Genomic DNA, 71,560 nt, shown 5'->3' with positions numbered 1-71,560 from the left:
TAGGTGGGGAAGAATGAGCCAATTGTAAACTGGGGATTATTAGGTGACCGTGATGGTTTGAGGGCCAGATTGGGAATTTAGCCAGGACACCGGGGTTAACACCTCTACTCTTACAATAAGTGCCATGGGATCTTTAATGACCTCATAGAGTCAGGACACCTGTTTAACCTCCCATCCGAAATCACTGCCCTGGGGCATTGGGATATTTTTTTAGACCAGAGGAAAGAGTGCCTCCTACTGACCCTCCAATACCACTTCCAGCAGCATCTGGTCTCCCATCCAGGAACTGACCAGGACCAACCCTGCTAAGCTTCAGAAGCAAGCCAGCAGTGGTATGCAGGGTGGTATGCTGATAATCAACTTTATGATCCTGTTTTTCCTCTGAAGGCTATTTACTACAGTATAATACATTATTAATGCAATTTGATTTCAACTAATTTCATCATTTGATAGTTTTAAATAGCTAACAAACTAGTGTCAGATTAGTGGTGCTTAAATGTTAATTTGAGGCTGTACTATTTGAATCCCACATCAAAGGGTGGTAATGTCCACTGTCCACCCTACCTTGTGGGAGTGCAGACCTTATTTCAGATTCAAAGCTGAAAGCAATTATCTAACGCAAAGAAACACTTGAGTGAACTCTCTGACAGTAAAAAAATACCTCTGTATAGTATCTTTCTACCATAACACAGTGAGAACAATATAGAAACTTGAATATGAATATAAATGAGTAGTCCTTTGTGTGTAACAAGATCCTCCTGTCTCTAGCTGCAATTGATTGTTGGCTTTTGTTTCTTGTCAACCTTTCAATCTCTTCCTCTACCGTTCCGGTAAACATTGTTGAAAAGCTCCTTATTTAGGGAAGATAAGATTTTGAATGGAAATACATTTTAGGTCCCATCGACAATAGAAAATCAAGTGTGTGTGTGTGTGTGTGTGTGTGTGTGTGTGTGCGTGCGTGCGTGCGTGCGTGCGTGCGTGCGTGCGTGCGTCGTGCTAAAGATATGGTGTGAGCTGCAGCTGTTTGTAGTCTATCATTCTAAGACCTGAGCATGTCAGACCATAGAGCTAGTGTAGAAGTCATTATTTTGATTATGGAACTACACATGGTTAAGTAAACAGTTATTCAAGCGTGACCGTAGTGAAAATAATGTTTTCTATGGGTTAAATGTGAGCAGTGGAGGCTGCTGAGGGGAGGATGGCTCATAATGATGGCAGGAATGGAGTAAATGGAATGGTATCAAACACATGGTTTGTTCCTCATCACTGTATCTTCATTTTCCCTGTGTTAGGTACGAGGAGGACAAGAAGGAATGGAGCGGGATGCTGAGGGAGATGCTTTACGCCGCTGGCTCCTCCTGCGTAGCCATGCGCCTCAATGCTGCCAAGATGCCCAAACTCTAGACCCTTGTTGCCCTGTCATATTTCCCCATGATGCCCTCTGTCTGCCTGGATTACCACCATCTTCTCTGGGTTGTCTTTCCATTTCAGTAATAGAGGGGGTGTCACCGTCACATGACAACTCAAATGTGGACTCTTATTGGTTGATTGTGTTGAGTTTCAAATAGTCTATTTATGATCTCAGGTGAATTTCGGTACAATATAAACAACATCTACTTTGCGTCAGTGAAGACCGCATCAGTATATTAGTTTCCCTCACTATAGAGTAACCCACAATGTGTATTTAGCTAGCTTTTTTGTAAAATAAACATTTGTTAAAATACTCCTGTTATGGTTGATTTGAATTTGGAGTAACAGTAGTCGCCATTTTTCATGGCTAGTTTAGTTTAAGGATTAACCTCTTTTTTTCCATTTTTGACCTAAAATGACATACCCAAATTTAACTTCCTGTAGCTCAGGCCCTGAAGCAAGGATTTGCATATTCTTGGTACCATTTGAAAGGAAACACTTTGCAGTTTATGGAAATGTGAAAGGAATGTAGTAGAATATAACACAATAGTTCTTGTAAAAGATAATACAATGAAAAAAACAACTGTTCTAATGTTTTTTTCGTACCATCTTTTTTGAAATGCAAAAGAAAGGCCATAATGTATTATTCCAGCCCAGGTGCAATTTAGATTTTGGCCACTAGATGGCAGCGGTGTAGGTTCAAAGTTTTAGACTGATCCAAAGAACCAATGCATTTCTGGTCAAAATGTTGTATCAAGACTGCCCAAATCTGCCTAATTTGATTATTAATAACTTTTCATGTTCAAAATTGTGTGCTCTCCTCAAACAATAGCATGGTATTCTTTCACTGTAATAGCTACTGTAAATTGGACAGTGCAGTTAGATTAACAAGAATTTAGGCTTTCTGCCAATATCAGATATGTCTATGTCCCGGGAAATGTTCTTGTTACTTACAACCTCATGCTAATCACATTAGCCTATGTTAGCTCATCCGTCCCGTGGAAGGGACACCGATCCCGATTAAATATTTGTCTGCGAATAGCACACATTTTATACTAGATTCAAGTCTAAGATATGGTAAATAAGGAAAATAAATATAGGTGTGAGCCGGTTCGTAAAGTAAAAACAAACAGGTTAAACATCAACTCATTGGCAGGTTTAAACAACTGTCCTGCATTATGCATACACAATGTACACCACAGTATGTGTCATACCAATACTGTAGGTCCCTAAAGATTTCCACAGTAGATTTGACATACAGGAGGTTGATCTCCGTTACCCACAGTGGTGGAAAAAGTACCCTATTGTCATACCTTAGTAAAAGTATAAATCACTTCAAATTCCTTATATTAGGCAAACCAGATGGTACAATCCTCTTTCTTTACAGATAGCCAGTTGCACTCTCCAAAACGCAGAAATAATTTACAAGCAATGCATTTCTATTTCGTGAGTCCGCCAGATCAGAGGCAGTAGGGATGACCAGGGATGTTCTCGTGACAAGTGTGTGAATTCGACCATTTTCCTGTCCTGCTAAGCATTCAAAATGTAATGATTAATTTTGGGTGTGTAAAAAGTGTATTATTTTCTTTAGGAATGCAGTGAAGTAAAAGTTATCAAAAATATAAATAGTAAAGTACAGATACCCCCAAAAACTACTTAAGTAGTACTTTAAAGTATTTTTACTTAAGTACTTTACACCCCTGGTGACCCCGAACTAGAAATCTCTATGTTACCTAGTCTGTCCTAGAGATGAAATAAAGGTGAATATTACACCAAAACTCAAGAAACAAATTCCACATTCACCACAAAGAATATTAGGAGCATATGTTGTACTATTGTAAATGTGGGCATTTTCACTAGATCGTAACTTCCTCTAGATACCCTTTACATTCATGAGTTGAACTTGCACTGTAACATTACAAAATACTTACAACCACCACAGCTTTTGACTGTTTTCACCGGCATCCATTTCTAGTTCACTAATGTCCGTCATCAACATATATCAAGCATATCAACCTGCAGGCTGATGCCAAATGCAGGACATGTGACATAAATCAGTACAGTAACACTAAGCCACTAAACCTGTAACGATTTTCATTGGTGGAAGAAGGAGTAGACCAAAGCGCAGGGTGGTACGTGTTCATGATGCCTTTAATAAACTGAACACTAAATACAAACGAACAGAAGAATAAAGGAAAACCGAAACAGTGTGGAGTTTACAGTTTCCCGTATGGTGAAAACACTGAAACGGAAAATAATCACCCACAACTCAAAATGGGAAAACAGGCTACCTAAGTATGGCTCTCAATCAGAGACAACGATAGACACCCTCATCTGATTGAGAACCATACCAGGCCAAACACATAGAAAAAGAAAACCTAGACCTACAACATAGAATACCAACCCACATCACACCCTGACCAAACTAAAAATAGAAACATACAAAGCAATCTACGGTCAGGGCTTGAACTGAGGGGGAATAACGCAGCTCGATGTACTCCACGCTATTTCTCCCTTTATTTAACTGCTGCACAGGAATGATGTACTGTACCCATAGTGAAGAGGAAGTATTATTGTCCTTCTCGTATATTTTCAATAGTTTCATGTCAAATACAGCTGAAATAGGATCTGAATTCTTTGTGAATAAGGGTTCTATGCAGAAGCCAATGAGGTAAGGCCCAACAAAGGCACAGTGCGTGACATGCTTGTGTTTTCCCGTAGTGGGGCCCAGACAGAGCTGTAGGAGGTTTAATGGAGCTGAAAGGAGGGACTAGAGGTGGCTGATGTATAAGAGAGAGGAGGAGGAGGAAAGTCTCAGACAGGATATCGATGACTGAGGGAACAGCACTGACTGACTGACTGACTGACTGACAGTAAGTTTCCATATTACTAACTGTGTCTCTAGCCTTGTTTATACCTGGTGCTAACATGCGTCTTTTTTTCTGATCTTTTCCATATTCTGAATGTGCCCAAATTGTTAACGTTGCATCTACACACGGTATTAAAATGTGTCTCCTATCCTTCCACTGTGTCTGCATTGTGACCAGATTCGCTGGTGCCTCCCAGTATGCAGATTATTTGACACATTTAAAAAAAAAAATGTATTTATTTATTTTAAGACATGGTGTTACCTGTCAATGATTTTAGACCAGGACAAAGGACGCATGTTAGAACAAGGTATAAACGGGGCTTCTGACTCAATGTGTATAGTACAAAGAAACTCTAAGGATGATTTTTTAGATTCTAGTCTGGCGTTGATCATACTTACTAGGTGGCTGCACATGTTACATTATTTTCTGAAAGAAAGAATACATGAAGTGCAGAGTAAAAATGTAAGTAACAAAATGAGAAGGAATAATCAGACCTGAGATGTAAACTTTGCACTGGCATGGTGTGGATTTTTTTGTTTGTGTAGGCTGCCAGACAAACCTGACACTGTCTCACACCTTTTGTGATAATGGGACCAGAGGGAACTAGAAATAATCATTTTGAATTAGTATTAGTAGAATAAGTTTTAAAGTTGAAATTGTTAGAGGCTAGTGTTGAAAAGGTGAGGGTAAGTGACTGTTTTAGAAATAGTAGTAGTAGTAGTAGTAGTAGCAGTAGTAGTAGCAGAAGTAGTAGTAGTAGTAGTAGTAGCAGCAGTAGCAGTACTAGTAGTAGTAGCAGTAGTAGTAGCAGAAGCAGTATTAGTAGTAGTAATAGTAGTAGTAATAGTGTTGACTGTGGTAGAAGTAGGCCTAAAAGCAGTGAAAGTTACTGTTGGTGGGTTCTACAGTCCTGGATAGTTTCATCAAAATTGTAAGTGTGCCTTGAATTCTAAATAAATCACAGACAGTGTCACCAGCAAAGCACCCCCACACCATCACACCTCCTCCTCCATGCTTCACGGCGGGAGCAATATATGCAGAGATCATCCATTCACCTATTCTGCATCTCACAAAGACACAGGGTTGGAAAAATACATCTCAAATTTGGACTCATCAGACCAAAGGACAGATTTCCACCGGTCTAATGTCCATTGCTCGTGTTTCTTTGCCCAAGCAAGTCTATTCTTCTTATTGGTGTCCTTTTTGTAGTGGTCTCTTTGCAGATATTTGACCATGAAATCCTGATTCACCTCTGAACAGTTGATGTTGAGATGTGTCTGTTACTTGAACTCTTTGAACCATTTATTTGGGCTGCAGTTTCTGAGGCTGGTAACTCTAATGACCTTATCATCTGCAGCAGAGGTAACTCTGGGTCTTCCATTCCTGTGGAGGTCCTCATGAGAGTCAGTTTCATCATAGCGCTTGGTGGCTTTTGCGACTGCACTTGAAGAAAATGTTCAGATTGAATGACCTTCATTTCTTAAAGTAATGATAGACTGTCATTTCTCTTTGCCTTTTTGAGGTGTTCTTGACATTAACTTGTACTCAGTCTTTTGCCAAATAGGGCTATCTTCTGTTAACCACCTCTACCTTGTCACACACAACTGTTTGGCTCAAACGCATTAAGAAGGAAAGAAATACCACAAATTAACTTTTAATAAGGCACACCTGAAATGCAATCTAGGTGACTACCTCATGAAGCTAGTTGAGAGAATGCCAAGAGTGCGCAAAGCTGTCATCATGGCAAAGTGTGGCTAATTTGAAGAATCTGAAATATACAATTTATTTTGATTTGTTTAACACTTTTTGGTTACTACATGATTCAGTGTGTTTTTTAATAGTGTTGATGTCTTCACTATTATTCTACAATGTGGAAAATAGTAACATAAAGAAAAACCTTTGAATGAGTAGGTGTGTCCAAACTTTTGACTTGTATTGTATATAATTATATAACTGTTTGTCTCTACTTGGGTTCCTCTTCTAGGCCTATAACAACACTCACAGCACGGTCATGTCTAGCGCCATCTACAACGGGAACAAATCCGACGATAACTGCACCAATGTGGACACCCTGATGAAACGCTACTACCTGCCCGTCATGTACAGCATCATTTTCGTTGTGGGGCTGCTGGGTAACGTCACCTCCATCGCCATCTACCTGATCAAGCTACGACCCTGGAAGTCCAGCAGTATCATCATGTTCAACCTGGCGTTGACGGATCTTCTGTATGTTCTGAGTCTGCCTTTCATGGTCTACTACTACACCAACGGTGAATCCTGGACCCTGGGCGACTTCATGTGTCGCTTTCTGCGTTTCGGGTTCCACTTTAACCTATATGGTAGTATACTGTTTCTCACCTGTTTGGCTGTGTTTCGATATGTCGTGGCGGCGCATCCTCTGAGGGCGGCGCAGGTGCAGCAGAGGAGGTGGGGTATCTTGGCGTGCGCTGTGGTCTGGGCCATAGCTGTGGCAGAGATTGTGCCCATGCTCACCATGATCACCATGGAGACTAAAAACAACAAGACCCATTGTTTGGACTTTGCTAGCGGCGACCCGGCTGTCCTGTGGTGGTACGGCTGGCTGCTGACCGTGCTGGGCTACCTGCTGCCCCTGGTGGTGGTGGTGGTGTGTTACGCCGGTGTGGTCCGTGAACTAGCCAAGGGGCCGCACACCCACAACCCTTGCCGGGTACGGGCACGCCGCCTCAACGTACTGATCCTGGTGGTGTTCGTGGTATGCTTCCTGCCATACCACATCCTGAGGATCCTTAGAGTAGACACCAGGATGAAGCCTGAGTCGTCATGTATGCTGGTGCGCTGGGTCCACACCGCTTATATCGTGTCCAGGCCCATAGCGGGGCTCAACACCTTCTTTAACCTGGCTCTGTACACCTTGGCCGGGGACAAGTTCCAGCAGGCCTTCCTCAGTGTGTTCCCCTGGGGTTCCTGGTGGACCAAGTTCAGGACTCACCTCAAACTCAGCCTGGCTGTCGTCAGTAAGCCCAGTAACACAGCTTCAGCTGAAAGGCCAGCAGCCACAGATATGGCATGAAATATAGTACAGTGTTCTGTTTAATTCTGTGTGGACATTACTATCATGGCAATATATTTTCCTTCAATAGTTTATATACTGCACTGTGATCCTGTAAATAGAAAACCTTTTATCAGATTTTATTATGCCATTATGAGGTTTACAACATTGATGTGGTTTCTATAAAAATATTATATACTTGTAAAGAGTGACTTTATATGTACTGTATAGTCTAATTGCTATTGCCATATCACTTCATTATAAATAAACGTTCAACACATTTGATGCATGACTTGAGAGAAACAAGAACATGATACACTTGACCCAGGACCAGAAACATGTCAATATGATTCAGACACCAAATGTTTTCACTTCTATACCCAGTGTTGGCACTCTTTCAGGTATGTGTTTCTCACGTACTTAACGCAAGCAAAAATGAAATTAGAGTCTAGGAACAAGGAACAGGTTGGCTAGGGACGAAAAGGAGTGGCTGGGCAGAAAGATTTCCTGCTGTTAAGTGACGTCTGTTTTACATCTTACATTATGGAGAATCACAGAACCACTTCCTAAAAAGGACACTGATAATCAACTCTATGATCCTGCTTTTCCTCTGAAGGCTATTTACTATAATATTTTATTCATCTAATTTGATTTCAACTAATTTCATCATTTGATAGTATCAAATAGCTAACAAACTAGTGTCAGATTAGAGGTGCTTAAATGTTAATTTGAGGCTGTACTATTTGAATCCCACATCAAAGGGTGGTAATGTCCACTGTCCACCCTACCTTGTGGGAGCCCAGACCTCATTTCAGATTCAAAGCTGAAAGCAATTATCTAACGCAAAGAAACACTTGAGTGAACTCTCTGACAGTAAAAAAAGACCTCTGTATAGTATCTTGCTACCATAACACAGTGAGAACAATATAGAGGAGTGATAGGCTAGGATAGAAACTTGAATATGAATATAAATGAGTAGGCCTTTGCGTGTAACAAGTTCCTCCTGTCTCTAGCTGCAATTGATTGCCGGCTGTTGTTTCTTGTCAACTTTTCAATCTCTTTCTCTACCGTTCCGGTAAACATTGTTGAGAAGTTCCTTTGATGAATACCCCATGTCATTAGAAGCAGTGTTTAATGCATTTGAACCTTTCGAGAATGCACAGGCGTATTCCAACAGGAGCATGTGGTCTCCTATCATAGTATCTACTGTCATACAGAGAGGTGTTCAGATGTACAGATTAGTGCTGTGTTGCACACTGACTGGGAACCAGGAAGTAACTGTCTCTGTCTGGTAAACCCTCTCCTGTCTGGTAAACCTGTCTCTTCCTTCCTCCACACCTCCCTCTCTATCTGTATAATTTCATGTTTCTCGATTAACCACTTGTCTTTCTATTAGCACACGCCCTTCCCATATAAGTCAACTGGAATGTAAGTTGACAAAGCCACTGTTTTAGAGGTGTCTCTACAGGCCACAGCTACTTTTCTATTTAAAATATATATATATATAATTCCCAAACATCAATTCTACATAATATGTTGAATATGACATAAGTGTACTGAGTATAAGGACTCCATGTGGTTCAGGGCTGTCTTCATTTCAATGTATATTTAAGGTAAATTAGTCAACCCGAACAACCGGAATGGCCCGGTTTCAATCAACAGTGAGAGATCTTCTTCAGAAATGAGGAGTGATTGGATTGTTTGTTCTTTAGAAATGATGTCACCAAACGATTCTACTGAGTGCCATATGTCATATCCCTTTATGCGTCACTGTAACGAGTGCGCTGAGAGTCGGGAAGCAAGTACAGGGAGTGAGTGAGTGTTTTAATAAATAAACAAACCACAAACAACGCACTGACACGAAACAGAGTCAAAAACACCTGAGGAGAGAACCAAGGGGAGTGACAGATAGAGGGAAGATAATCAAGGAGGTGATGGAGTCCAGGTGAGTGTCATGAGGCGCTGGTGTGCTTGACGATGGGGACAGTTGTGCGGGATAATCAGCAGCCTGATGACCTAGAGGCCGGAGAAGGAGTATACGTGACAGTCACTAACCATTTCACAGTGCTCTCTCATGTTAATGATTCTAAAAGTGAAAGAGCTCCTATGGTTAGAACAAGTGCCATTTGGGGAAGCGGTGGACTTGACACTGAGGTTAATTTTGGTCTGAATTCTTGCAACAATGGATTTCTACTGGGATCACACTGCTTTTCAAAAAAAGCTTCACATCCTAAGTGTTATTCACAGTAGTGCATGGTATTAGTTATGGAGAAAAACAACTTATCTCACTGTTGCTGGGTTCCCTTGATAAGACATAATGATGGTTGTACAATTATGGGAGTAAGAACACACGGACTTCCTCCTCCTCCTCCTCCCCCTCCTCTTCCTCCCCTCCCTCCTACTTCTCCATACATACAGTTGAAGTCAGAAGTTTACATACACCTTAGCCAAATACATTTAAACTCAGTTTTCACAATTCCCAACATTTAATCCTAGTAAAAATTCCCTGTCTAAGGTCAGTTAGGATCACCACTGTCACGTCCTAATCTTAGTTCCTTTTTATGTCTCTATTTTAGTTTGGTCAGGGCGTGAGTTGGGGTGGGCATTCTATGTGTTGTTCTATGTTTTTGTATTTCTGTGTTTGGCCTGGTATGCCTCCCAATCAGAGGCAGCTGTTTATCGTCGTCTCTGATTGAGAACCATACTTAGGCAGCCTGTTTTCCCACTATGGGTTGTGGGTAGTTGTTTTGTGTTTCTTCACCTTACAAAACTGTTGGTTCACGTTGTAATAAATTAAACATGGACACGTACCACGCTGCATTTCTATCCTACTCCTCCTCAGAAAAATAGGAAAACCGTTACAACCACTTTATTTTAAGAATGTGAAATGTCAGAACAATAGTAGAGAAGGATTTACTTCAGCTTTTATTTCTTTCATCACATTCCCAGTGGGTCAGAAGTTTACATATACTTATTTGGTAGCATTGCCTTTAAATTGTTTAACTTGGGTCAAACGTTTCGGGTAGCCTTCCACAAGCTTCCTACAATAAGTTGGGTGAATTTTGGCCCATTGCTCCTGACAGAGCTGGTGTAACTGAGTCAGGTTTGTAGGCCTCCTTGCTCGCACACACTTTTTCCGTTCTGCCCACACATTTTCTATGGGATTGAGATCAGGGATTTGTGATGGCCACTCCAATACCTTGACTTTGTTGTCCTTAAGCCATTTTGCCACAACTTTGGAAGTATGCTTGGGGTCATTGTCCATTTGGAAGACCCATTAGCGACCAAGCTTTAACTTCCTGACTGATGTCTTGAGATGTTGCTTCAATATATCCACATAATTTTCCTTCCTCATGAAGCCATCTATTTTGTGAAGTGCACCAGTCCCTCCTGTAGCAAAGCACCCCCACAACATGATGCTACCACGACCGTGCTTCACAGTTGGGATGGTGTTCTTCGGCTTGCAAGCCTCCCCCTTTGTCCTCCAAACATAACACTGGTCATTATGGCCAAACAGTTCTATTTTTGTTTCATCAGACCAGAGGACCTTTCTCCAAAAAGTACGATCTTTGTCCCCATGTACGGTTACAAACTGTCGTCTGGCTTTTTTATGGCAGTTTTGGAGCAGTGGCTTCTTCCTTGCTGAGCGGCCTTTCAGGTTATGTCGATATAGGACTCGTTTTACTCTGGATATAGATACTCTTGTACCTGTTTCCTCCACCATCTTCACAAGGTCCTTTGTTGTTGTTCTGGGATTAATTTGCACTTTTTGCACCAAAGTACGTTCATCTCTAGGAGACAGAACGTGTCTCCTTCCTGAGTGGTATGACGGCTCCGTGGTCCCATGGTGTTTATACTTGCGTACTATTGTTTGTACAGATGAACACGGTACCTTCAGGCATTTGGAAATTGCTCCCAAGGTTGAGCCATACTTGTGGAGGTCTAGAATTATTTTCAAGGTCTTGGCTGATTTCTTTTGATTTTCCCATGATGTCAAGCAAAGAGGCACTGAGTTTGAAGGTCGGCCTTGAAATTCATCAAAAGCTTCTAAAGCCATGACATCATTTTCTGGAATTTTCCAAGCTGTTTAAAGGCACAGTCAATTTAGCGTATGTAAACTTCTGACCCACTGGAATTGTGATACAGTGAATTATAAGTGAAATAATCTGTTTGTAAACATTTGTTGAAAAAATGACTTGCGTCATGCACAAAGTAGGTGTCCTCACCGACTTGCCAAAACTATAGTTTGTTAACAATAAATTTGTGGAGTGGTTGAAAAATGGCTTTTAATGACTCCAACCTAAGTGTATGTAAACCTCCGACTTCAACTGTAGATCACTGGTTCTGTTCTCTCTTCATCACATCACACCAGCCTCTCTGGTGTGTAGAAATCCCCAGGGTGACTATGTACCCAGATGAAGGAGAACGGCATTCAGACAGCCTACTCTTTATTGTGCTGCGTTGGAGTCAAGCTCAATGGCACTTTAAACACTTCATTTCACCCTGAACTGCCTGGAACCAAAACTAATGGCTAACAGCTGCTCTACACCACCATGACGTAAGAAGGCTCTAATTGGTTCAGACAGCCAGCCTATTGTGCCCCCCCCGGTGTTTATTTCTAACATCTTAAACAGAGTTCCATCACACAGTGTGTGAGTGTTTGTGTGAGTGTTTGTGTGAGTGTGTCTACGTGTTTGTGTGAGTGTTTGTGTGAGTGTTTGTGTGTGCGCGTTTGTGGATTTGACAGGGAAGGCGTGCGAAGAGAACTGGATGTCATCAAGACTTCTCTTTGTCATGAATAACAATGTGAACAGAAGCAGAAAAAAAGACAGATTTTGGAAAGCTTGGAAATCAGTGGTATGCTGCGTACATTTAATGAACAGCTTTCCTACAGGTGAACGTCTTGAATACCATCATACTGAACATACTAACTCATAGTTGGAAAGCAAACTTACAAGGTAAACTAATACAAGTCCTGTCCTAAATAACCAAAGTATGGGAGGGTGGTTAATGAATCCTTTATTGTGTTATTTACTATCGTATCTTACTTTAGATATCATGAGCAAGTCCTAGGTTGCAAAGCTACCGCTAATTCACCAAAGTTACTGGAATTTTCAGTCATTTTGGTAATTAAAATGTAATCTTTGGTAAATATGGTCATTTACTCGAATAACTTAAAAAATATATATTCATATATGTATACATTTTTTATATCTGTGTCCATATTGTCCATGACTTTCTAGTGTATAGACCATATCGTTCAAGAGGAAATAAATAGCCTAATTAATGAAAAAAAGCATCTAATCAAGAATGGCATTATTTTCATTTAACTCTGCAACTCTTCCAACTATTGACTTTTTTCACAACTGCTACCAGTTTGGCGCCAAAACAGTTACAACAAAGACAGAAAAGTGTGTAAAAAAAATATAAAGGTGTTTTATGCTGAAACCCTCATATTAAACACCAATGGCATTCACTAAGTTGATGGTTTATATTTGGATAATATTTTACAGATTTTTCATTCAATTTCTTATTTTAAAATCTTATGTGATTATTTTATACATTTTACATGTGATAAGGCCACATAGAGGGCCATATATACTTACAGACACCTGTGATAAACTGAAGTACCCAAAATGACCTGTAGATGTCATCTGATAAAATACAAAAAAAAAGCTAACAAAATTCTGGTAGTTTACTGGTAAACTTTGAAAGTTTCCAGTATTATACAGTACTGTGCAAACGTTTTAGGCAGGTGTGAAAAATTCTGTAAAGTAAGAATGCTTTCAAAAATAGACATGTTAATAGATTATATTTATCAATTAACAAAAATGCAAAGTGAGTGAACAGAAGAAAAATCTACATCAAATCAATATTTGGTGTGACCACCCTTTGCCTTCAAAACAGCATCAATTCCTCTAGGTACATTTGCACACAGTTTGAAGGAGCTCAGCAGGTGGTTGGCCCAAACATCTTGGAGAACTAACCACAGTTCTTCTGTGGATTTAGGCAGCCTCAGGTGCTTCTCTCTTCATGTAATCCCAGACAGACATGATGATGTTGAGATCAGGGCTCTGTACCATCACTTCCATGACTCCTTGTTCTTCTTTACGCTGAAGATAGTTCTTAATGACTTTCACAGCATGTTTGGGGTCGTTGTCATGCTGTAGAATACATTTGGGGCCAATCAGATGCCTCCCTGATGGTATTGCATGATAGATAAGTATCTGCATGTCCTTCTCAGCATTGAGGAGACCATTAATTCTGACCCAATCCCCAACTCCATTTGCAGAAATGCAGCCCCAAACCTCCACCATGCTTCACTGTTGCCTGCAGACACACATTCGTGATCCGCTCTCAGCACTTCGGTGAACAAACTGCCTTCTGCTACAGCCAAATATTTCACATTTTGACTCATCAGTCCAGAGCACCTGCTGCCATTTTTCTGTACCCCAGTTCCTGTGTTTTCGTGCATAGTTGAGTCGCTTGGCCTTGTTTCCACGTCAGAGGTATGGCTTTTATTTTTATTTAAAAAATGTAGCCCCTTTTTCTCCCCAATTTCGTGGTATCCAATTGTTAGTAGCTACTATCTTATCTCATCAACTCCCGTACGGGCTCGACGAAGGTCGAAAGTCATGCGTCCTCCGATACACAACCCAACCAAGTCGCACTGCTTCTTAACACAGCGCGCATCCAACCCGGAAGCCAGCCGCACCAATGTGTCGGAGGAAACACTGTGCACCTGGCGACCTTGGTTAGCGTGCACTGCGCCCGGCCCGCCACAGGAGTCGCTGGTGTGCGATGAGACAAGGACAAGGACATCCCTAACGGCCAAACCCTCCCTATCCCGGACGACGCTAGGCCAATTGTACGTCGCCCCACGGACCTCCCGGTGTGCGCGAACCCAGAGTCTCTGGTGGCACCCGGGAGGCCTGGAGGTATGGCTTTTTGGCCGCAAGTCTTCCAGGAAGGGCACTTCTGAGCATACATCTACGGACAGTAGATGGGTGTACCAGTGTCCCTCTGTTTTCTGCCAATTCTGATTGTGAAGGGAAGTAAGCATGATGTGTCTTTCATCTGCTGCAGTAAGTTTCCTTGGCCGACCACTGAATCTACGGTCCTCAACATTGTCCGTTTCTTTGTGCTTCTTCAAAAAACATCTGGAAACCCCTGTCTGCCTTGATATTTCTGCCTGGGAGAGACCTTGTTGATGCAGTATAACTACCTTGTGTCTTGTTGCTGGGCTCAGTCTTGCCATGGTGTATGACTTTTGACAGTAAACTGTCTTCAGCAACCTCACCTTGTTAGCTTACCTGCCTAAAATGTTTGCACAGTACTGCACCCTCCCTTTGCAACCCTAAGCGAACCACATTACTTTTCAAGAATCCTGAGGCGCTCATTTTATTTACGTACAGTCCTAGAGTTGTTCAGCAACTTTGAAGAACAGACAAGCATTAGAAAATGAACACACAATAAACTCTGCATGAGAGGAGAAACTAAAGTTTACCACATCATAATACATAGTAATAATAAATACATCCATCTGAAAGATTAAGACACCATTGGGCAGCCCAAGGCAGAGAGAGAGAGAAACTGACAGGAAGTACTAGTCCTTACATGGATGTTACGGCCTCACCATCTCACCACCTGGCTGCTGTAGTCCTCTGTGGTGGCTACACCTCTCACCTCTTCCCCTTCCACCCCCTCTATCTCCCTCTCCTCCTCCTCCCTCCTGGCTTTGGAGATAGAGGCTGTGTGCTGGTGTAGCCGCTGCCTCTCCTCCTGCCTCTCCTGCCTCCTCCTCAGCCTCTGCTCCCGGTGCTGTGTCTGGCGGCTGTACTGGTACCTCCGGAGGAACAGCTCCTTGGCGTACTCGTACAGCTCCACGTCCAGGGCGTTGAGCCCCTCGATGCGCCGCCGCAGAGCCCCCTCCCCCACCCCCACGCTGGCCGCCCGCGTGCTGTTGATCTGCGTGAAAGCCTGGATGAAGCGCAGGCCGAACGTCCGCTCAAACAGGTACTGCGTCTTGCGCTGGAACTCGGTCAGGCCGTAGAAGGCCATGTTGCGGAGGTTGTTCTTGGCACTGGCTAGTAGGACGCGGCCGCGCTCCCGTTCGGCGCCGGCGGTGAAGGTGGAGACGTTGTAGCAGCCCACCAGGCTGAGGTCGGCCAGCATGCGGACCTGCCGGTTGTTGGCCAGGTTGGAAGGACAGTCCATGAAGTTGGTCAGCGTGACCCCGGTCCAGTCGTCGCCACTGTAGCAGGCGGGCAGTTCGTCCTGGGTGGGAGAGCGGCCGTCACACATGTGCAGGGCTGTCTTCCAGGTGGCGCCGCGCTGCACGTGCTTCCACTCGCTCAGGTAGCGGGAGACAGGGTCCCTTAGCATGGTGATGTAGTAGAAGTTCCTGCAGCAGAAAAGACAGAAAGAGACATTAGTTTCAATACTTGCTTCCTTTCCATGTCTCCTGTCCTTATCTTTTTTCCTCCGCGCTCTCCAATCTGTAATGACAGAACTTGGAAGAGGGAGAAGTGGGAGAGTTAGAGAGAGTGAGACTGGCACACGTCTTTCACTTTCCCTCCCTCTATCTAACACTCACTGATGAGCTAGAGGGTGGCAATGAGCTATAATTATTTGACCATGTGAGAGAGAAAAAAAGGTGGAAATGGGGCGATGAAAAGAGTGAAGAAAATATTATATTTCTCACATTTAAAAATAGCCAGCACTAGAACTCTGATAACGCTCTCTCTAAACAGTGATCCTAATGAGCTGAGAGCACAGTGGGCTATCTCATTTTTAATACGGAATAAGAGATATCTCTCATCTTATTGCTAGGCCTCCCTAGCTCCTGAATATGCATAACTTGGTACCTTCCTTTCACTACATAACAAATAGCTACATTTAAGAAGCCTTTTTCATTGTGCTCTACTGTACTTTTTCATTGTGCTCTACTGTACTTTTTCATTGTGCTCTACTGTACCTTTTCATTGTGCTCTACTGTACTTTTTCATTGTGCTCTAATGTACTTTTTCATTGTGCTCTACTGTACTTTTTCATTGTGCTCTACTGTACTTTTTCATTGTGCTCTACTGTACTTTTTCATTGTGCTCTACTGTACTTTTTCAGGAAGATTATCAATTTATCGAACATCCAATCCCTAGAGGATTTCTCATAAATCAAAAAAGGGAATATAGGCTAAAGATGAGCGTGTAGTCAGAGAGATCCCCTTCTATGTATATAGAATCACTTCTTCTAACACAGATCAACTCGCATTGCAGTATTTTCTACATTCGTTTTCTACATAGTCAAATAAAGTAAGGGAACCGTTTTGGGCACTGGGAAAAAATAGTAGCACCCCCCTTGACAGGTAGTGACGGGAGTTTGAGAATTGAAAGCTGCAGCTACATGGAGTCAGACTGTGTCAAACATAGAGCGCTGCTTGTTTCCACTTTGAGATTCCTAACGGCGAGCTGCTAGAGATCTATGAGGAGCGGGTAGGAAAAGAGTAGACTGTCAGAGGAGACGGAGCTTCACGAAGCATTCACTTGTACATTCTGATGGAGAAGGAACAGACACTTTATAAGATAGATGCCATAGTCAACACTGAGTTGCTAACATTTTGCCGGAAAGGAAACTTGAGTTGCTTAACATTTTGCCTGATCAGAAACTGAATTGCTTGAACAGGATTTTCTCAACGGTGAGCAATGGCGTTGAGTAGTCAGAGTATGTCTGATGTTGTCTCTATTCTGATGAACAAATATTGATTTCTACCAAACCTCTTAGGGGTAATTGAGAAAAGTGAAATGTCAGTCTGCACCACTGAAGTGGTAATAATGGCTCTGTGACTGCCATTTAAAGAACCACCTGACTGTTGACCTTTTGGTGCAGGGGACACACACACCACCCTCAAAGGTAATTAGGAGATTATTTGTGAGGTGGCAGACTACCATCGACCGAGATTTTAATGTGTCAGCAGAAATAGATCCTAACAAAGTTTTTTCTCATGATACACACGCACACACTCCCACCGCTGTACAGAGAGATGGACACACACTCCCAGAGCTGTACAGAGAGATGGACACACACCCACAGCTGTACAGAGAGATGGACACACACTCCCAGAGCTGTACATAGAGATGGACACACTCCCACAGCTGCTGCCTACACAGTGTTTCAGGGAAGGGGGCATTTTAGACCTCCATTACCTACAGATGTAGGACCTTTATTTGATCACCCTTTTGTTGCTGAGCATTTTCCTTCAGCGCAAGAATGATTTGCATAAATTCACTGAAAACCCACAGTTCTATTAAGAGTATATTACTTTTCATGTTACTACATTTTGACCAGCTAATAGCCTAACCACTGTTCAAGCGACATTATTGACTAAATGTTCAAATCCTGTTGCTGCAGGATTATTTTGCTGTGACAATATAATTTATTTAACGAGGCAAGTCAGTTAAGAAACAAATTCTTATTTACAATGACGGCCTAGGAACAGTGGGTTAACTGCCTTGTTCAGGGACAGACTTTTAACTTGTCAGCTCGGGGATTCGATCTAGGAACCTTTCGTTTACTGGCTCAGCGCTCTAACCAGCAGGCTACCTGGTTAGAGGCCCAATTAAGATCCTACATCTGGGCCGCTAACCACAGGACAGGCCCATCAATACGTCTCCACACAATCCAGACATTCTAGCTCCATCCTCCTATTCTTCAATAGTGACCTATTGACATGAATGGGCGAACGTCAAAGCACTCCGATTACTCGTCTGTGTGTGTGTGTGTGTGTGTGTGTGTGTGTGTGTGTGTGTGTGTGTGTGTGTGTGTGTGTGTGTGTGTGTGTGTGTGTGTTCGAGCGACAGAGTGGTTGGGAAGGTCAGGGCATCAATCAACAGTTAATAGAGTCCGTCATCAAACAATGGAGTGTTCAGCTTTATCTTACTGTGCAAAACAACAGTGCACACACACATTGTTTCAACATGCACACGTTTGGCATGTAATTGACCTGGGACAACATCATATTCTGTAACAGGATGGATGTTGACTTACAGACTGGCTACACTCCATGCATTTACATATATACTGAACCAAAATATAAATGCAACATGTAAAGTGTTGGTTCCATGTTTCATGAGCTGAAATAAAAGATCTCAGACATTTTCCATATGCACAAAAAGCTTATTTCTCTCACATTTTGTGCACAAACTTGTTTACATCCCGGTTAGTAAGCATTTCTCCTTTGCCAAGATAATCCATCGACCTGACAGGTGTGGCATATCAATAAGCTGATTAAACAGCATGATCATTACACAGGTGTACCTTGTGCTGGGGACAATAAAAGGCCACTCTAAAATGTGCAGTTTTGTCACACAACACAATGCCACAAATGTCTCAAGTTTTGCGGGAGCGTGCAATTGGCATGCTGACTGCAGGAATGTCCACCAGAGCTGTTGTCAGAGAATTGAATGTTAATTTCTCTACCATAAGCCATCTCCAATGTCGTTTTAGAGAATTTGGCAGTACATCCAACCCGCTTCACAACCGCAGACCACGGGTAATCACGCCAGCCCAGGACCTCCACATCCGGCTTCTTCACCTGTGGGATCATCTGAGACCAGCCCCCCGGACAGCTGATAAAACAAAGCCCTTCTGATTGGCTAGGCCTGGCTCCCCAGTGGGTGGTCATGTGAAATCCATAGATTAGGGCCTAATGAATTTATTTCAATTGACTGATTTCCTTATATGAACTGTAAATTGTTGCATGTTGCGTTTATATTTTTTGTTCATTATACTAGTTTCATTTCTACAGCACAGAAAGAACTCCAATCACTTGAAGCTGACCAGAGCCTGAGGGCTTGTTTTACTGTGTTAGTGCCAGTCATCTATAAAATGGGATGAAATCTAAATAAAACAAGCTGTGAAACTGTACACCAAACTTTCTAACGGCAAATCGTATATACTCTGTGTGCTTATACATATATTACAATCCCTTATAAATGACACTCAAACAATGCTTAGGGTCCATCATATTTTTCATCATTTCATAATTGATATAAATTATTTTTTTTATCACAGAATATCTGGTGGGTTTATGTCAAATGGTTTTTATATTTTTGTATGTAAATGTACATAAAGTGTAATATCGGGATGCAAACTCAAAATGTAATCCATTTCAACTCTATAACTGACATGGTACATGTGTCTTCTATTTTTGAAGCCCATAACCATGTGTGTATAATTTAGTTTCAAAGAAGATTTGTTTAAGACTACCAAGAAACACTCTGTGTGGGACCCTTGTTCAGCCCACTGCAGTAAAAGGTTAAATGCTGCAGGTACATGGACAGATCTAGCTTACCATCCTCAAACCGGTACTTTAACCCTGACCTTAGATGACCGTCTACACTACAACTCCCTCCCACTGTTTCAACAGCTGTAGCGGGCTGCTACTCCTCTAATAAATATGTGTGAATTCTACTGGGTTTCCATAATGGAATGAGACAGCTCGGATTCTATTAGCGTGGCTGGAGGACTGATCCTGTCTGATGACTTCATTGAGAAACAAACTACTATTCGCACAGAGCTCAATCAGAGAGGTTCAGGTAAATACACTTGATTGATTGATTGATTGATTGAAATGAGCCCAGCTCCTCTCTGTGTTGCTCTCACAAAATCCATGTGTAACTTCAATTCAAGTTGTGTTACAACAAGGAATATGAACATGTACTGTAAGAAGCCGAAATAACTTAATATTCATAACCACGAAGTCACTAATATTTATTGAGATAAAATAGCAAACCAAGCAATATAGGGAAAGTAAGTAAATGAGCAACAACGTAATTCACTACTACATAATCATTTTCATTCAGAGGAACACCCCTCCTCATCTCCTGGCACGGTCAATGCAATGGTTGTGTCTAAAATGGCACCCTATTCCATGTAGTGCACTTATTTTGACAAAAGTAGTGAATTGTTATAGGAAATAGGGTGCCATTTCAGATGCATCTGACCCAGTGGCAGAGAGGCCTCTATCCACCCTAATAAGATGAGTGCCTCTCAATCATTCATAACTGACCATTTCAACAGTGCATAGGAGCACTCTGGACAAGCAATCAATACTGCCCTGCCACGACTCCCAGTGTCTGTCTGATGGATGGTTGAATAAAGATAATTGGTCAAAGATTTTTTTTTTTAACTAAATGGGCGAAGTTGGCTTATGGCATTTAACACGACTGGAGTTGTATCCACTGGCCTTCAGTAAGCTATTCAGTGTCTGCTGACCTTTTAGACATAGTTCTCTGGTTTAGAAATGTCTGAGGGGAACAGAGGGTGTTATGGGTACTCGGACCCATGGTAGTCGGGAAGATACTTGGACACAAACTCATATGATAAAAAAAATACAACTCTAAGAAAACAGTATGCTGCTATAACAGACAAAGCACTCAATGACTAACTTAAATGAATGGACGGGATACTCAAAACAGGAGCAATTGTTGTTGAAACACCTTGTATTGCCATAGACCTAGAATTTCTATGTCTATGCCCCTCTTATGGCCTGATCTCCAAGTCTCCTTCATCTGCAGTGCAGACAGCCTCTCATTGATTTCCCGGAGTGTGTGGGGCGAACTTGACGCTATTGCTGTCTCCCCCTTGCCTCCCCTCACCTTCCCCTCGCTTGCTTAGGCTTTAAAGGAACTCACGCCGTAGAGGAAATGTGGAACATGGGATCAATATTAGCCAAGACAATTCTCATTCATTACTATTAAGGACACACACTGGCTTGATGAGGTGGAATTGAGTCACTTCGTGGAAAATGGCTCAAATCAAATACAATTGTATTTGTCACATGCTTCATAAACAACAGGTGTAGACTGACAGTGAAATACTTACTTACGGGCCCTTCCCAACAAAGGAAAGATATCATTTTTTTAACAATAAAAAAGAACAACAAGAGGAATAAATACACAATGTTGATGCACAGGGGAAATTGAGGTAGATATGTACATATAGGTAGGGGTAAAGTGACTAGGCAACAGGGTTGATAGTAGCAGCAGTGTATGTAATGAGTCAAAAGAGTTAGTTCAAAAAGGGACAATGCAGATAGTGCAGGTAGCTATTTGGGTAACTATTTTGCGGTCTTATGGCTTGGGGTTAGAAGCTATTCAGGGTCCTGCTGGTTCCAGACTTCATGCACTGATACCACTTGACGTGCGGTAGCAGAGAGAACAGTCTATGACTTGGGTGGCTGGAGTCTTTGACAATGTTTAGGGCCTTTCTCTGGCACCACCTGGTATAGAGGTCCTGGATGGCAGGGAGCTCGTCCCAGTATGCACTTCCCTCTGTAGTGCTTTGTGGTCTGATGCCAAGCAGTTGCCATACCAAGCAGTGATGCAGTTAGCCTGGAGCTAGCCTGGAGCTAGGCCCATCTCTGGGCTAGCCGAAGAAATCCATCAGATAATTCCCGGGCTTCAATACCTCTTTTGCCAATTAGCCTGGATCCTTTGCTGCCGACACGGAGCCCCGCCGATCCATCTCGACTGGTCTACCGACGTAACCGTCCCAGGGGGATTCTGTCCCGAAGCAAGCACCAGTTAGCCTGGAGCTAGCCTCAAGCTAGGCCCATCTCCCAACTTAGCCAAAGAAATCCATCAGATAATTCCTGGGCTTCACTCACTGGATCCTATGATCACTCGGCTACACATGCCTCTCCCTAATATCAATATGCCTTGTCTATTGCTGTTTTGGTTAGTAATATTTGTCTATTTCACTGTAGAGCCTCCAGCCCTGCTCAATATGCCTTAGCTAGCCCTTATGTTCCACCCCCCACACATGCGGTGACCGCACCTGGCTTAAATGGTGCCTCTAGAAACAAAACCTTACCTCCACTGTACTCACATGCTACCATACCCTTGTCTGTACATTATGCCTTGAATCTATTCTTCCGCACCCAAAAACCTGCTCCTTTTACTCTCTGTTCCAAATGTACTAGACGAGCAGTTCTTTTAGCCTTAAGCCGTACTCTTATCCTGCTCCTCTGTTCCTCTGGTGATGTAGAGGTTAACCCAGGCCCTGCAGCCCCCAGCATTACTCCCATTCCCCAGGCGCTCTCATTTGTTGACTTCTGTAACCGTAAAAGCATTGGTTTCATGCATGTTAACATTAGAAGCCTCCTCCCTAAGTTTGTTTAATTCACTGCTTATGCACACTCCGCCAAAAAGGAAGGCAACCAAAAATCCTGAAAATTCCATCCCTAACTATAACATTTTCCGTCAAGATAGAACTGCCAAAGGGGGCGGAGCTGCAATCTACTGCAGAGATAGCCTGCAGAGTTCTGTCATACTATTCAGGTCTGTGCCTGTCATGTACTGTCATGTTGTGTCTTGTCTCTGTCCTTTCCCTTCACCCTGTCTCCCTCTGCTGGTCGTTGTTAGGTTACCTTTTCTCCCCCTCTTTCCCCCAGCTGTGCCTTGTCTCCTCCTAACCACCTCGTCACCCCGTTTCCCACCTGTTCCCTTTTTCCCTCTGATTAGGTCCCTATATCTCTCTCTGTTTTTGTTCCTGTCCTTGTCGGATTCTTGTTTGTTGTGTTTCATGCCTGAACCAGACTGTCGTCATGTTTGCTGTAACCTTGTCTTGTCCTGTCGGAATCTGCCGGTCCGTCTGAGCCTACCTATGTTTGGTAATTAAAGAAGCTCTGTTTAAGTTAATTCGCTTTTGGGTCCTCATTCACGCACCGTAACAGAAGAATCCGACCAAGAATGGACCCAGCGACTTCGGATCCTCTCCACTCAGCCGTCGGGATCCAGGGAGCGATGCTAGGCAGACACGAGCAGGAAGTGTCTGCTGCTCGACATGCCGTTGAGACCCTGGCCACCCAAGTCTCCAACCTCACAGAACAGGTTCACCATCTCCGCCTCGATCCACCGGCCACTTCCAGGGCTTTCGAATCTCCGGAGCCCAGAATCAATAACCCGCCGTGTTACTCTGGGGAGCCCACTGAATGCCGCTCGTTCCTCACCCAGTGTGATATTGTGTTTTCTCTCCAGCCCAACACTTACTCCAGGAGCACTGCTCGTGTCGCCTACGTCATATCTCTCCTTATTGGACGGGCTCGTGAGTGGGGCACGGCAATCTGGGAGGCAAGGGCTGAGTGTACTAACCAGTATCAGGACTTTAAGGAGGAGATGATACGGGTTTTTGATCGATCTGTTTTTGGGGAGGAGGCTTCCAGGGCCCTGTCTTCCCTATGTCAAGGCAATCGATCCATAACAGACTACTCTATTGAGTTTCGCACTCTTGCTGTCTCCAGTGGCTGGAACGAGCCGGCCTTGCTCGCTCGTCTTCTGGAGGGTCTCCGCGCAGAGGTAAAGGATGAGATTCTCTCCCGGGAGGTTCCTTCCAGCGTGGATTCCTTGATTGAACTCGCTATTCGCATTGAGCGACGGGTTGATCTTCGTCACCGAGCTCGTGGAAAGGAGCTCGCGCTCTCCGTCGCCCCCCTCTCCGCATCACTACCATCTTCCTCTGCCGGCTCGGGTGCTGAGCCCATGCAGCTGGGAGGTATCCGCATCTCGACTAAGGAGAGGGAACGGAGAATCACCAACCGCCTCTGTCTCTATTGCGGTACCGCTGGTCATTTTGTCACTTCATGTCCAGTAAAAGGCCAGAGCTCGTCAGTAAGCGGAGGGCTACTGGTGAGCGCTACTACTCCTGTCTCTCCTTCAAGATCCTGCACTACCTTGTCGGTCCATCTACGCTGGACCGGTTCGTCAGCTTCCTGCAGTGCCTTAATAGACTCTGGGGCGGAGGGCTGTTTTATGGACGAGACCTGGGCTCGGGAACATGACATTCCTCTCAGACAGTTAAGGGAGTCCACGGCCTTGTTCGCCCTGGATGGTAGTCCTCTCCCCAGGATTCAGCGTGAGACGCTACCTTTAACCCTCACTGTTTCTGGTAATCATAGTGAGACCATTTCTTTTTTAATTTTTCGTTCACCTTTTACACCTGTTGTTTTGGGCCATCCCTGGCTAGTTTGTCATAATCCTTCCATTAATTGGTCTAGTAATTCTATCCTCTCCTGGAACGTCTCTTGTCATGTGAAATGTTTAATGTCTGCTATCCCTCCTGTTTCCTCTGTCTCTTCTTCACAGGAGGAGCCTGGTGATTTGACAGGGGTGCCGGAGGAATATCACGATCTGCGCACGGTGTTCAGTCGGTCCAGGGCCACCTCTCTTCCTCCACACCGGTCGTATGATTGTAGTATTGATCTCCTTCCGGGAACCACCCCCCCCCCCCCGGGGTAGACTATACTCTCTGTCGGCCCCCGAACGTAAGGCTCTCGAAGATTATTTGTCTGTAGCTCTTGACGCCGGTACCATAGTCCCCTCCTCCTCTCCCGCCGGAGCGGGGTTTTTTTTTGTCAAGAAGAAGGACGGGTCTCTGCGTCCCTGCATAGATTATCGAGGGCTGAATGACATAACAGTGAAGAATCGTTATCCGCTTCCTCTTATGTCTTCAGCCTTCGAGATCCTGCAGGGAGCCAGGTTTTTCACTAAGTTGGACCTTCGTAACGCTTACCATCTCGTGCGCATCAGGGAGGGGGACGAGTGGAAGACGGCGTTTAACACTCCGTTAGGGCACTTTGAATACCGGGTTCTTCCTTTCGGCCTCGCTAACGCTCCAGCTGTCTTTCAGGCATTAGTCAATGATGTCCTGAGAGACATGCTGAACATCTTTGTTTTCGTTTACCTTGACGATATCCTGATTTTTTCACCGTCACTCCAGATTCATGTTCAGCACGTTCGACGTGTCCTCCAGCGCCTTTTAGAGAATTGTCTTTTTGTGAAGGCTGAGAAGTGCACTTTTCATGCCTCCTCCGTCACATTTCTCGGTTCTGTTATTTCCGCTGAAGGCATTAAGATGGATCCCGCTAAAGTCCAAGCTGTCATTGATTGGCCCGTCCCTAAGTCACGCGTCGAGCTGCAGCGCTTTCTCGGCTTCGCAAACTTCTATCGTCGTTTCATCCGTAATTTCGGTCAGGTGGCAGCTCCTCTCACAGCCCTTACTTCTGTCAAGACGTGCTTTGAGTGGTCCGTTTCCGCCCAGGGAGCTTTTGATCTCCTCAAGAATCGTTTTACATCCACTCCTATCCTTGTTACACCTGACGTCTCTAGACAGTTCGTTGTCGAGGTTGACGCGTCAGAGGTGGGCGTGGGAGCCATTCTTTCTCAGCGCTCCCTCTCTGACGACAAGGTCCACCCATGCGCGTATTTTTCTCATCGCCTGTCGCCGTCGGAACGTAACTATGATGTGGGTAACCGCGAACTGCTCGCCATCCGGTTAGCCCTAGGCGAATGGCGACAGTGGTTGGAGGGGGCGACCGTTCCTTTTGTCGTTTGGACTGACCATAGGAACCTTGAGTACATCCGTTCTGCCAAACGACTTAATGCGCGTCAGGCGCGTTGGGCGCTGTTTTTCGCTCGTTTCGAGTTCGTGATTTCTTATCGTCCGGGCTCTAAGAACACCAAGCCTGATGCTTTGTCTCGTCTCTTCAGTTCTTCAGTAGCCTCCACTGACCCCGAGGGGATTCTCCCTGAGGGGCGTGTTGTCGGGTTGACTGTCTGGGGAATTGAGAGGCAGGTAAAACAAGCGCTCACTCACACTCCGTCGCCGCGCGCTTGTCCTAGGAACCTTCTTTTCGTTCCCGTTCCTACTCGTCTGGCCGTTCTTCAGTGGGCTCACTCTGCCAAGTTAGCCGGCCACCCTGGCGTTCGGGGTACGCTTGCTTCCATTCGCCAGCGTTTTTGGTGGCCCACCCGGGAGCATGACACGCGTCGTTTCTTGGCTGCTTGTTCGGTCTGCGCGCAGACTAAGTCCGGTAACTCTCCTCCTGCCGGCCGTCTCAGGCCGCTTCCTATTTCCTCTCGACCGTGGTCTCACATCGCCTTAGATTTTGTCACCGGACTGCCTTCGTCAGCGGGGAAGACTGTTATTCTTACGGTTGTCGATAGGTTCTCTAAGGCGGCTCATTTCATTCCCCTTGCTAAGCTTCCTTCTGCTAAAGAGACGGCACAAATCATCATCGAGAATGTTTTCAGAATTCATGGCCTTCCGTCAGACGTCGTTTCGGACAGAGGTCCGCAATTCACGTCTCAATTTTGGAGGGAGTTTTGCCGTTTGATTGGGGCTTCCGTCAGTCTCTCTTCCGGCTTTCACCCCCAGTCTAACGGTCAAGCAGAACGGGCCAATCAGACTATTGGTCGCATCTTACGCAGTCTTTCTTTTCGCAACCCTGCGTCTTGGTCAGAACAGCTCCCCTGGGCAGAATACGCCCACAACTCGCTTCCTTCGTCTGCGACCGGGCTATCTCCTTTTCAGAGTAGCCTCGGGTACCAGCCTCCGCTGTTCTCATCTCAGTTCGCCAAGTCCAGCGTCCCCTCCGCTCAGGCTTTTGTCCAACGTTGCGAGCGCACCTGGAAGAGGGTCAGGTCTGCACTTTGCCGTTATAGGACGCAGACTGTGAGGGCTGCTAATAAGCGTAGAACTAAGAGTCCTAGATATTGTCGCGGTCAGAGAGTTTGGCTCTCCACTCAGAACCTTCCCCTTAAGACGGCTTCTCGCAAGTTGACCCCGCGGTTCATTGGTCCGTTCCGTATTTCTCGGGTCATTAATCCTGTCGCAGTTCGACTTCGTCTTCCGCGATACCTTCGTCGCGTCCACCCGGTCTTCCATGTCTCCTGCATCAAGCCTGTCCTTCGCGCCCCCGCTCGTCTTCCCCCCCCCCCCCCCCATCCTTGTCGAGGGCGCACCCATCTACAGGGTCCGTAGAATTTTGGACATGCGTCCTCGGGGCCGTGGTCACCAGTACCTCGTAGATTGGGAGGGGTACGGTCCTGAGGAGAGGAGTTGGGTTCCCTCTCGGGACGTGCTGGACCGTGCGCTGATCGAGGATTTCCTCCGTTGCCGCCAGGTTTCCTCCTCGAGTGCGCCAGGAGGCGCTCGGTGAGTGGGGGGGTACTGTCATGTACTGTCATGTTGTGTCTTGTCTCTGTCCTTTCCCTTCACCCTGTCTCCCTCTGCTGGTCGTTGTTAGGTTACCTTTTCTCCCCCTCTTTCCCCCAGCTGTGCCTTGTCTCCTCCTAACCACCTCGTCACCCCGTTTCCCACCTGTTCCCTTTTTCCCTCTGATTAGGTCCCTATATCTCTCTCTGTTTTTGTTCCTGTCCTTGTCGGATTCTTGTTTGTTGTGTTTCATGCCTGAACCAGACTGTCGTCATGTTTGCTGTAACCTTGTCTTGTCCTGTCGGAATCTGCCGGTCCGTCTGAGCCTACCTATGTTTGGTAATTAAAGAAGCTCTGTTTAAGTTAATTCGCTTTTGGGTCCTCATTCACGCACCGTAACAGTGCCAAACAATTCGAGCTTCTACTTTTAAAAATCCACCTTTCCAGGAACACGTCTCTCTCTCTCCACTTGTTATAGACCCCCATCAACCCCCAGCTGTGCCCTAGACACCATATGTGACACAAACTGGGACATGCTTATCACCCCGGACGTCCTACATTCTAAGCTAGATGCCCTCAATCTCACACAAATTATCAAGGAACCTACCAGGTACAACCCTAAATCCGTAACCATGGGAACCCTCTTAGATATCATCCTTACCAACTTGCCCTCTAAATACACCTCTGCTGTCTTCAAGCAGGATCTCAGCGATCACTGCCTCATTACCTGCATGCGTCATGGGTCCGCGGTCAAACGACCCCTCATCACTGTCAAACACTCCCTAAAACACTTCAGCGAGCAGGCCTTTCTAATTGACCTGGCTCAGGTATCCTGGAAGGATATTGACCTCATCCCGTCAGTAGAGGAAGCCTGGTTGCTCGTCAAAAGTGCTTTCCTCTCCATCTTAAATAAGCATGACCCATTCAAGAATTGTAGAACTAAGAACAGATATAGCCCTTGGTTCACCCCAGACTTGACAGCCCTTGACCAGCACAAAAACATCCTGTGGCGTTCTGCATTAGCATAAACTAGCCCCCGCGATATGCAACTTTCAGGGAAGTCAGGAACCAAATTTGCTTCCTGTAGCACTGATTCCAAAACGTTTTGGGACACTGTAAAGTCCATGGAGAATAAGAGCACCTCCTCCTAGTTGCCCACTGCACTGAGGATAGGAAAAACTGTCACCACCAATAAATCTACGATAATCGATCATTTCAATAAGCATTTTTTCATGGCTGGCCATGCTTTTCCACCTGGCTACCCCTACCCCGGCCAACATCTCAGCACTGGACCCTCTCATCTGGACCCTCTCTCTAAAATTATCCGGCGAAATTGTTGAGACTCTTATTATTAGCCTATTCAACATCTCTTTCGTATCGTCTGAGATTCCCAAAGATTGGAAAGCTGCCGCGGTCATTCCCCTCTTCAAAGGGGGAGACACTCTAGACCCAAACTGTTATAGACATATATCCATCCTGCCCTGACATTCTAAAATCCTCAAAAACCAAGTTAATAAACAGATCACCGAACATTTCGAATCTCATCGCACCTTCTTCACTATCCAATCTGGTTTCTGAGCTGGTCATGGGTGCACCTCAACCACGCTCAATGTCCTAAACAATATCATAACCGACATCGATAAAAGACAGTACTGTGCAGCCGTCTTCATCGGCCTGGCCAAGGCTATCAACTCTGTCAATCAGCACTTCCTTATCGGCAGACTCAATAGCCTTGGCTTCTCAAATGACTACCTCGCCTGGTTCACCAACTACTTCTCAGATAGTGTTCAGTGTGTCAAATCGGAGGGCCTGTTGTCCGGACCTCTGGCAGTCTCTATGGGGGTGCAACAGGGTTCAATTCTCAGGCAGACTCTTTTCTCTGTATATATCAATGATGTCGCTCTTGCTGCTGGTGATTCTCTGATCCACCTCCACGCAGACTAAACCATTCTGTATACATCTGGCCCTTCTTTGGACACTGTGTTAACAAACCTCCAAACGAGCTTCAAAGACATACAACACTCCTTCCGTAGCCTCCAACTGCTTTTAAATGCAAGTAAAACTAAGTGCATGCTCTTCAACAGATTGCTGCCCGCACCCTCCCGCCCGACTAGCATCACTACTCTGGACGGTTCTGACCTAGAATATGTGGACAACTACAAATACCTAGGTGTCTGGTTCACTACATATCCGTCGCCAAACCCACTGGCTCCAGGTCATCTACAAGTCTTTGCTAGGTAAAACCTTGCCTTATCTCAGCTCACTGGTCACCAACACCCACGCGCTCCAGCAGGTATACTGCACTGGTCATCCCCAAAGCCAACACTTACTTTGGCCGCCTTTCCTTCCAGTTCTCTGCTGCCAATAACTGGAGCGAATTGCAAAAATCTCTGAAGCTGGAGTTTTATATCTCCCTCTCTAAATTTAAGCTGCTAGGGAGTCCTCAATGTAGGTCTCCATAGCCTTGGTCTCCGGAACCGAAAGAGAGTACAGTCGTCCCCCGGGGCGGAGTGGTGCCTGGGAAAAGATAATTCCCATAGTCAAATGGTTGGTACGGCGGCAGCGAAGTGGCCCGGGCCTTACTGAACACCTCCTGGAGGTCCTGGTACTCCACGGGAATGGCGGAGAGGTCCGGGGCAACTTCCCAGGCCCCAGGAAGACGTCCTGGGGCAGGCTGCGCTGACTTCAGAGGGGCTGTACCGCAGAACCTGAGACCATCCTACCCACCTCATGCCTGGCGACAGCACCCAGCTGGGGAATAGCGAAGCAGGTTTGGGAGGCATAGCGTTCCCAGCCAAACCGGATGTTCGTTCCTGACGCAGTCCGCTCGAAGGTCCTGGAGTGGGCCCACTCCTCCAGGCTTGCCTGCCACCTGGGCTCCCAGCGGACCCTGGCTTATTGTGCAACAATGCTTTTGGTGGCCTACCATGGTTCCTGACGTCTCCGCATTTGTCGCCGCTTACATGGTCTGTGCACTGAATAAGGCTCCTCGGCAAGCTCCGGCTGGTCTCCTCCAACCTCTGCCTGTCCCTCACCGTCCCTGGTTCCACATCTCCCTAGATTTTGTCATGGGTCTCCTCCTGTCTGATGGCAACACCGCCATCCTGACCCTTGTGGATCGGTTTTCCAAAGCCGCATACTTCATTCCTCTCCCCAAGCTACCCTCTGCCAAGGAGACGGCCCAACTCATGGTGCAGCATGTCAGCATGTCCGGATCCATAGACTGCACATTGACATGGTCTCCGACCTGGGTCCTCAATTCTCGTCCCGGATCTGGAAGGCATTCTGCACCTTCATTGGGTCGTCGGCCAGCCTGTCCTCCGGGTTCCACCCCCAGTCCAAAGGCCAGTCGATGTGAGCCAACCAAGACCTAGAGACTACTCTGCGCTGCCTGGTCTCCGCCAACCCCACCACCTGGAGCCAGCAGCTTGTGTGGGTCGAATACGCCCACAACACCTTTCCCTGCTCTGCCATGGGCCTATCACCTTTTGAGAGTTCCCTGGGGTATCAGCCCGCTCTTGCCTGAGCAGGAAGAAGAGGTTGTCATACCTTCTGCCCAGATGTTTATCCGCCGCTATCGGCGTACCTGGAGGAGAGCCCGGTCGGCCCTTCTCAAGACCACCTCCAGGTATCGACGACAAGCGGATTGCCACCGGACCCCGGCTCCTGTACCCTTCGCATACATCCCACCTTTCATGTGTCCAGAATTAAACCCATGTCTCACAGTCCTTTGTCTCCTGTTTCCGCCACCTGGCACCCAGGTAGGACTCCAGGTGGCGCTTCTAGAGGGGAGGGGGGGGTACTGTCACACCCTGATCCGTTTCACCTGTCTTTGTGCTTGTCTCCCCCTCCAGGTGTCACTCATCTTCCCCATTATCCCCTGTGTATTTATACCTGTGTTCTTTGTTTGTCTGTTGCCACTTTCTTTTGTTTGTGAAACCTACCAGCGTTTGTTCCCCTGCTCCTGCCTGTTTCTTGCTCCTGTTTTCTAATTCTTCCCGGGTTTTCACCATTCTGTCTACCCTGACCCTGAGACTGTCTGTCGTTCTGTACCTGACCCCACCTTACTGGATTATTGACCCCTGCCTGTCCTGACCCTGAGACTGCCTGCTGTTCTGGACCCTTTACCATAAATTATTACCCTCTCTGGATTATTGACCCCTGCCTGCCTTTGACCTGTCGTTTGCCTGCCCCTGTATTAGAAATAAACTTTTGTTTCTTCGACACTGTCTGCATCTGGGGCATAACTGAAACGTGATAGATCAGTACAATTAAATAAGTCCAAAATGGAAGGGAAACAGATTGTTTGTCATCTGTAGTCCCGTGAAATCTGCCAAAACAAGCTCAATAACTCAATGCATGTACACACTCCTATTGAATATGTATTCACCTGTATTGTGGATAAGCCTACATGTTGATTTACCCAGTTTTTCAACAGAGATTTACCATTCAAATAAATGATTGATTATTGTCTAATTGATTCATTCATGTCTAATTGATTCATTAATGTATACATGACTGTCTCTGAAATATGTTGATGTAATAAAATGCGCTCAAAAGATGCCCAACAATTTAACAGAGCAGTAGCTGAGTTAATCTGTCTGGATGAGGTGCCATTCTGTGGCATTGGCTAATATGCCTTATTTTTTGCTGTGGTATCGTTTTGGAATTGTTTTGGTATTGAGTGTTGTGATGGTATTGAGTATTGTGATACTAAGTCTGGTATTGAAGTCAAAATGCTGGTATCGTGACAACACTAGTTGTGATGTTTGCTGGAATAATTATCGGACCAAACTGCAGCACGATATGGTTTCCACATAATATTGATTTGAAAACGCACAAAACAACAAACGAAAGAACGAAACAAACAACAAACCGTGACTACAGAGGTGCTACGTGCACTAACTCAAAACAATATCCCATAAAATACAGGTGGAAAAAAATGATGGGGACAACAATAGCCAGCTGTCTCTAATTGGGAATCATACCCAAACACCTACATAGAAAAACGAAACTAGAACCCCACATAGAAAATAATAACTAGAATACCCCCAGTCACGTCCTGACCTACTATACCATTGAAAAACAAAGGCTCTCTATGGTCAGGGCATGATAGTACCCCCCCCCCCCCCCCCCCCCCCCCCGCAAAACCTGAAACCAAATGGGGAGGGTAGGGGGGGTGATTAGTATCGGTGGCGGCTCTGGTGCGGGACGAAGAAAACGCTCATCCCGCGGATCCGCCAGCATCGGGGGCAGCTCTGGTGCAGGACGAAGAACCCGCTCATGCCGTGGATCCAGCCATGGACCCGGGCTGAACACTGTGCCTGGACTGGACATCGGTGTCAAGGAAGGCTCCTGCCATGGAGCAGGACTGGACACCAGATCTGGACTGGATGTCAGTGCAGAGGAAGGCTCCGGCCATGGAGCTGGACCAGACGCCGTGCCTGGACTGAGCACCGGTGCAGGGGAAGGCTCCAGCCATGGAGCGGGACTGGACGCTGTGCCTGGACTGGGCACCAACGCAGAAGAAGACTCTGGCCTTGGAGCTGGACTGGACGCCATGCTAAGACTGGGCATCTGCGCAGGGGAAGGCTCCGGCCATGGAGCTGGAGGTTTTGTACCGTTGACCATCACAGGAAGGTTCCGGACAGTGGACCGTCTCAGGAGGTTCCGGACTGTGGACCGTCGTTGGAGGTTCCGGACTGTGGACCGTCGTTCAAGGTTCTGGACTGTGGATCGCCGTTTGAGGTTCCGGACTGTGAAATGTCGCCGGAAGCTATGGTCTGTGAATCGTCGCCGGAAGCTCTGGATTGTGAACCATCGCATGAAGCTCTGGATTGGGGACCGTCGCCTGAAGCTCTGGACGGGGGAAGAGAACTGGAGGCCTGATGCGTGGGGCCGGCACAGGTGGCACCGGACTGGTGGCAGGCACCTCAGGGCGAGTGCGAGGAGCAGGCACAGGACGCACCGGACTGGGAAGGCGCACTGGAGGCCTAGTACCTGGAGCCGGCATAGGTGGCGCCAGACTGGTGACACGCACTTCGGGCGAGTGCTGGGAGCAGACACAGGACGTACCTGACTGGGAAGGCGCACTTGAGGGAGAGTGCGAGGAGCAGGTACAGGAATTACCGGACTGGGGACACGCACTTCAGGGAGAGTGCGAGGAGGAGAAACATGACGTACCGGACTGGAGAGGTGCACTTGAGGCCAGAAGTGTGGAACCGGCACAGGTTGCACCAGGCTGCTAACCGGATCCTCTGGTCAGACGTTGAGCAGAACACACTTGCACAACATCTCTCTCATCTCACTCTCTCCCAACTTTGTCATTGCCTCCCTGACAGTCTCTTGCTCTTCCCTCTGCTCAGCCGCAAGCTCCATGTGCCACCCCCCAAATAAAAACTTGGTGTTGTTTTTAGGCGTTCTGTAGCCGCAAACCTTTTCGTCATCGCTGTCCTCCATAATCTCCTTCCGTCTGTCGCCAAGGAAGGGTTTCGCATCTCCCCATCACTTCTTCCCTTGTCCGGAAATCCTTCCCTCTTTGGGCACGCTGCTTGGTCCTGATTTGATGGGATATTCTGTCACGTTCGCTGGAATAATTATCGGACCAAACTGCAGCGCGATATGGTTTCCACTTAATATTTATTTAAAAACGCACAAAACAACAAAGAAAGAACGAAACAAACAACAAACCGTGACTACAGAGGTGCTACGTGCACTAACTCAAAACAATATCCCATAAAAGGGTAGTAAGTTTTAAGTTCCTCGGCGTACACATCACGGACAAACTGAATTGGTCCACCCACGCAGACAGCGTGGTGAAGAAGGCGCAGCAGCACCTCTTTAACCTCACGAGGCTGAAGAAATTTGGCTTGTCACCAATAGCACTCACAAACTTTTACAGATGCACAATCGAGAGCATCCTGTCAGGCTGTATCACCGCCTGGTACGGCAACTGCTCCGCCCACAACCGTAAGGCTCTCCAGAGGGTAGTGAGGTCTGCACAACGCATCACCGGTGGCAAACTACCTGCCCTCCAGGACACCTACACCACCCGATGTCACAGGAAGGCCATAAAGATCATCAAGGACAACAACAACCCAAGCCACTGCCTGTTCACCCCGCTATCATCCTGAAGGCGAGGTCAGTACAGGTGCATCAAATTAGGGACCGAGAGCCTGAAAAACAGCTTCTATCTCAAGGCCATCAAACAGCCACCACTAACATTGAGTGGCTACTGCCAACATACTGACTCAACTCCAGCCACTTTAATAATGGAAAAATATATGGTACTGGTACTGGTACTTCCTGTTTGAATTTTTGCTTGTAAGCAGGTATAGAGTTTTGGTCCTACTTGCCAAAGGGAGGGCAGGGGAGAGCCTTGTATGAGTTTAGGTGTGTGGAGTAAACGTGATGTTGAGTTTTATTGCATTTAGTACAGGTGATATGCTGGTAAAAATGAAGTAAAACTAATTTCCGTTTCCCTGCATTAAAATCACCAGCCATGAGAAGCACCGCAGTATGTACTGTCTATACATGTTCCTGTTTGCTTATGGCCCTATACAGCTCATTGAGTGCAGTCTTAGTGCCAGCATCGGATTGTGGTGGAAAATAGATTAGAAAAATATAGATGAAAACTCTTGGTAAATAGTATAGTCTGCAGATTATCATGAGGTATTCTAACTCAGGCAAACAAAAACTTGAGACTTCCTTAACATTAAAGATCATGCACCAGCTGTTGTTACCAAAGAGACATTTTGTCCTACCTGAGGCTGCATGGAAAAACCAGCGAGATGTACAGTGCATTCGGAATGTATTCAGACCCCTTGACTTTTTCCACATTTTGTTACGTTACAGCCTTATTCTAAAATGTATTAAATAGTTTTTTTCCCCCTCATTAATGTACACACAATACCCCATAATGACAAAGCAAAAACAAGTTCTTAGACATTTTTGCAAATGTATAAAAAAACGGAAATATCACATTTAAATATGTATTAGGAAAGGAAAGGGAAAGGGGGATACCTAGCCAGTTGTACAACTGAATGTATTTAACTGAATGTGTCTTCCGCATTTAAGCCCTGTGAATCAGAGAGGTGTGGACCCTTTACTCAGTACTTTGTTGAAGCACCTTTGGCAGTGATTACAGCCTCGAGTCTTCTTGGGTATGACGCTACATGCTTGGCGCACCTGTATCTGGGTAGATTCTTCCATTCTTCTCTGGAGATCCTCTCAAGCTCTGTCAGGTTGGATGGGGAGCGTTGCTGCACAGCTATTTTCAGGTCTCTCCAGAGATGTTCGATTGGGTTCAAGTCCGGGCTCTGGCTGGGCCACTCAAGGACATTCAGAGACTTTATCTTAGAGTCCCAACTAGTCTCCCAGTCCCTGCCACTGAAAACAATCCCCACAGTATGATGCTGCCACCACCATGCTTCACCGAAGGGATGGTACCAGGTTTCCTCCAGATGTGACACTTGGCACTCAGGCCAAAGAGTTCAATCTTGGTGTCATCAGTCCAGAGAATCTTGTTTATCGTGGTCTGAGAGTCCTTTAGATGCCTTTTGTCAAACTCCAAGTGGGCAGTTCTGTGCCTTTTACTGTGGAATGGCTTCCGCTTGGCCACTCAACCATAAAGGCCTGTAATATTTTATGGAGAAACATAGAACATTACAGTTCTTCAGTTTGTTCTCTAGTGATTGTATGTTCGCCAACAGAACAGAGGGTAGAGGCGGTTTATTTGCTCATCAGCATAACCTTGTCAGGATGGCGGCTCTTCTGCCTTTCCTGGGCTGACGCTTCCTCTTTTCGAGTCCCGGGGATTAGCGCCTGGTCTGGAGTAAGCAGCAAGTCCAGAGCTGTTGAATCATTGAAGTATAAATTGTCATCCAAATCAAGGTTAGTGGTCGCTGTTCTGTCCGGAAGCTGTTTTCGTTCATAGGAAATTATGGCGAACACGAACACGTTCTCAAAAAGCAGAATTGGTCCGGGGCCCGTAAAATGGCTGCTATCCACTGCAGCACCATCTCTTACTCTTCTGCTGTGTTGACTGTTCTAAGTCTGTGCACGAAGTCCCCCCATAGGAAGTTTGGCCAAACTGAGACTACTGTCTGTGATTCCAATCGAATGAGGTGAATAAGTCCATCAGACATTTCAATAAATCACGGTTGCCTGACCTGGTACTTGTGTACTAGCATTCCTACCCTACCCTTACTTCCGCCATATTGTGTGATACTGGTAGATAAGAGGTTTGAAAGTTGTGGATGTTTCTACTTCACACTGAGGCTAGGGTGTTGATGATTCTTGGGGAGTGTACCACACAACCAGTGCAAATCCAATTCAAAGGTGTCACTAACACCACACTGAAGCTACATTCACCCACATAGGCTACACGAGGCGTACCATTTTCTATCATACTCTTTCATCTTCACAATAACCCAATCGGTTGTCCTATTCCCAAACTTAACACCCTCAAACACTCTCCGACACCCCTTTCTGGTGTGTGAATTAGCTTCCCTGCAGGAGACACAGAGGGTGTGAGTTTGTGACCTCCTGCTCCCCGGCCCCCCTACAGGAGGTGGAATTTCCTGCTGGGAATGGAGGTTGTGTCCTTGAACCGTGCAGTGTTGTGTTTGTATCAAGCACGTTGTGATTGGTAGAGGCAGCAGGCCAACGGTGTTAGACAAGAAATAGAAAGATAGTGAGAGATGCAATTTTTTAAAATATATATTATTTAACTAGGCAAATCAGTTAAGAAAATAATGCTTATTTACAATGACAGCCTTCCCCAGCCAATGCTGGGCACCTCCCTAAGGGACTCCCAGTCATAGCTAGAAATGATGTAGCCTGTATTTGAACCAGGGACTGCTATGATGTCGCTAGCACTGAGATGCAGTGCCTTAGACCACTGCGCCACTCGGGAGCCCAAAATAAAGACATATCAGAGCTAACCACTAACTAAATGATCACTAAATGATCACAATTAAACATTCACCATAAACCATTAACCAACCAACCACTGGTAATGTTACTATACTTAGTGGCAGATTCATTCAATACTTACTGTAGGGGCCTGAAAGATTGTCAAAACAGGGAACTGAACATAACAAATCACCTAAACATTTCTTTCCGAATATTAGAATGTCAGTATGGGAGTTATATTAGTGTGGGAAACGATCAGATGGGAGTTGGATCATCAGTGTGTCTATTGAGCCAGAGCCATGTGGAGCTGTGTGACTACTGCCAACAGCCAGACTGTGGGAGATATCCTCCCCAGTCTGGTCTAGAGATCTACTTAATGAATCCTCACTGAGAGAGAGAGAGAGAGAGAGAGAGAGAGAGAGAGAGAGAGAGAGAGAGAGAGAGAGAGACACAACGACAAAACAAAGAGCTGGAGCTCTGCATTATAAACCCTAGCTGCACCACATGGTCTCAGAAAAATACAAACAGAGGGTGAGATGGAGAAGTGACAAAAAAGAGGCAGGGAATGATATGGTAAGATAAAAAGAGCATAGATACTACATATACAAAGCCCCTTCTTAGAGACTGCAGGGAGGACAACTCCACAAGAGTTGAAAGACCTGCGAGAGCTGTCTGTAGAGTAAGCTCAGATCCTAGAAATAGATTGAAACTAATTCCAGTTCTATGGGTCAGACTGACCTCTTGTCCATTCACACTCTCAGCACTGTCTCCGGCCCGTACAACCAAGTGTGGGAGTGGACAGACCCATTCACTCTAGTGTGTGATTGATTTTGTTAATTGACTGATTGCTGCTCAAGCCAGTTCCAGGATATTAAGGTGTTGTTGGGGTAATTAACTTGTAATGACTCGCACTCAGAGATCATCATGGTCAGGTAAAAAAAATGGAACTAGCCCCAATTATGACAACTGAGCTCACTAAGTCCTCACTGAGAACGTTTGATACAGAGCAAGTAACATCAGAGCTCACACTGGGCAGAATGGGACTGTCACTGTATCTCTCTCAGTGGGTGAGTCCCAAATGTCATCCTATTCCCTAAAGTTCACTAGTTTTAACCAGAGCACTATGGGCCCTGGTCAAAAGTGGTGCACTATATAGGGATTAGAGATACATTTGGGACAGAACCACTGTTTCTCTTCCTGGATGTATATGACTGTCACCATGTATTAGGGACCAATCAGATCACTTCTGCACTCTCTCCTGTTCAACGGCGTCTGTTCGACAGCGTGTATAGTCTCTCTCCGCAGATGAAGCGTGAATGCTGATGCAACACTCATTTAAAGAAGGGAAAGATGCTACGCGCTAGCCAAGCATGAACAGCTGTGTGTGAAATCCTTTTTTCCTTTAGAGATGCTGTGATTACTTAACACCACTTGTTTGGCTGATGCTGTTGGATTAAATAGAGTTGTGCATATTAATTGAGCAATTAGTTGATGTGACTGAACAGATCACTTCCTCTACTGGAGTTCTCTGCCAGTTGTTACATGAGGTGATAATAGAATACCTTCCTACAGTGCTCGCACGTACACGCCCACGTGCCAACACACACACACACACACACACACACAGTACAACGTGCAGTCCATTACAAGACCACGGGAGAATAGGCAGAGAAGGAATGTTACTCGATACGGCACAGATCCATTTCAGATTGAGTAGACAAAGAGAGAGGGGGGGGGGGGGGGGGGCTAACTGTGGTTCTCTGATGGTCTCAGATCTGGGATGCTATTTCGGGAGCTACAGGAAAGCCCTAGGGATACATACTGGTGCAGAGACAGTGGAATAAAATGAGAGATTTACTGGGTAGATCTTGGATTGAGAGAGAGAGAGAGAGAGAGAGAGAGAGAGAGAGAGAGAGGGGAGTGAGAGAGAGAGAGAGAGAGAGGGGAGTGAGAGAGAGAGAGAGAGAGAGAGAGAGAGAGAGAGAGAGAGAGAGAGAGAGAGGGGAGTGGGAGAAGGAGGGCGAGGGCGAGCGTGAGAGGGCGGGGGAGAGGGACGGTGGGTGGGGGGGGAGACACCAAAGAATAATGGACTCTCCAGTGAGTTACTTGGACCACAATGTATTTCAGCCTTCACTTTCCCCCCAGCACAGAGCAGCGCATATTTCTCAATTGACAGAAACCTGCTTTTGTTGCAAAGATTTGTACATTTCCTAAAGATAAACTATACAAGTCAGGAGCACAGCAGCCTGTCAGGATTGTAGTTAGCATGTCACCTTTCTCTTTAACACAGTTATCAGAAAGACCATGTACTGCTTATGGAACTACATACAGTAATACATGGAACCACATCAATGGCCTACAGACACAGATGGCCAAACAGGTAATGATGCAATCACATGTCACTCATGAGCATGTCCTGATTGTTTCTCAGAAAATAACTTGGCATGGCGACATGAAAACAGTCAAGTTATGTCACTGTTTCAAATGACCTTATATTAGAGAAATTCAGAGTCAAACAAAAGTATTTTGAAATTCTTTGACACAGCTACTACTCTGATACTCAAACCTAGAGTGTTAGTATTTACAGTAGCTTTGAGGTATTAGTCATGAATTGATCTTGACATGTTCATCTTAGCAGTTGTTTTCTTCTAAATAAGTCACTTCCAATCCTCTGGGTTGTCTTGGGTGAGCTACACACACACACACACACACACACACAGCTGTTACTGTAATACCACTCACACAGATTCTCTGTCGTGAAACCTGTGTACTCAAAACACTTCTCGATAAGACAGAAAAGGAGAGGGGAAAGGCACAAGTAGAAAGAGGCTTGTATCCGGGGCTTTAGTGACGTGCTGTATGCACGTGAAGAGCGACAAGTTTGTGTATAAATCGGGATCTGCTCCTTAATCTGCCTCCAGATGATAAAACAATGTAATCTCTAATCTCCTGTAAAGGAGTGTGGAGATTACTACTATCCTCTGAATGCCTCTGCAGAATACATGATATTACGTTACAATGGAACATGTTACGTTCTGATTAGGGACTGATACATTTTGGGAATATGATCCAAACCAACGACACATTTGGTTTTTTGAGAGACTTCCCAGGCAATTGCTGGGAGAAGGTGTTGCTGACACAAGACTTTATTAAGGCATATGATCCATTCACCAACTTCTATGGGAAATAATAACTGAATGGACCTTTGGTCTAGTTCTGGGCCCCCCCCCCCCCGGGTGCAGGTTTTGGTTTTTGCTCTAGCACTACACAGCTGATTCAAATAGCCAACTCTTCATCAAGCTTGGACTATTTGAATCAGCTGTGTTGTGCTAGAGCAAAACCCCAAACGTACACCACTGGGAGGCCCCAGGACTGAGTTTGGGAAGCCCTGGTCCAGTTAATTCCAGGTCTATAGAAACTACACAGAGGGAACACACTAATGACAGAATTACCTTATACCAACTTGGCTAATTAAGGTCGGAAATCATACGTCTCTCTCTCTCCTGCCTTCTGTGAAGAAAAAAAGGGTAATGAGTGTCAGAACCGGGATGCTGTGTCCTAATGATGTGTGAAGAGCATGCTCCGAGCTCTGTGTGCATGTGTGTGTGCGTGCTTGTGTGCGTGCGTGCGTGTGGTTGATCTACACAGAGTGTCTGGAACACACACACACCTCGGAGTGTGAGACATCTGCTGTACATGAATACACCTGGGCTACACCTCCACTGATAATCACCTTCTGATCATATATTATCCGTTTTATTTCATTTTATTGACATGTTCTTATTCATTTTGGTCCTATCTGATGTGACTTCCTTGTTATATGTGTATGTGTGAAATGGGTTGTGACAATCATGTGAAATTCACTGTAAATACAGTTAGAAATTCAATCTACCCTCTGAACTGACTGTGAGAGGAGCTTACATAAAACAGCCTTCTCCTCAGATGGGAATCTTGAGCTGAGGGATTTAACGGATGAGAAATTGACTTAAGTGCAGGACAAGATTAATGTCAGAAATTTGCCACCAGATGGGTTTTTTCTCATTTTCTCATGGTGTGCTTTGGGTCCCAGTGCCAGTGAAACGTGGAGGAGGAAGACAACGCTGAATCATCAGTGTACTGGATTTTGTGCACAAAACCCATATTATTAGACTACTAGACTGCTGTGGGTCCTGGGTAGGATGTTTTATCTCTCCTCCTATAAAACAAAGCAAAATGTTAATAATATATTTGTCTATTCTAGTAGTGGTGTCTCTTTGCGGAAGAAACACATTAGCCAATGTTCACAGGCTCTGAGTAAAAGCCGTGTCCGTCAGCCTCAGGGTTTGACTTTCATTTTCAATGAATTGAAGAAAAAAAAACTGTCAAAGATAATGGTCAGTTTTCCAGTTCATAGCCGGTGATTCAATGCCATTCAAATTTGATTGTTCTGAGATGGAATTGACCCCAGAACAGGTCATTAATTATGTTATCTTTCTACTTGGGTGAGACAGTGAGGTTTGCCTCCTCTCTCTCTCTCTCTCTCACTCTCACTCTCTCTCTCTCGCTCTCTCTCTCTCTCTTTCCTACCATTGCAGCTGACCGTGGAAGAGCAGAAGTGACAAATTAAGGAGGTTCTAAGGTTGGAGCAGTGTGTTGCTGTTGTGAGGAGCACGCCATGCTGGACTCTGTGGCACGGTGCTCTTATTAGTAATTGGCAGTAACCTCGCATGACTCACTGATGGGGTTGGTCAAGTGAAGGTAAATGATGTGGAAAGTAGGACGGAAGTCAAGAAGGGAGGGAGGGAGGGAGGGAGGGAGGGAGGGAGGGAGGGAGGGAGGGAGGCATTTTAGCATTAGTGCAGAGCCTAATCCTGATCATGTTGGTTAGGAACAGGAGATACATCCACATTCACCCACGGTAGGCATTCCAATGAAAGTAGTCTGATGTGACAGGATCTGCTGGGATGGATGTGACCTTTCATGCGTTAGCCTGACTGAAGCGTCCCATGCTCTGGAGTTGCATGGGGACTGCCTGGAAATGCCAACGCTGTCAGAGCTCTGGCACCAGCCCTGACACAGCCTCGACCAGGGGAGACCAGATGATGGGGTGTCTGTGAGTTGACCCGAGGGCAACAATAGACAGATGGCAGCTTTGGCTCCACTAAAGACCAACATGTCCACATAGATGCTCCATACTAGCCTATAGGCACGGAGACTCTCAGTGACAACCTCTCAATTTCCAATGTCAAGGCCCAGTGCAGTTAAAAACATGTTTTTCATGTGTTTTATATATTTCCCCACTATGAGTTTGGAATAATACTGTAAAATTGTGAAAATGATGATAGTGCCCTTTATAGTAAGAGCTGTTTGAAAAGGCCGCCTGAAATTTCAGTCTGTTTTGGTGGGATGGAATTTTGGCTTGCCTGGCTTGCCTAGACCAATAAGAAAGAAAGTTCCAAACCTCTCTGCCAATAACAGCTTGTTTTCAGTTTCCCCCTCCCCACTCAGATGACGCCCAGACAGGCTTAGCAAATATCTTTGTTGAGAAATTGCTCTTTGCTGACAAGCTATTTTTGTTTATATTTTCCCATTTAGATTTTTTTCTCAAATGAAGGTAATTAATTGCTACCCAGAAATGAGTTGATATTGAGATTAAAATGACTGCATTGGAACTTTAACAAACCAGTGCCATGGTTCTGGTCTGACCGTTTGATCCGTTTCATTTCCATGCTTATTGTTCCTATACAAGCAGATCATATTTCTGGATACTTACCTGCATTGTTACCAGATTTACTGTTTCAGGTTTTACTATCTCAGTCTATATGGTATTTTATAACACCCTCATAATCATTGATTATCTTTGAACTCTTGATACCAATAAAAACCATGGGGATAATCTACAGTGCTCTTCTTGTATTATCCCTATGGTTACAGTACATCCTAAATCTACAGTAAGAAGTATGGGATCAGGACCAACAAGAGGACAAATGCACCAACCAAAATACAAGAAGATTAAATGATTGTAATGTCAAGCAGAACCCAAAAAGTAAAAAGGGAACAAGTTTTTTTTTTAAATGTTTTAACTAGAAGTGTTTCAGCCTTTCTACCCCAGAGTGGAATAACCCTGACATAGATGCAGTTTATAAGGTGTTTATAATGTGTTTATAGCCATGTATAAAGGCGTCATGTACAGTAAGTAGCCCTCTGTGAGGATAACTATTGCCTGTTAAAGCCTTCAGAAAAGTGCAAATTCATTTTCAACGGGAACATGAGTGCAAGGGGGGACATTTTTCACATCTTTAGTCAAGCTCCTTGCCTTCTATTCTTTTAATCAAGCTTTTAGCTCTATTCAAAAGAGAGGCTAATCATAGTATTTTAATACAAACCATAACGACTTTAATCAGTGTTCATGCTGAGTTGGAAGAAAAGCCTGCCCACTGCAGCCCCTGAGAGTCGGGGTTTTCCACCCTTTGCATGCTATTGTTCCTGTTATAGAAATGTAGTATAGGCTACATTATTCTTTCAAACCTATCTGATCACTGAATTGAATTCTGTCAATGTACACTTGCACATCACACTGTTTCTCCTGGCCACAAACAGTTTAGGGTCTACTGATTAGGTACAGGAGCAATAATCAAATTGAGACCCCTTACCGTCCGTTCCTCTGAGCATCCTTCTTGCTTTTCTTGTTCATCACTGCAGGCACGCAGTTAGTGAGCTCGGTCCAGTCCGCATGGAGACCACAACTCCAGCCAGTAGAGAACCTGGAGAAAAGCCAGGACTCCGCTTTGCCCGGGCGGTGACAGGTACATTTCTTCTGTCCGGGCATACAATCACAGGGCTGTTCGAGGTGAATGTTTCGGACAAGGTGCCGTCCGAAAGTAGTCCCACCGGTTTTCTGGATGTGGAGGAACACTATAACGTCATCTCCTTTGATGTTGAAATCCACGTGTCGCTCAAGGTCTCGGTCAGTAAAATTGAATTTAGACAGAATTTTTGAGGAACCCTCCTCGTCCAGCCCATCTTGGTACGCGTAAATGTCGTCCCCCGAGTGATATTGGCGGAACATTCCACTCAACTTGTCCCCAGTTAGAAAGCGACAAGAGTTACTGCCGGCTGAACAAATGTACTGATAGCCTATCATCAAGAAGACCACGGCCAGTATCGGAATCAAAATTAGTTTGTTGGATTTATCCTCCATTGTGCGTGGTGAAATAGTCATGCCATTGATATAAGCGGTAACATAAAGTCTCCAGCCAAACCAAATGCTCTAACTCCTCGTGCAACCTGCTTCATCGTAGCCTAGATGGTTACAGTTGTCAAACTTGATGTCTCCTTTGGAGCGATGCACATCTCTCTAGACAGGCAGCCTATTTATTTCCAGCAGCAAAATGTAATAATAAACTGTTCCCAACGCTGTGCCAATGTATCGTCTTCTATTGTCAGAAGCAAGGGAGAAATTTGTGAAATTGGAAAAGGAGACATAGCCTATCCGGGGTAGTCTATCTCACGAGCGCGCAGCTGATTCAGCATCTTCTTCTACAACGGCTCTGTCCGGAGGCGGCGACTGCAAGCTCGCATAAATGCATCACGCTGTCATTAGTAGCATAACCACCAGGCGCACACGCACTACTCATGCATCTCTCTATAACCTAACCAGTCCACTGTTCATTTGAAACCTTTGCGTCACCGCGACAATGTTTTTAAATAATAATTGTGTGTCGCTTAAGGCCGGCTCTTCAAGTCAGCATCTCAACAACAATTGTTCTTCTGTGCGCAGGGCAGTACATTGAAAGCGGAGGATAGAGAACCCTCTGCATATGAACCAATTATTTATTATCACTTGCTGCAAAATCAACCAATCCATGAACATAGCCTACGTGAAATACCCATTGGCCACCATACCAATGTTCGCAGTAAAACATTACTTTTTAAGCCAATCCAAACAGGGGATACTTGATTATGCCTACAGACCTACACCGGCCATCCCCATTAATGGAAATCAAATTCCTTCGCGGGCAGCTTGCAAATGAGTTTCTGATGTCAAACTTCTGGTTCATCAAATTTCCAATAGTAACTGCATTACTTTTATACAAATGTCGTATGTCTTCTTGGTTTTAAAGTGAGCCCTGTGCTGACCTGAACGGTCTATACTAGGCTATAGCGTTTCAGAACCTTGGACAGGTCCAATAGCGACAGATAGTACCTAGATTATAGGAAAGCAAAGCACCTTTGTAACCAGTGCATTAGTGTGTGTATGTGTGTCAAATCAAATCAAATCAAATGTTATTGGTCACAAACACATATTTAGCAGATGTTATTGTGGGTGTAGCAAATTGCTTCTGTTCCTAGCTCCAACAGTGCAGTAATATCTAACAATTCACAACAATATACACAAATCTAAAGTAAAAGAATGGAGTTAAGAAATATATAAATATTAGGATGAGCAATGTTGCGTGGCATTGACTAGAATACAGTAGAATAGAATACAGTATATACATATGAAATGAGTAAAGCAGCAAGTAAACATTATTAACGTGACTTGTGTTCAATTATTAAAGTCACTGGTGATTCCATATCTATGTACATAGGGCAGCAGCCTCTAAGGTGCAGGGTTGAGTAACCGGGTGGTACCGGCTAGTGATGGCTACTTAACAGTCTGATGGCCTTGAGATAGAAGCTGTTTTTCAGTCTCTCGGTCCCAGCTTTGATGCACCTGTACTGACCTCGCCTTCTGGAAGGTAGCGGGTCTAAGGGTCTAAGTTGTCAGTTAAGGTAGAGGTAATATGATCCTTAACTAGCCTCTCAAAGCACTTCATGATGACAGAAGTGAGTGCTACGGGGCGATAGTCATTTAGTTCAGTTACCTTTGCTTTCTTGGGTACAGGAACAATGGTGGACATCTTGAAGCAAGTGAGGCAGCAGACTGGGATAGGGAGAGATTGAATATGTCCGTAAACACTCCAGCCAGCTGGTCTGCACATGCTCTGAGGCCCCGGCTAGGGATGCCGTCTGGGCCGGCAGCCTTGTGTGTGTGTGTGTGTGTGTGTGTGTGTGTGTGTGTGTGTGTGTGTGTGTGTGTGTGTGTGTGTGTGTGTGTGTGTGTGTGTGTGTGTGTGTGTGCGTGTGCGTGTGCGTGTGCGTGCGAGCGCAAGTGCATGTATGTAATCATTTGCTGAGGATTTTCATTGCAATGCACCTCCAACATTACTGCCTTTTCCAAAATTACACCATAACCTGCATGGCCTTGCAGGACAGTGTGCATGAATATAGTCCACTCTCATGCTGTTCTCAATCTGTATCATAAAGACTGTAAGTGCTTCCACTAAGCTTTTTAACAAATGCATGTTTCTTAAGCTTTTATATAGATCTCAAGCTTTTGTTGAGATTTGCCTGAAACCCTCACCATCAAAGGCTTTTATAACGATGTGGTGAAACGCTTTAGTATTCCATCGTCTTTTTGCCGTGACTGCTCCAGCACATGACTCCTGCCCTGTCCTGTTCTGCGGTAACATAATCACAGCTTTGATCAGCATCGGAAAATGTGACATTGTGGTTTGTGTCACTGCAGCCAGGAGAACAAAGCCATAAGCTGTGAGTGTTAGAGCTTCAGTGGTGAGAGACTGTGGATAATACAGCAGAAGTTGTGTTGTGGAAAGGGATGAAGACAACAGCTGTGTCCTCAAGCTTTCCACTGTCAAGGGACCACACGCAGTTGAATAAGTTCAAACATAACACCGTAAAAAAACTATACAGATAAGTTCTCTCCATTTTCCTCTCCTCGTTGGTTGAACATGATCGCACTTGCCAAACTGTTTGATGGTCACATGGACACCTTTGAAAAGATGTTTGGTAGTTGGAGCCATTCCCAATACTACAATCATTGATTACAGCCATACGATTGAGCTAATGTACATTACTCAATAAGGTTGGGGTCTTATTATTCAATTGAATCCAGTCTAATCAGGAACAGAATAAAAAAATTCCAGTCCTGGTGACTGTAAACATCAACATCAGCCGTCCCGGCCAACAAATGTTGGTTCTCAGAATCGTTATGGGAATCTTCTGTGCTAGCTGGCTACCCCCTTGGCACCAGTCCCAGTTAGTGAGGTGTGGTAAAGAGTCTTGTAATCCTGTGGCTGTGATGTTTATAGGGACTGAGACTCAGACAAACAGGCAGCGGTATGAGGAACAACCCCTCCGAGTGCAGACTCAGCACCTCACCGCTGATATACAGCCCCGACGGACACAGGTGACTACAGGAAATTAGATATTTTTTATACGTAACCTTTTTTTAAACATTCCCTGGAGTCCTGAGATGTGAGGACAGATCATGTGACTGTTTGCGTTCATGCTCTGTGTATGTGTTGTATTTCTGTCCTAGAACTGGATCACATTGAAGGGGTACATAACATCTCCTCTCAGTTTCAATAGGTAGAAGTAGTTCTGGTTGAAGAGGTCCAAGAGAACTCCTCATTGGAGAGCTGAGATGGCCCTCCAAATCAATACACTTTCTGGACAGGAAGTGACATCTAACTCCATAGGTGCATGAATCACACACTGTGCCATTCGCCTTGACTGCATATAACTGGCTGTGTGTGTGTGTGTGTGTGTGTGTGTGTGTGTGTGTGTGTGTGTGTGTGTGTGTGTGTGTGTGTGTGTGTGTGTGTGTGTGTGTGTGTGTGTGTGTGCGTGTGTGTCCAACACATATATGAGTTAGATAGAAGCCCTTGCTTCTGTAGAGACCCACTGCCCTGTGGAGCTCCAGTGCCAAGCTTCCGCCCCCCACTGTCCCCCATGGTCCAACTACACAATGGTAAAGCTCCCATGTCTTCCTCTTGGGCCTGTATAAAAGCCTTCTCGCTCATGCTCTGCCCACCAAGGTTACCATGGCAGCTATGATTGCTCTGTGTGCCAGGAGGGCCATTACCCACTTTCCTGTCCAAACAGGAAATATACAGAACCTGTCTCCGTGATTTGGAAGGAAATTGGGGCGTTGGAGGAGGACTGTTGGGTTCCGACAGGAGTCTGTCACCTCAGCCTACCAGCGCTTTGCCATCGGGCCAGTGCTGGGGGAGGAAGTACTCACCGCTGCAACATCCCAGGGTAAGGCCTCTCTACCTCTCTGCAGAGGAAAAATCACACGTGAAAAGGCCCACAAGTAATTGCTGTCCTACCTGTCTACTTAAAGCTAGAATTAAACTAGTTGAAACACATGTACTGGCAGCTTTGACATACTGTATGGTGCAATCCATGAACGCACAAGCATCAGAATCCTTCCTGTGAATTAATGCATCCATGTTTTTTTTACCTCAAAATATGATAATTACAAGTGCTGCTGTGTGAGATAAAGAGCTTAGATGTGTCATCAAGTGTTTCCGACGGTGTTTTACCTCCCTCTGTCTCCTGCTGTTGATTTCACAGGAGTGATCCAGTGATGGGGTGTCCTCTCTGCAGACAATCTCCTCTCTGCAGGCAGTCTCCTCTCTGCAGGCAGTCTCCTCTCTGCAGACAATCTCCTCTCTGCAGACAATCTCCTCTCTGCAGGCAGTCTCCTCTCTGCAGACAATCTCCTCTCTGCAGGCAGTCTCCTCTCTGCAGGCAGTCTCCTCTCTGCAGACAATCTCCTCTCTGCAGGCAGTCTCCTCTCTGCAGACAATCTCCTCTCTGCAGTCAGTCTCCTCTCTGCAGGCAGTCTCCTCTCTGCAGGCAGTCTCCTCTCTGCAGACAGTCTCCTCTCTGCAGACAATCTCCTCTCTGCAGGCAGTCTCCTCTCTGCAGGCAGTCTCCTCTCTGCAGACAATCTCCTCTCTACAGGCAGTCTCCTCTCTGCAGGCAGTCTCCTCTCTGCAGACAATCTCCTCTCTGCAGGCAGTCTCCTCTCTGCAGACAATCTCCTCTCTGCAGGCAGTCTCCTCTCTGCAGGCAGTCTCCTCTCTGCAGACAATCTCCTCTCTGCAGGCAGTCTCCTCTCTGCAGACAATCTCCTCTCTGCAGTCAGTCTCCTCTCTGCAGGCAGTCTCCTCTCTGCAGGCAGTCTCCTCTCTGCAGGCAGTCTCCTCTCTGCAGACAATCTCCTCTCTGCAGGCAGTCTCCTCTCTGCAGGCAGTCTCCTCTCTGCAGACAATCTCCTCTCTACAGGCAGTCTCCTCTCTGCAGGCAGTCTCCTCTCTGCAGACAATCTCCTCTCTGCAGGCAGTCTCCTCTCTGCAGGCAGTCTCCTCTCTGCAGGCAGTCTCCTCTCTGCAGACAGTCTCCTCTCTGCAGGCAGTCTCCTCTCTGCAGACAATCTCCTCTCTGCAGACAGTCTCCTCTCTGCAGGCAGTCTCCTCTCTGCAGACAATCTCCTCTCTGCAGGCAGTCTCCTCTCTGCAGGCAGTCTCCTCTCTGCAGGCAGTCTCCTCTCTGCAGACAATCTCCTCTCTACAGGCAGTCTCCTCTCTACAGGCAGTCTCCTCTCTGCAGGCAGTCTCCTCTCTGCAGACAATCTCCTCTCTGCAGGCAGTCTCCTCTCTGCAGGCAGTCTCCTCTCTGCAGGCAGTCTCCTCTCTGCAGACAGTCTCCTCTCTGCAGGCAGTCTCCTCTCTGCAGACAATCTCCTCTCTGCAGACAGTCTCCTCTCTGCAGGCAGTCTCCTCTCTGCAGACAATCTCCTCTCTGCAGGCAGTCTCCTCTCTGCAGGCAGTCTCCTCTCTGCAGACAGTCTCCTCTCTACAGGCAGTCTCCTCTCTGCAGACAGTCTCCTCTCTGCAGACAGTCTCCTCTCTGCAGACAGTCTCCTCTCTACAGACAGTCTCCTCTCTACAGGCAGTCTCCTCTCTGCAGACAGTCTCCTCTCTGCAGGCAGTCTCCTCTCTGCAGACAGTCTCCTCTCTACAGGCAGTCTCCTCTCTGCAGACAGTCTCCTCTCTGCAGACAGTCTCCTCTCTGCAGGCAGTCTCCGGGCAGAGGGGAAATGATCCATTGCAGCAAGGGCCATTGTAGTAATTCCTTGACTGTGAGGTGCTGTTACATTGATTGAGTTATGGACATAATTGAAGGAGATGAAAGATTTCAAGAAGAAAATAAAAACAGTGTGAAAAAAAAGTGTGAAAAAAACTCAACCACTTACAAGTGATTTTAATCATATTCTTTAGAATTTCAGCCATGTACTGTATATTACTGTATATGTCACATTTCAAAGGATCCATTTAAAGTGAGTCAAAAGTGTGAAGCTGTGAGAGTGAATTCTCAGGTGTCCTTTTTCCTTGGCCCTGATAGAATTCTTTAAAAGATATGTCAGTGTTCATTAGAAATCGTGCTATAGTTGTGTAATGGATGCACTGAAAAGAAGGTCTCAAGTCAAACCATAGATGACTCAGTAATGGGTGAATTGGGTATACATAAAAGTATTTTGGATTAGCATAGGATTCCGATAGATGTGTACTTTTTTAAATCTTTCAAATATAAACATTTGAGTCTGTCTGGAGTGCCAAATGGCTGGGTTTGCAGTTTTGGTCTTTGAAATGATTTCAAATAGTATTTGAACCCAGGTCTGGTAAATAGGAAGGATGCATAGACGGGTTGGTTGTTTAGCAACAAAACCGACACATGTGCAACTAACTATGGGGAAAAACAGACAGGCTTAGATTGTTGACAACATGTAAACTATATTTCGTCTCCAATATTTATTGAAAACAAATACATTTTCACAATGTGCACTTTCTCTTAAATACTTCGTTCCAGTTGTTGGTTTGCTAGCTAACACATTTTTGCCATAGAATTGACATGAAAACAGTCAAAACGAGTCAAAACAAGACATGTTATGAAGAACATGACAAAAACATCTGAAATGAGTCACTTACAATTCCCTGCATGGCAGTTTCTTGTCATGCTGGCTAGCAATCAGCTAACAATCAGCTAACCCATCTATAGGGAAGGACATTCATAGGATGCAGAATAGGATAGAGACTAGACTCACTGGCCTTTCTTGGTAATGGTAGGGCTAAATACCTTGATCTGTGTGTATGTGTGTGTGTGTGTATGTGTGTGTGTGTGTGTGTGTGTGTGTGTGTGTGTGTGTTTGTGTGTGTGTGTGTGTGTGTGTGTGTGTGTGTGTGTGTGTGTGTGTGTGTGTGTGTGTGTGTGTGTGTGTGTGTGTGTGTGTGTGTGTGCGCGCGCGTGCGTGCATATGTGGGTGCTTGCGGGTGTGCGTGCGTGGGTGCTGAGTTAACCCAGTGTACCACCTGAGTCAAGGAGGAAGTGGGAGCTGTGCCACACAGACCCTGGCACCAGACTAGCCCTCACCAGCCAATGTATTACTCCACCACTAAAGACCAGGGCCGACATTCAATCATTCCATAGTGCTTCAAATCTCAATATAATCTCAAAATATGTATTTATATGTTGTTAAAGTCATATCCCAACTACAGTATATATAAAAACAAAATGTGTATTTGTCTGAAATTATTTTATGTTAATACAGCTGTTATTGCTGTTGTTTTTCCCAAGGCAGTATGTGTAATAATGTCAATGAATCATGGTGGAATTCATGCAGTAATATGTGTGGGTATTCAGGACTTTCACAAGCAACTTGGGGAAGAAAACAAGGTGAACAGCCTGTGGATCCAGTCTGAATCACAGAAAGTCATTATCTACTGAAAACACCTTCCCCAGAGGAGGAGCAAGGAAGCTTCAAACGGATATCTTAATATTAGAATGCACATTGCACAAAACTAGGAGAATTACACTGGGAAATCTGTGAAAGCTTGATATGCCTGGGCTGCTTAGGTAAGTGCATTGGACAACTGTACATCAAAGCCTCAAAATATTCAGTGAGCAGAGCAGAAATGGTAAGAAAAATATACTAATGGATTAGTCATCTCCCTCCGGGCGTAAATATAGTGAATCTCATCTTGGCACATTCCATAAGGCAGCCAACAGGGAATCTTTTATAGTACATTCCCTGAGTGACATGTTCCACAGTGACATGGTATGCGTCCCAAAAAGCACCCTATTACCCATATAGTGCATTACCTTTGAGCAGGGTCCATAGGGCTCTGGTTAAAAGTAGGGCACTTTTAGGGAATATGGTGCCATTTGGGATGCAGAATAGTGAGAGCTGACAGAAATAGAAGATAGAGAATGTTGTGTGTCACATAGTATAAATGATTGGAGACAGGCGCAGGAATTTGTAATAGGGGGGTTTAATACTCCACCAAAATATACAACATGCCATGAAAAGGTATGGGGACGAAGCCCAAAGCAAACATGTATACAAAAACACAGGGATGTAACCCAAACAAAAGAGCGAGGTAAAACCTCTAATAAATACACAGGACAAGACCCACAATACACTACACGGGACAAGATTCGTAATAACGAGTACACAATACATGCAGCACGAAAGCCGAAACAACAAAGCACAGGTACTCATAAGACCAACGGACATGGGAACAATAACCCACAAGACAATGGTGAACAGAGGGCACATATATACAATCACTAATCAGGGGAATTGGAATCAGGTGTGCGTAATGAGACAGTTCAGCGACACCTAGAAGGCCGGTGACGTAGACCTCCGGAACTGGTACACAGAATGAGCAGCAGTACCGGTGGAATCCGTGACATTGTGTCCTCAACAACCCTTAGTAGAATATATTGTTGGTTAGCAGAAACAATACTTCAAAACAAACATTTGTTGACCTTTAAATTATTAATGAAGCCAATTACAGTACCAGTCAAAAGTTTGGACACACCTACTCATTCCAGGGTTTTTCTTTAATTTACAATTGTAGAATAATAGCAAAGACATCAAACTATGAAATAACACACATGGAAACATGTAGTAACCAAAAAAGTGTTAAACAAATGAGATTGAGATTGAGATTCTTAAAAGTAGCCACCCTTTGACTAATGATAGCTTTGCACACTTGGTATTCTCTCATCCAGCTTCATGAGGTAGTCACCTGGAATGAATATAAATTAACAGGTGTGCCTGTAATTTCTCTCCTTCTTAATGGGTTTGAGCCAATCAGTTGTGTTGTGACAAGGTAGGGTTGGTAAACAGAAGATAGCCCTATTTGGTAAAATACCAAGTTGATATTATCGCAAGAACAGCTCAAATAAGCAAAGAGAAACAACAGTCCATCATTACTTTAAGACATGAAGGTCAGTCAATCAGAAAATTGAATGAACTTTGAACGTTTCTTCAAGTGAAGTAACAACAACCATCAAGAGCTATGATGAAACTGACTCTCATGAGGACCGCCACAGGAAAGGAAGACCCAGAGTTACCTCTGCTGCAGAGGATAAGTTCATTAGAGTTACCAGCCTCAGAAATTGCAGCCCAAATAAATGCTTCACAAAATTCAAGTAACAGACACATCTCAACATCAACTGTTCAGAGTAGACTGTGTGAATCAAGCCTTCATGGTCGAATTGCTACAAAGAGACCACTACTAAAGGACACCAATAAGAAGAAGAGACTTGCCTGGGCCAAGAAATAAAAGCAATGTACATTAGACCGGTAGAAATCTATCCTTTGGTCTGATGGGTCAAAATGTCCGATTTTTGGTTCCAACCGCATGTGTTTCTGAGACACAGAACAGGCGAACAGATGATCTCTGCATGTGTGGTTCCCACCGTAAAGCATGGAGGAGGAGCTGTGATTGTGTGGGTGCTTTGCTGGTGACACTGTCAGTGATCAATTTATAATTCAAGGCACACTTAACCAGCATGGCTACCACAGCATTCTGCAGCGATACACCATCCCATCTGGTTTGCGCTTAGTGGGGGCTATCATTTGTTTTTCAAAAGGACAATGACCCAACACACTTCCAGGCTGTGTAAGGGCTATTTGACCAAGAAGGAGAGTGATGGAGTGCTGCATCAGATGACCTGGCCTCCACAATCACCTGACCTCAACCCAATCGAGATGGTTTGTGATGAGTTGGACCGCAGAGTGAAGGAAAAGTAGCTAACAAGTGCTCAGCATATGTAGAAACTCCTTCAAGACTGTTGGAAAAACATTCCAGGTGATGCTGGTTGAGAGAATGCCAAGAGTGTGCAAAGCAGTCATCAAGACAAAGCGGGGCTTATAATACATATATTTGAATTTGTTTAACACTTATTTGGTTACTACATGATTCCAGATGTGTTATTTCATAGTTGTGATGTCTTCACTATTCTACAATGTAGAAAATTGTAAAAATAAAGAAAAACCCTTGAATGAGTAGGTGTGTCCAAACTTTTGACTGGTAGTGTATATCAACATAAAGGAACACCATTTTAAATAACATTGTAAGGATTCTTTCAACAAGCAGCAGTTGGAATGATGAAAAGAATGATGCAGCTAGTGCTCTATTTTTCAAGAGCAGTGCTTCAAAAGGACACCTGAAGTAGATGTAGGATACGTTCCAAATGGCATCCTATCTCCCTATGTAGTGCACTCTATTGGGCATGGGGTCCCATTTGGAACAGAGCAGTATATTAACCTTGTTCAGCTATATATGTCTGTTATTATGTTTGCAATTGTGAGTCATGAAGATCAGTGAAATCTCATCCGGCCCAAATGTGTGGACAGTTTCAAATCCATTTGTATTGCAGTAGTATCTGAAAGGGCCGAAGCAGCATTAATATGCTATGTAAGAAGATTGTTCTGGGATGATGACCTTTCGCTGAGCACTAAGCCTTGGAAGATAATGTTTGATAAAAACAAGAGAATGTGTAGAGAAAGCTTAATATGTGAACTCCAAATAGGCCAGAGGACAGGTTTTTGCTATCTCCGTGGTCACAGAGCTACCAGCCCATTTGGCATTTAAACACATGTCTGCGATAACATCCTCTTCTTTTCTTTTTCCCCTGGCCTCTAGAGAAAATCTCTGAGCCTTTCTAAATGTCAAGTTAAGTGCTTCTCTTGTCCTGGCTTGACAGGAATGAGATCCCTTCTCAGAATTGGAAGAGAATCAGGCTAAGAGTTGCCAGGGACTATGTCGGATATCGCCCTTTCAGATCTACGCCCTTTATTGTCTTTCAACCTGTCAAATTAAGATAGCTACTGATGCTCTCCACCTGCACAATGAGATAGAGAACTCCAGTATTTCAATTGAATAGAAAGTGGAGCCATAACCAATGTATTTGCTAACATTCCTAACAAGGTACATCGATATGCACTATGATCTCTGTTAATATATGTCGATGTCAACTTCCCGTCTCCCTATTGGATAGCAACAGCCAGTACTCAAACACTTCCCCTCTTGCCATGCTTGGCTCACTGCAGTTGTGTGAACTCTCTACCTCCAACACCAGAGTGATACTGTACAGACTTTACACAGTGAGTTACGTAGAGAGACTGGAAGTCTGAAAGCGTTGCATCACAGAAGTCAAGAAGACACCCAAACATATTGATTAAAAGCTGTATAACTGAATATTCCGGGAAGACAAGTGGGGAGGAGCCATTTAGAAATGACCACTGCTTATAAGTAGTGTTATAATGAGATCATTACTTTTTTGTGTGCTGGAGCCAGGCCAAAGGGAGTGAAACACAGCTTGATGTGATGTCACATGACATAAAGCACATGGATCTATCGTCATTAAGAAGACGTGCCCCATCCCAGATTTACAACTAGTGAACACAGGGCTGTAAGCAGCAACCTTGAGATGCATATTGCTCTGATGTAAAAAATAACCATCAGAACCGGTGAGTGCTACTCACTAACATACTATTCGGTGTAGCACTATCTTGGAAGATGGTGAGAAGTTCTCATGTCTCACAGTTCCTCCATGACTGTCGGAGCCCACCTACACTCTTAAGCTGTGACTTGTGAACTATCTTCCCTTCCTTATTGCTGACCAGAATTGGGCCAATAACTGAAAAGTTGCTACTTCACTTGCTCGAATCACCGAGTTGATTAGGTGAAAAAAAAGCGGTCGATTTGCCCCTGAGCAAGGCACTTAACCCTAATTTCTCCAGGGTCGCTGTCAATAATGGCTGATCCCTGACCGCGGCCCCCACTCTCCGAGGGTTTCTCAGGGGGAGTGGGATATGCAAAAATCACATTTCCAATTCACACCACACACTTATACAGGTTACACGCTTGTACATGTGTGAAACAGGACAAATATAAGCACCCCCTATCTGACCTTTGGTTTGATGACCTGTGATATAGAACCAGGTTGGAGATGCGTGAAAACAACAAGACCTTTCACCTTCCAGGAAAAAATAGAAGAAGAAGCAGCCATTTTTTGACTGGTACAACTTGCAGACTTGTTTACGTGTTGCTGTGCGTTTTGTTGCCAACCTTACTTTGCTACAGTTTTTACTTTTTATTTACGTTTATATTTTTTGTTTTTCCCTCACTCAACATTTTTTCATGCAACTTTTTCACTCCGGACGTTTTATCTGGACATGGTTCGTCAGGACCTCCAACAGCCGAAGCTAAGTAGTAACATTAACATGATGCCTTCTAATTGCAGTCCCTGTACTCATACTATACAGGAGAACGATCGCCTTACGGCGAGGATAGCTGTGCTGCATGCCCAGCTTCAGACGCAATTGTTAGGCAAGGGTAATTTCAGTGTAGGAAAGGATGAAACAGCGTCTGTGCCACCAGTAAGTACAGATAGTAACGTTAGTACAAATCCCCTCGCAACTTTCCGGACAACTTTCTCATGGCTTCTGGAGGGAAATGCTGTATGAATGCTCAACCGGTGTTGCTCATTCAGCCAACAGAAACTTTCAACCGGTTTTCCCCATTACGCAGCGAGTCTGAGGCCGAGCCTTCTGTGGTCTCTACTCCTCCCGTTACGGGGTCTGAGACGCTTCCCACCATTGGCTCTGACAAATTGAAAACCCTAGTCATTGGCGACTCCATTACCCACAGTATTAGACTAATTAGATAATTGGCCCTCTTTCTGGGACTCACCCGCAAACAGGACCAAGCCTGTTTGAGGGGTGATGGATTCCATCCTACCTGGAGGGGTGCCCTCATCTTATCTACCAACATAGACAGGGCTCTAACTCCTCTAGCTCCACAATGAAATAGGGTGCAGGACAAGTCAGCTTAGTGGAGTCTGCCACTAGCACAGTCAGTGTAGTCAGCTCAGCTATCCCCATTGAGACCGTGTCTGTACCTCGACCTAGGTTGGGCAAAACTAAACATGGCGGTGTTCGCCTTAGCAATCTCACTAGAATAAAGACATCCTCCATTCCTGCCATTATTGAAAGAGATCATGATAAATCACATCTCAAAATAGGGCTTCTTAATGTTAGATCCCTCACTTCAAAGGCAGTTATAGTCAATGAACTAATCACTGATCATAATCTTGATGTGATTGGCCTGACAGAAACATGGCTTAAGCCTGATGAATTTACTGTGTTAAATGAGGCCTCTCCTCCTGGTTACGCTAGAGACCATATCCCCCATGCATCCCGCAAAGGCGGAGGTGTTGCTAACATTTATGATACCAAATTTCAATTTACAACCCCCCCCCCCCCCCCCCTCCCCGATGTTTTCGTCTTTTGAGCTTCTAGTCATGAAATCTATGCAGCCTACTCAATCACTTTTTTATAGCTACTGTTTGCAGGCATCCTGGGCCGTATACCGCGTTCCTCACTGAGTTCCCTGAATTCCTATCGGACCTTGTAGCCATAGCAGATAATATTCAAATTTTTGGTGACTTTAAAATTCACATGGAAAAGTCCACAGACCCACTCCAAAAGGATTTCGGAGCCATCATCGACTCAGTGGGTTTTGTCCAACATGTCTCTGGAACCACTCACTGTCACAGTCATACTCTGGACCTAGTTTTGTCCCATGGAATAAATGTTGTGGATCTTAATGTTTTTCCTCATAATCCTGGACTATCGGACCACCATTTTATTACATTTTCAATCGCAACAAATAATCTGCTCAGACCCCAACCAAGGAACATCAAAAGTCATGCTATAAATTCTTAGACAACACAAAGATTCCTTGATGCCCTTCTAGACTCCCTCTGCCTACCCAAGGATGTCAGAGGACAAAAATCAGTTAACCACCTAACTGAGGAACTCAATTTAAACTTGTGCAATACCCTAGATGCAGTTGCACCCCTAAAAACTAAAAATATCTGTCATAAGATACTAGCTCCCTGGTATACAGAAAATACCAGAGCTCTGAAGCAAGCTTCCAGAAATGGCACCAATGGCACCACACCAAACTGGAAGTCTTCCGACTAGCTTGGAAAGACAGTACCGTGCAGTATCGAAGAGCCCTCACTGTTGCTCGATCATCCTATTTTTCCAACTTAATTGAGGAAAATAAGAACAATCCGAAATGTATTTTTGATGCTGTTGCAAAGCAGCTTTCCCCAAGAGAGGATGGCTTTCACTTCAGCAGTACTAAATTCATGAACTTCTTTGAGGAAAAGATCATGATCATTAGAAAGCTAATTTAAATCTGCGTATCCCTCCAAAGCTCAGTTGTCCTGAGTCTGCACAACTCCGCCAGGACCTAGGATCAAGAGAGACACTCAAGTGTTTTAGTACTATATCTCTTGACAAAATCATGAAAATAATCATGGCCTCTAAACCTTCAAGCTGCATACTGGACCCTATTCCAACTTAATGACTGAAAGAGCTGCTTCCTGTGCTTGGCCCTCCTATGTTGAACATAATAAATGGCTCTGTATCCACCGGATGCGTACCAAACTCACTAAAAGTGGCAGTAATAAAGCGTCTCTTGAAAAAGTCAAACCTTGACCCAGAAAATATAAAAAACTATCGGCCTATATCGAATCTTCCATTCCTCTCAAAAATTTGAGAAACAGCTGTTGCGTAGCAACTCAAATCAAATCAAAATCAAATCAAATGTATTTATATTATATAGCCCTTCGTACATCAGCTGATATCTCAAAGTGCTGCACAGAAACCCAGCCTAAAACCCCAAACAGCAAGCAATGCAGGTGTAGAAGCACGGTGGCTAGGAAAAACTCCCTAGAAAGGCCAAAACCTAGGAAGAAACCTAGAGAGGAACCAGGCTATGTGGGGTGGCCAGTCCTCTTCTGGCTGAGCCAGGTGGAGATTATAACAGAACATGGCCAAGATGTTCAAATGTTCATAAATGACCAGCATGGTCCAATAATAATAAGGCAGAACAGTTGAAACTGGAGCAGCAGCACGGCCAGGTGTACTGGGGACAGCAAGGAGTCATCATGTCAGGTAGTCCTGAGGCATGGTCCTAGGGCTCAGGTCCTCCGAGAGAGAGAAAGAAAGAGAGAAAGAGAGAATTAGAGAGAGCACACTTAAATTCACACACGACACCGAATAGGACAGGAGAAGTACTCCAGATATAACAAACTGACCCTAGCCCCACGACACATAAACTACTGCAGCATAAATACTGGAGGCTGAGACAGGAGGGGTCAGGAGACACTGTGGCCCCATCCAAGGACACCCCCGGAGAGGGCCAATATAGGATATAACCTTCCTGTTTGGAAGCAACTCACTGCCTTCCTGAAGACAAACAATGTATACGAAATGCTTCAGTCTGGTTTTAGACCCCATCATAGCACTGAGACTGCACTTGTGAAGTGGTAAATTACCTTTTAATGGCGTCAGACCGAGGCTCTGCATCTGTCCTCGTGCTCCTAGACCTTAGTGCTGCTTTTGATACCATCGATCACCACATTCTTTTGGAGAGATTGGAAACCCAAATTGGTCTACACGGAAAAGTTCTGGCCTGGTTTAGATCTTATCTGTCGGAAAGATATCAGTTTGTCTCTGTGAATGGTTTGTCCTCAAACAAATCAACTGTAAATTTCGGTGTTCCTCGAGGATCCGTTTTAGGACCACTATTGTATTCACTATATATTTTCCCAAGAAACAAAGAGATCTTCTCTTGATGGTTGTACAGTCATCTCAAATAAAACTGTGATGGACCTCGGCGTTACTCTGGACCTTGATCTCTCTTTTGACGAACATATCAAGACTGTTTCAAGGACAGCTTTTTTCCATCTACGTAACATTGCAAAATTCAGAAACTTTCTGTCCAAAAATGATGGCGAAATATTAATTCATGCTTTTGTTACTTCTAGGTTAGACTACTGCAATGCTCTACTTTCCGGCTACCCAGATAAAGCACTAAATAAACTTCAGTTAGTGCTAAATACGGCTGCTAGAATCCTGACTAGAACCAAAAAATGTGATCATATAACTCCAGTGCTAGCCTCCCTACACTGGTATCCTGTCAAAGCAAGGGCTGATTTCAAGGTTTTACTGCTAACCTACAAAGCATTACACGGGCTTGCTCCTACCTATCTTTCTGATTTGGTCCTGCCGTACATACCTACACGTACGCTACGGTCACAAGACGCAAGCCTCCTAATTGTCCCTAGAATTTCTAAGCAAACAGCTGGAGACAGGGCTTCCTCCTATAGAGCTTTTTTTATGGAATGGTCTGCCTACCCATGTGAGAGATGCAGACTCGGTCTCAACCTCAAAGTCTTTACTGAAGACTCATCTCTTCAGTAGGTCATATGATTGAGTGTAGTCTGGCCCAGGAGTGTGAAGGTGAATGGAAAGGCTCTGGAGCAACGAACCGCCCTTGCTGTCTCTGCCTGGCCGGTTCCCCTCTCTCTACTGGGATTCTCTGCCTCTAAGGGGCTGAGTCACTGGCTTACTGGTGCTCTTCCATGCCGTTCCTAGTAGGGGAGTGTCACTTGAGTGGGTTGAGTCACTGACGTGATCTTCCTGTCTGGGTTGGCGGCCCTCCCTTGGGTTGTGCTGTGGCGGAGATCTTTGTGGGCTATACTCGCCTTGTCTCAAGATGGTAAGTTGGTGGTTGAAGATATCCCTCTAGTGGTGTGGCAGCTGTGCTTTGGCAAAGTGGGTGGGGTTATATCCTGCCTGTTTGGCCCTGTCCGGGGGTATCATCGGGTGGGGCCACAGTGTCACCTGACCCCTCCTGTCTCAGCCTCCTGTATTTATGCTGAAGTGTTTATGTGTCGGGGGGCTAGGGTCAGTCCAGTCTCTTGACAACAAGGTTGATGAAAACCAGAGAGACATCAGAGACTGTAATGTTCTTTGCTTCACGGAAACATGGCTCACTCGAGAGACTCTATCGGAGTCGGTGCAGCCAGCTGGTTTCTTCACACATCGCACTGACAAAAACAACCATCTTTCTGGTAAGAAGAGGGGCGGGGGGGAATGCCTTATGATTAACGAGACGTGGTGTGATCATAACAACATACATGAACTCAAGTCCATCTGTTCACCTGACTTAGAATTCCTCACAATCAAATGTCGGCCAAGGGAATTCTCTTCGATTATAATCACAGCCGTATATATTCCCCCCCAAGCAGACATATCGATGGCCCTGAACAAACTTTATTTGACTCTATGCAAACTGGAAATGACATATTCTGAGGCTGCATTCATTGTAGCTGGGGATTTTAACAAGGCTAATCTGAAAACAAGACTCCCTAAATTGTATCAGCATATCGATTGTGCAACCAAGGCTGGTAAAACCCTGGATAATTGTTATTCTAACTTCCGCGACGCATATAAGGCCCTCCTCTTTAAGAAAAGCTGACCACGACTCCATTTTGTTGCTCCCAGCCTACAGACAGAAACTAAAACAAGAAGCTCCCGCGCTCAGGTCTGTTCAACGCTGGTCCGACCAATCTGATTCCACGCTTCAAGACTGCTTCGATCACGTGGATTGGGATATGTTCCGCATTGTGTTCAACAACAACATTGACGAATACGCTGATTCGGTGAGCGAGTTCATTAGAAAGTGCATTGACGATGTCGTACCCATAGCAAAGATTAAAACATTCCCATACCAGAAACCGTGGATTGATGGCTGCATTCATGTGAAACTGAAAGCGTGGACCACTGCTTTTAACCAGGGCAAGGTGCCTGGAAGCATGACCGAATACAAACAGTGTAGCTATTCCCTCCGCAAGGCACTCAAACAAGCTAAGAGTCAGTATAGAGACAAAGTAGAGTCGCAATTCAACGGCTCAAACACAAGAGGTATGTGGCAGGGTCTACAGTCAATCACGGATTAGAAAAAGAAAACCAGCACCATCGCGGACCAGGATGTCTTGCTCCCAGACAGACTAAATACCTTTTTTGCACGCTTTGAGGACAATACAGTCCCACTGACACGGCCCGCAACCAAAACCTGCAGACTCTCCTTCACTGCAGCAGACATGAGTAAAACATTTAAACGTATTAACCCTCGCAAGGCTGGTAGGCTTGATTACCAACAACGACGGGACGGCCTACAGGGAGGAAGTGAGGGCCCTCGGAGTGTGGTGTCAGGGAAATAACCTCACACTCAACGTCAACAAAACTAAGGAGATGATTGTGGACGTCAGGAAACAGCAGAGGGAGCACCCCCTTATCCACATCGACGGGACAGTAGTGAAAAGGGTAGTAAGTTTTAAGTTCCTCGGCGTACACATCACGGACAAACTGAATTGGTCCACCCACACAGAAAGAGTCGTGAAGAAGGCGCAGCTGCGCCTCCTCAACCTCAGGGGGCTGAAGAAATTTGGCTTGTCACCAAAAGCACTCACAAACTTCTACAGATGCACAATCGAGAGCATCCTGTCGGGCTGTATCACCGCCTGGTACGGCAACTGCTCCGCCCACAACCGTAAGGCTCTCCAGAGGTTAGTGAGGTCTGCACAACGCATCACCGGGGGCGAACTATCTGCCCTCCAGGACACCTACACCACCCGATGTCACAGGAAGGCCATAAAGATCATCAAGGACAACAGCCACCCGAGCCACTGCCTGTTCACCCCGCTATCATCCAGAAGGCAAGTGCATCAACCTGTGCATCAAAGCAGGGACCGAGAGACTGAAAAACAGCTTCTATCTCAAGGCCATCAGACTGTTAAACAGCCACCACTAACATGGAGTGGCTGCTGCCAACACACTGACTCAACTCCAGCCACTTTAATAATGAAAATTGATTGAAATTGATGTAAAAATATATCACTACTTTATCACTACTACTCCAGCCACTTTAAACAATGCTATGTTTACATACCCTACAATACTCATCTCATATGTATATGTATATACTATACTCTATATCATCTGCTGCATCTTTATGTAATACATGTATCACTAGCCACTTTAAACTATGCCACTTTGTTTACAACCCTACATTACTCATCTCATATGTATATGCTGTACTCGATACCATCTACTGCATCTTGTCTATGCCGTTCTGTACCATCACTCATTCATATATATTTATGTACATATCCTTTATCCCTTTACGCTTGTGTGTATAAGGTAGTAGTTTTGGAATTGTTAGGTTAGATTACTCGTCGGTTATTACTACATTGTCGAAACTAGAAGCACAAGCATTTCGCTACACTCGCATTAACATCTGCTAACCATGAGTATGTGACAAATAAAATTTGATTTGATTTGAGTCTGTTATATCTGGAGTACTTCTCCTGTCTTATCCGGTGTCCTGTGTGAATTTAAGAATGCTCTCTCTAATTCTCTCTTTCTCTCTTTCTTTCTTTCTCTCTCTCTGAGGACCTGAGCCCTAGGACCATGCCTCAGGACTACCTGGCATGATGACTCCTTGCTGTCCCAATCCACCTGGCCGTGCTGCTGCTTCAGTTTCAACTGTTCTGCCTGCGGCTATGGAACCTTGACCTGTTCACCGGACGTGCTACTTGTCCCAGACCTGATGTTTTCAACTCTCTAGAGACAGCAGGAGCGGTAGAGATACTCTTAATGATCGGCTATGAAAAGCCAACTGACATTTACTCCTGAGGTGCTGACTTGTTGCACCCTCGACAACTACTGTGATTATTATTATTTGACCATGCTGGTCATTTATGAACATTTGAACATCTTGGCCATGTTCTGTTATAATCTCCACCTGGCACAGCCAGAAGAGGACTGGCCACCCCACATAGCCTGGTTCCTCTCTAGGTTTCTTCCTAGGTTTTGGCCTTTCTAGGGAGTTTTTCCTAGCCACCGTGCTTCTACACCTGCATTGCTTGCTGTTTGGGGTTTTAGGGTGAGTTTCTGTATAGCACTTTGAGATATCAGCTGATGTAAGAAGGGCTATATAAATAAATGTGATTTGATTTTAGAGCACTAAAGCACAGTCCTAGTCCACATGCAGCATACAGGTACCTCTCCCTGACTCTTACCTCTTATTACTTTTGAGATTCTTGGTAATCTCTCTACTTCTAACTCCTTCTCTCTCACACTCTTAGAGCCTCCTTCTTCCTAGCTCCAGCAACAAATCAAGTACAACCTGTGAACACAGAGTCCTCGGTTCCCAGTGAACTTAGCAACATGTGTTTGTGGGTAGACAATAAAAGGATCCGTGGGTTGCCTCTGTCCTCGTCACTATTTCCTTTCATGTTCTCTTCCTACGAGGCCAAGTCACCTCGCTACACTGTATCTAAACACTCCTTGGCTCGCCTGTCAAAAATAGACAACAAAGTGGCTTGGATGAAAGGAAAATGACCATTTCTATAGAAATGTCAGCTCTGAGATACTGCACAATTGTTATACCACGTTCACTAGGCTCCAGATATGAAGAAAATTGGAGGATAAGATGAATAGTGACGACAGTGTAGCACTCAATTGTCTTGCAATTTTCCTTGTCACTCAGCTTGATAGTTGCTGAAGTGGCTCTGATGGTTTCACCTTCCAAAGGGCCCCAGACATCACCAATATCGACCTTTGGAGTAAGCATCTAATGGGCCTCTGGTCAGGCGCCTTTGGGTGAAACTTGGACCTCTACACATCATCTTCAACATGTTGTCCTTTTGCTGAACTGTGGGAGGCTTCATTGGGATGCCACACCACACCAGCATGGGCTTCCTGCCTGCTCCTGGAAAAGCCCCTGAGAAAAAAGTATCTGACTGTCTGTCTGCCTGGGGCTATCCTGTCTGTCTGAAATAAATCCTCTATTTTATCAGGACCTCTATCTGCTGCTGGTGGTGCAGTCTGGGGACTGACCAGGGAAATGTACCAGGATCCACTGCTTACATAGAGCCTACTGTCAGTCTACCGCATCAGCGGGACTCCGACAGCAGGTTCAGCACTAGATGATCTGTTAAATGAACAATGAAATGTTCACTGTGTGTGTGTGTGTGTGTGTGTGTGTGCTGACTGGCACGATGCACACCACAGTGTCTTTCTGTCTCTTTTAACAAGGAGATGCTGTGTTCTCTCCCTGCCCCCACAGCTGTTTGGTCTGACTGCCCTCAACTAAAACAGCTGACATGTTTCCCAGCTGACATGCCAGTGATGGATAATCGTAAACATTTTTATAAAGGACCTACTACTGACATCTTCTGGCAGAACAAGGCACACATCTCTGTGGGGAAGTTCATAATCTACACCACAAGGAGGAGTCCTTCAGCCACTAAAATCCGCTTAAAAACGAACACCACTTTGAGCGCTGTCCTTTGCGCCGTTGCTTTTCTTGCCTATAAAAACAACGACTGTGGCTAAAAAGTAACGGCCAACAGCCAACAAAATATTAAAAGCACTGTGGCTCTAAATGTGTATATGCAATTGCGTATTCAGGGGGTAATAGACTAACACACACATTTGTCAATCCCCCTTTCCTAAATCTCTGCAGTTTGAGTTCCTTTATTCCCCTCCACCCTCTTTGGAGACACGGAATGAGCAGAGCTTTTGGAATGTGTGCAGCAGCTTCTACGTCACCGCAGTCTCACTCCATCCGAAAAGCCCGAGTCCCGTGGAAAAACAGTTTTTATGGACTTTAAAAACGTTGCAGACGGTACGTTTGAGTTCTAACTAAAAACTTAGAGTTCGATCAGAATGTTATTTATTTTATGAGATACACTCAAAAGGCACATACAATGAAGTCCATGTTCAATAAATTAGATTTCTGCTAAATTAAATGTCCGTTAGCCAATTTAGCTAGCTAGCGAGCCGACGGTAGTAACTAACAGACTAAACTCCACTCTTCCTTCACCATGGAGTGGAGTTTATTTAGTCCGCTACCTAGCTAGGGGTGTTTTTGAAAATACAGACGTGTGAGCTAGCTAACTTGCTCTTTTGTTCATGTCTACAAAATAAACGTTACTTAGCTAGCTAAATAGCGAGTTACTACGCTATTAACTAATATAGCCTAGTTACATTTATAGCTAGGTAACGTTCGCTAACTAAGGTTAAAAAAAAAATCGAAACTTTTTCTCCACATGCGTTCTGTTCTTTTGTTGGGCTCAACTTGTCCCAATTTGAACTCTTTTGAGGCACAGTGCCCGTAATTTGAGATGGGCAACCAGAATTGGGTGATGCTGCAGAAATAAAACGTGTTTTTTGGCTACAAATTATCTAGTTCGATGAGAATAGCTGCGTGATTTTGTTTATATGATTTGGTAATAGCGATCAAGCAATGTCATGCAATGTTGAGAGATTGACACTTCACTTCACTCAATTGGTTATGTGGCTTTTAATGCACAAATAGAAAAAAGACGGAAGTTTAAGCATTTTTGTTGCAGATGTTAGCCAGCCAGATATCACGTGGGTAGAATAATATAACATTAATTAGAAATGGTCATATGTTATTACTGCAGTGTCAGTGGCTTCACAAAAACATTGAATACATCCAGCTTGCGAGGATGCTGTTGATGCTGCAGTCTCGTGCATTGTGGAATCATTTAGGATTGATTAGGTGCAATATTTTGATTACGAGCTCCCTGGGGAGACACGCTAAGTGGGACGCACTGTTCTGTCTCCATGGTGATCGAGTGGACGCCCTGCCTCGGTGTCGCGGCAGACAGCTGAAGGGGGCGTGCACCAATAGGAAACGACTACTCGTTTTCTATGTTCAATCTCATAAAGTCTGATGAAATCCACGATGGTAAGGACAACACGGCATCAACTCGACATCAGCAGAACTGGGTAGATTACCATCGAATACGAATGTAATGCTTTGCATTTTTTGTGTTATCTCATATGGTTCATTCATGTGCTGAATAGTGGAATCCTTGCTTTTTTACTTCCATATTCTCTACTCTGTGTTCATGCTGCTGTTGTACTGCTGTGATCCCTGCAGAAGGTTTGTTTCTTCCTGACCTTGATTGAGATGCTGCATTTCTAATCTGTAACACACAATCTCTCCGTTGTTGTCTGTCACAAATCAAATCCAAAATAATAACCTAGTATAAATGTCTTGTTTTTTTCAGCCATTTTACAATAAAGTCTATTACCCATACCTGCCAGAGACCCAAGGGACCCACTCATCAGCTGGGATCCCCTCCGCCCTAAACTCCCCCCTGAGTCAGCCCTCCTCCAGCAGCCGGTGTCCTCCAGCACCACCCCACCAGCCATGTCTGCCTCCACATCCACCACCATCCCGCCCTTCAAATTCCGTCCGCGACGCGAGAGTGTTGACTGGCGCCGGATCAGCGCGGTGGACGTGGACCTGGTGGCCAGCGAGCTGGACTTCCAGACCCTGCAGGAGCACATCACAGGGGTGACCTTCTGCAACGTGGAGGGGGAGCGTTGTGTCCGCTGCCAGAGCCCCGTGGACCCAGCGCTGCTCAAGCTCTTCCGCCTGGCCCAGCTGACAGTGGAGTACCTGCTGCACTCCCAGGAGTACTTGACCCTGAGCCTGGGGGCGGCCGAGGAGAGGCTGCAGACCCAGGCCCGCGAGCACCAGCAGCTCCTGGCCCAGCAGCAGAAGCAGGCGGACCAGGCCAAGGTACTGAAGACGGAGCTGAAGCAGAGGAAGAAAATCATTGCCCTCAACCAGCAGGCTATGATCAACATAACCAATTGCCATAAGGTACTGAACACCTCCTCACGCTGCCACTTCTTCTCGGTGTCTGTTTCCATGTGTATTGTACAACAGTTATTCCCACCTTCCTCCTGGGTCCTCCTCTTAGCCATTGTTCCCCAGGTGGTATTCAGAGCTACTTTAGTTTTGTTCAATTATCATTGTCAGAGTGAGAATGCTAACAGGAGGTTCATCTTTGTACATATCTACCTCAATTACCTCGTACCCCTGTGTATGTAGCCAAGTTATCATTACTCAATGTGTATTTATTCATTGTGTTATTATTTTCCTATAATTGTTATTGTTTTTCTCTCTGCATTGTTGGGAAGGGCCCGTAAGTAAGCATTTCACTGTTTGCCTACTGTTGTTTACGACGCATGCGACAAATCAAATTTGATTTGGTTTAAATAAATTATACCATTTAAATCAGAGACATAGTATTGGAAATAGGTTCAACTCGTCCCGTAGCTGTAATGTGGCCACTTTATAAGGATTGGTAGACGTAATCATTATCAGCCTTGTTTTGGGACCTAAACAATAGGATTGTGTTCTGAGCAGATGGTGTCAGCTGGTGATAATTAGACCTACTTCTTTTAACCCACTTACAAAGGGTGGCAAGAGACGGAACCAAAATGACTGAACCACCTCCCCCACCCTCATTCATGTTTCCATAATGACGTTGGTCTCGGGTCAACGTGACGTTTTGATGTTCTATTTTCTACACTAGAAATGTATGCATTTATTGAAAAGATGTAGAATAGAAGGATATATCCTTATACTTTTAAAGGGCATTGCTGTTGAATAAGGCCCAGCTGTTGCCAAGACAACACCTAGTGTTTCATATGACTGAGCATTGTTGCTAGGTGAGAGTGTAACAGGCACGTTGATAACCGAGGTGTCTGTACAGCTCAATTATTGATGTGCCACCATGCATCCAAAAATAGACCTAGATGGGTTGATTGTTTCACACAGGTACTCAAATATATTGCGTCAAGCTACATTTTACAGATACAGAAACTTCAACAGATATACAGAATGCACAGTGTATTTGATACACAGCATCTAGCCTGATTGTCTGCAAAGCACAGAAATGTCGCCTAAAGTGTAGTGCTTTTATCATTCAAGAAACGTCCTGCCTATTTCAGCCTGTGTGTTGTCAATGCAATCTAGAAAATGAACGTTTAAGTCGGCTTTTTTATTGCCATCTTGCACTTCAAGACACGGCAAACGGATGCCAACAGATACACGACCGCCTTGATTCTATCAATGACCAAACCTAATTCAATTTCACTGGCGATTTCCACAGTTATTCCAGAGCAGCAATGTAATTACAGCACACAACAACAAGGGTCTCTGTTGTAGAAACCACCACTTCCCATGCAGCATGGTAGAGCACCAGCACGCAGCGCAACAAGGTATCGGTGGCAGTGCGGTTCAATTTGAATGAAGGTACAAACAGGCTGTGTTGGGTGTCGGGCGTTAAATGTGTCGTGTGATGTGGTTGCTCCAGCGTTTAATCTGCCCCGTCTGTCACTCCTCCTGTGAGCTGGAGCGAGGTGACGCCAGGCATCCGGGGTGAATCACGTCACTCATGCTATGTCGATCTGTCTGCCAGGAAACAGTCCCTAAAGCTTAATGGTAGATAGCGACTATACTATCTACCATTAAGCTTTAGGGACTGTTTCCTGGCAGACAGATCAACATAACGACTATGCCATCTACCATTAAGCTTTAATGACTGTTTCCTGGGAGACAGATCAACATAGCGACTATACTATGTTGATCTGTCTTCCAGGAAACAGTAATTAAAGCTTAATGGTAGATGGCATAGTCGCTATGTTGATCTGTCTCCCCGGAAACAGTCATTAAAGCTTAATGGTAGATAGTATAGTCGCTATGTTGATCTGTCTCCCAGGAAACAGTCATTAAAGCTTAATGGTAGATGGCAAAGTTGCGGCTTGAGCTTTGGGTTCAGATGTGTTCATTATTTACACACAGCCCAAGTTGCCTATTACGAAATTGGCTTTACATTTGATCTATAAGTGAAGGTAGCAAACAACATGTATTCAGACCATTGATTCATTCCAATCTTTGCATGGGAATAACTGTTGATGTATAATTCTGTTTCCTTTTCTTTTCCTTTAGTGTCAACATTGTGATAAAGCCTTCATGAATTCCTCCTTTCTCCAGAATCATATGCAACGTCGCCATGCAGACGAGTACGACAGCCGTAAGTCAAGAGAGCTTTAAAAGGTTTGATCATCAGTTTAGAGAGAACGGTAGGGAAAGTAACCGTCAGTCAGGTAAGAAGGTTCACTGCAGCCAACTACCCTGTCTCCTATAGGGAGTCCCACTGGTATGGGTGTCCCCAAGTGCACCACAGTGTTCCTACAATGCCGGAAAACCAGTTCCTATGACATCCCGCTCTAGTTTGCAGCAGCAGTAGACATGTCACACACTCCCACACAGTCTAGCAGAAAGAGAGAGGTGTATCTTTGAGCCCGAGCCCTAAAACACTAGTTAGGCTAACTTTTTCTTCATTAGTATGTCTCTGTTATTGTTTCTCTCAGAGTTAAGGACAGGCAACCAGAGGGAAGTGAAGAGCATTGCAGATGAGGAGGAGATCAGTCGGCTGAAAGGGCAGCTGAGTTACATCACATCTGAGCTGGAGTCACAGAGGCAAGCCCTCTTGGCCAAAGCCTCTCAGGTGGGACAATAAGAACCGTGCTTGTTTCCATGGCATTGATCAGTTTGCACTTGCGTATTTGTTTTGAGCTTTTGACCATTTTCATTCTCTTTTCATCTGTAGGAAAGAGACCAGCAGTCCATGCACCAGGATTTGATGAGAAAGCTAGAGAGATGGAAGGAAGAAGAACACAGGAAGATAGAGGAGATGAGAGACGGTTTCCGGAGGGAGATGGAGATGCTTCACAACAGGAACGCTCTTCTTCAACAAGTTAGTCCATTTGGCAAAGCACTGACTTTCATGGTTCTGTGTCCAGTTCAAACTGATGTGTTGGGAATTTGGTTCTGTAAGTCAGGGAGGTTTTTGTTTGAATGATTTGATGTGATCTGTACAGAAAGTGGATCTCAAGATGACCACTCCTGAGAGGAGGCCCAGTCCTGCTCCCCAGCAGACTGACCAAGACATGGATGAAAAAACCAATGTTGTGGTCCAGAAGATGGATCAGAAACACAAGAAACTGGTAAGCAGCTAAGCAGTACTTCTTCTCTTTAAATATTTCAAGTTGTGATAACAACAAAAAAAGATCAACTATTTATTTTGTTACAGGAAGAAAGGTTTACATCAAAAATAGAAAAAATGAAGGCTAACCATGAGAGCGAGAAGAATCAGGTAAGATGTGGATGACACATCTGTGAAGCTTTCATGAAGAATACTGCTTAACAGAACTACTTGTGAGTTCTGTTGAATAGTTCATTCAAGGTCAGCGGAGAGCCTTGAAAGAGGCAGCCATCGCAGTGGGATCTCTAACGTCTACGTCTGTCCTATGTCTCCTCTCAGTGGCAGGATCAGTTTAGCAGGTTGGAGTCGTCTGTGGTGGAGTGGCAGCAGCAGAGCCAGAGGCAGA

The 71,560-nt window shown here is 45.0% G+C and overlaps 3 protein-coding genes and 1 pseudogene across 4 annotated transcripts in view; 3 read left to right on the top strand and 1 right to left on the bottom strand.

Annotated features, from left to right (window-relative positions):
* The first annotated feature begins 4,056 nt into the window (after positions 1-4,056).
* LOC110527411 (2-oxoglutarate receptor 1-like) lies at positions 4,057-7,596 on the top strand. The gene is made up of 2 exons (XM_021608662.3): positions 4,057-4,283; positions 6,265-7,596. Exon 2 carries the CDS (start codon positions 6,292-6,294, stop codon positions 7,330-7,332), a length of 1,041 nt encoding a protein of 346 aa, XP_021464337.1. The 5' UTR covers positions 4,057-4,283; positions 6,265-6,291; the 3' UTR covers positions 7,333-7,596.
* A 4,548-nt stretch (positions 7,597-12,144) lies between these two features.
* LOC110527410 (heparan-sulfate 6-O-sulfotransferase 3-B) lies at positions 12,145-44,971 on the bottom strand. Its single transcript, XM_021608660.3, has 2 exons — positions 43,851-44,971; positions 12,145-15,715 (listed from the first exon to the last, which is right to left on the bottom strand). Exons 1-2 carry the CDS (start codon positions 44,417-44,419, stop codon positions 14,944-14,946), a joined length of 1,341 nt encoding a protein of 446 aa, XP_021464335.2. The 5' UTR covers positions 44,420-44,971; the 3' UTR covers positions 12,145-14,943.
* A 2,410-nt stretch (positions 44,972-47,381) lies between these two features.
* Positions 47,382-55,072, top strand: LOC149982312 (uncharacterized). Its single transcript, XM_090242199.1, has 4 exons — positions 47,382-47,449; positions 48,182-48,303; positions 48,745-49,935; positions 55,050-55,072. Exons 1-4 carry the CDS (start codon positions 47,382-47,384, stop codon positions 55,070-55,072), a joined length of 1,404 nt encoding a protein of 467 aa, XP_090098325.1.
* Positions 55,073-66,924: 11,852 nt separating this feature from the next.
* LOC110527407 (cilium assembly protein DZIP1-like) overlaps positions 66,925-71,560 on the top strand; it is a 14,034-nt pseudogene continuing 9,398 nt past the window's right edge. The window contains exons 1-8 of the transcript XR_016497513.1: positions 66,925-67,052; positions 67,378-67,979; positions 70,116-70,200; positions 70,541-70,677; positions 70,780-70,926; positions 71,051-71,176; positions 71,263-71,325; positions 71,494-71,560. The exon at positions 71,494-71,560 is cut by the window's right edge and continues 62 nt beyond it. The product of XR_016497513.1 is annotated as a cilium assembly protein DZIP1-like (transcript). The remainder of the gene's footprint in view (positions 67,053-67,377; positions 67,980-70,115; positions 70,201-70,540; positions 70,678-70,779; positions 70,927-71,050; positions 71,177-71,262; positions 71,326-71,493) is intronic.

This window comes from Oncorhynchus mykiss, chromosome 7, assembly GCF_057628025.1.
Source record: "Oncorhynchus mykiss isolate SJ-2025 chromosome 7, ASM5762802v1, whole genome shotgun sequence".
Classification (NCBI taxonomy): domain Eukaryota; kingdom Metazoa; phylum Chordata; class Actinopteri; order Salmoniformes; family Salmonidae; genus Oncorhynchus; species Oncorhynchus mykiss.
Note: the sequence above shows the minus strand (reverse complement) of the source record. Positions and strands in the feature narration are given on the sequence as shown.

Bases quoted from the DNA above. Each gene is read 5' to 3' on its own strand.
- LOC149982312 (XM_090242199.1), top strand. From the start codon at position 47,382: ATGAGGAACAACCCCTCCGAGTGCAGACTCAGCACCTCACCGCTGATA. The intron at 47,450-48,181 runs GTGACTACAGGA...GTGATTTGGAAG, and splicing joins TACAGCCCCGACGGACACAG to GAAATTGGGGCGTTGGAGGA. The intron at 48,304-48,744 runs GTAAGGCCTCTC...TCCTCTCTGCAG, and splicing joins CACCGCTGCAACATCCCAGG to GCAGTCTCCTCTCTGCAGAC.
- LOC110527410 (XM_021608660.3), bottom strand. From the start codon at position 44,419: ATGACTATTTCACCACGCACAATGGAGGATAAATCCAACAAACTAATT. The intron at 15,716-43,850 runs GTAAGGGGTCTC...TTTCTGCTGCAG, and splicing joins GATGCTCAGAGGAACGGACG to GAACTTCTACTACATCACCA.
- LOC110527411 (XM_021608662.3), top strand. From the start codon at position 6,292: ATGTCTAGCGCCATCTACAACGGGAACAAATCCGACGATAACTGCACC.